Below are 72,089 nucleotides of genomic sequence, written 5' to 3'. Positions count from 1 at the left end.
TGTTCTACGAAAAGGAACACAGAATTTAATAATGAAACAAATAAAGGATACCGTCCTGCGCCAATCACTGGTATATAGAATAAAATATGTGTTTTTTGTATAACCGTTCATTGTTCATTTTCTTTCGAGTTCCATAAATGCGTTATTACTATTTAATCCGTGGAGTTACCAATATTTTACCCATACTCGATACTATATTTGCTATTTAAATTTACGAAAATTTGCATATTTTTTCTTACACACTTTTCTCAAAAGTGTATAATTTTTGTAATAATTCTTTATAAATCCATCCTTATTATTTATTGAAGTGATGAGCGAAGACAATACTTTTTCAGAAGTTTTTGTTAGTGTGATACTCCCGAAAAAACACAGGCACATGCAACGCCATTACGCGTTTCTCATACTCATAATGTGTATCAGTTTTATTCTTTCTTGCCTTGCGCACTATACAATTTCTGGATGGAGTTTTCAGATGGGATTGGAGAGATAAACCTAAGAAAACTTGAAAACGGTTGCTTACAACTCGCAAAATATCGAAAGAAATCGCGTGTGTTATACACCACTTAACAGATCGATTTCTCAGATTTCCAATGCTATGTAACTTGTCATGCTATCTGTTAACAGAGAAGAAGAAACACTAAGAAGAAGCTGTAGCTGCTCGACCCGTTTCACGACCAGCATGGAAACAACAGACTTGAAACCTGCGGCCGAGCCAAAGGATTAAAGACCAAATACTACTCCCCTGAACGGTTGGAAGGAATCGGAAGATATATACCATCTTCAACACTGTACACTACTCTTAGATGCATCCCACATTTCCCTTTATTCTGTTTTAAACAAAGACATTCCTTCCATGCTCTAGATCGCAGGATTTTGAAGAAGAAAACGCACGACACTCATGTAATGTTGGCTACATAGCTTCAGGCGAAATGTCTCACCAGGCCCTCGTACTTGGCAAGAGATACTATTGCTCTAGGTATTTTTATGTGCTCCCTGTGTGCTCAGAACTAAAAAGAGTGACGTAACGCGATCGACGGTCATACTAGAGACACTGTCCAACACACCTGTGCAAAACGTCATTGGATTTTCACTGTGGTTTCCATTTCGCGACGGATCGTTCCTTACTTTTCGAATAACCCTCGCAGTTTTATTTGGGTGAGAACGTTATTACCAGTTTTTAAATTGATTTGTTCTACTAAGGGGCCCATAAAATAACTTATTTGTTCTTTCTTGTATCTTTCATTTGCTTCCAGTAGTTTTTTTATTTTTTCCCTAAGTTTTTCTCATCTTTCTTCTGTCCATATTGCGCCTTCTTTCTCTTTATTTCATCTAGGAAGACCTAAATTTTTTTTTTTGGCTCTGAACTTTTCTCTTTCTCCTATTTCTCCTCCGTTATTTCAATTTCCTTCAAGTCTGCTTTAACTTCTTTGATCCACATCACTGTTATTTTCAAGATTATGTCAACAAGGTAAAAATTCTATTTGTTACTCTTTTTTATCTGGCCTTTTTAAGTGTCCATAAAAATAATTCTTCTTCACCTCATTGTGCTTGATATTCGTTTTATATTTTCATAGAGCTCTTTATTTCTTCTTGATATCCATTTGCCTATTGTCGTATTTTGGTCCCAAGATTTTACTGATTATTTTCCTTTCCTTCTTTTCTGTATTATCTATTTGTTTGTATTTAAAGAAAGAAATTAAGGGTACTCTGGTGCCTAATGATGGTGTTGTAGTGCCAGTATGTTGCTTTTCTGGAAATGGATTTCTTGTTATACAGGTTTTTTATTAATTGAAAAGCCATTTCCATTTTACTCGCTCTCTCTAAGTTACTTTATTTCCAAAGCATTTGGTTGTATTTTCTCACCTAGGTATTTAAATTCTTCAGCTCTTTTTATTCTGCCGCAGTCAGTTTCCATGTATTGCGGTGCCTAGTTTGTATCTATCACATACCGGTACATTGTTTCTTCATAAGATATACATGTACCTGCTTTTGAAGCAGTCTCTTGTAGAAGATTTATCTGGATTGTTGCAGCTTCCATAGATTCAGATAAGAAGGAAATATCGTTTGCAAAAACAATTCTCAGATTATACCCTTTTCTCGCACTTGTGATTTTTAAAATTCCTTCTTTTTCCGTTCTTTTCCTCCATTTCCTAGTTACATGTGTAACATAGCGCGAAACCACTAAGCAGGGTACGATCATACTGAGTATTTTCGATTTCTTCGGGAATATTTGATTAATAGAAAGCAGTTTGCGGATGATATGTGCTTGGTAGTATCATCGTTGGGCGATCACAAAGAATTGCATACGGACAGACACATTTCCAAATTGTGTAATGAATGGTAGCTCTCTTTGAATATGCATACATGTAAAATAATGCCTACAACATAGAGAGAAATAGTATAGTAACTGATTACAAGATCTTCTTGAATATGTCATTTCGTGTAAGTATTTAGCGATATGAAATGGGATGATCACGTAAAATAAGTATCAAGAAAGGTGCTTGAAAGACAGACTTGTTGGACAGTTTCTGGAAAAATGCAGTGGGTATGTAAAGGACACTAGTCCAACCAATTCTTGAATACCGTCACATTGTCTGGTGACTGCATCAAGTAAGCGTGACAACAGACATAGAACAAATTTAGGGACGCGCTGCTGTCCACACGAAAGTGTAACGTAGATGGGAATCCTTGAAAGAAACACGATGTAGTCTTCGCGAAACTTTATTGGGTGATTTGATAGAAACCTATAGTCGAAGAAGACTCTGCTACCAATATGTTGCAGTCATCGAATATCTTGTGTAGGGATCAGGACAAAAAACGAGAGAGTAAGGTGCGTACGGAGGCATATATACAGACTTTTTGGACGGTAAATCATGCAAAATATTGTGAGACTGTAAACTGTAGTGACTAAAACGTGGAGTTCGTTCTGGTAGCGTACTGAAAATATACTACCTGACGAAGAAAGGCGAAACACCCAGAAGGAGAGGATAAACGAAATGAGACCTCTGTTTGAGAGCCTGTATAATGTTATTTCAGTGATTATACAACCGAGTCAGATTTGTAAAGAACGTGGCAGTATGGGTCCAGTTATCAGTATGATGTTGCACCCTGTCTGGCCTGGATTCATGCATTGAATCCTTTGGGAAGGATATCATAAAGACTCTGTATCTTCTCATGGCACACGTTGGCCCAGACCTGTTGTAATAATTGGAAATTGATATCATGGATACTGCTATTGGGATGGACTTCACGTAAGAGCTGGTCTCACACATGTTCTATGAGTGATCGAAGTGGGGTTTTTGCAGACCATGGGAGTACCTCAACACCTCGCAGACAGCTCGCAGAGACACATGTCATTTGTAAACGAGCATTGCGCTGTTGAAAAACGGCACCATGACTCTCTCGGTTAAGAGGTAAAACATTAGGACTAATGATATCCGTGACCTGCAGTCAGAGTTGCCTCAATCATTACTAGCTATGACCAGAAGTCGTAGCCGCTGGCTCATCACGACGTGACGTTAAGAGTCACATCACGCGACGCCATTCATCAGCAGCCTGTGCTTCCCAGTCACAGCACCACTCCCAGAACAGATGATGAATGGCAGCTGGCTCTAACTGTTGAAGAATGTGATTTAATGCGAATGAGTTGGAAGGACAAACCTGTGATCTCCAGATACAGTATTGCTAGTGTCTTGCTTGGCACAGTACACTCGTGCAAGTATCTGGGCGTAACGTTGCAAATCGATGTGAAGTGGAACTAGCACGCGAGAACTGTGGTAGGGAAGGCGAGTGGTCGACTGCGGTTTATTGGGAGAATTTTAGGAAAGAGCGGTTCACCTGTAAAGGAGACCGCATGTAGGAAACTGGTGCGACCTATTCTTGAGTGCTGCTCGAGTGTTTGGGATTCGTACGAGGTTGAAGGAATACATAGAAGCAATTCAGACGTGGGCTGCTAGATTTGTTACCGGCAGGCCTCAACAACACGTAAATGTCACGCAAATGCTTCGGGAACCCAAATTGGAATCTATGGAGGGAAGGCGACGTTCATTATGAGAAACACTACTGACAAAATTTAGAGAACTGGTATTTGAAACTGACTACCAAACCATTCTACATTGTGCGTAAGGACAACAAAAATAAGATACGAGTAACGAGGGCTCGAACGGAGGCATATAGATAGTCGGTTTTCCCTCGTTCTGTTTTCGATAGTAACAGCAAGGAAATGACTGGTAGTGGTACAACGTACCCTCGGCCACGCACCGTACGCTGTCTTGCGGAGTATCTATGTAGTTGTAGATGTAGATTTGTGTTGTCTTGTTAACAACATCCTAGTCCGATGCTGCTAGTCTCCGACAAGTTGTGAAAGATGGCTCAGAACACTGCAGGGAACTCAGTATTTGTTCTCGAATGGCTGGTGGAGATATGAAGGGGTTACGATGTTCTTGGCGTACAATATGGCCGTCATTCCTTCTGGTGGTCAGACTTAGTCGATCGGAACCGTGATGACGAGTAGACTTGCTCTCACATTCCCATGCAGTTGGTCAACAGGCCGTTACCACATCCTAAAGCTCCCAGATCTGAACATTGCGTGATTCAATCACCTGGCCAAATGGAGATCCCACCGAGGCCCCTTACAAACTTTCTAAGATGCTACACCTTGCATCATAGTGTCCTTCACAGCTATCACTTAATATCTGACGCTCTTCAAGCTCTTTACATATCCTATCGGGTCTGGTAGCAACACTAAACAACACTAACGCTCTCATGCGGCCGTTCAACTGTTACAGAGAATCGCAGCTCTAATCATTACACTGACAGGTCTTCTCGGTACAGAAGTATGTAGATACTTTCAACGCTCTAAATAACACTACCGTTTCTCACCAGCGACGAGACATAACCTCCCTGCTACAGCGCTGTCTGCCAAATAGGTAATAAATGTGTAGGTTACAAATACATTCAACGATGAAACGACGTAAAATTGTTGCAGTCCATCTGATTATGACGCCATGACCATCGAAACGCGTAGTGATATTGAAAATGAAAACAGAAGTTACCGAGCAACTTTATCTTTCTCTTGGTCAGTACATGAGTGGTATAGAAAAGAAAGTTGATAATGTTAGTATAAAGCATCCACCGGCAAGTGCTGTACATTAGCTTGAGAAATACTTGTGTGGATATAGATGCAGAAATGCATGTATACTATTAAGGCAATATTTCATACGGAACTCAGTGGTGGCTCGTAATCACATTCTCAGTTATTTTGCAAATGGCTTGTTTTCGATTCCATTTCTTTTGGACCTTCAGCCATATATTAATTATGATTTTAAGAAGCGATACCTCAGGTATGATGAAATCGATAATATTAAAGCGAGTCAATTTTTGAAATTTAAAGAACGATATGACTAGGCCACCAAAAGCTCCTGCAAAACATACCTCTTCAGGGACAAGTAGTTTCTGCCAAGCAACCGTATTCAAGTGACGTGTGTATTATAAAACCGTCTAAGAAACAGAAAACGTTAAATAATTACAGTGTATCATTATAAATAGCGGATATTCAAGGATTAACTTTACATTAGGTTAAAGGAAGGTTTCTACATCCACAGGCGCCCGCCATACGACATCCCCCTATACGGCGCGGATTCACCGGTTGCATAATCAGCAGGCGCGAGCACCGTCTAAAGACGGCACCACAACCGATGGAACTACGCCGTGCAACACAAGTAAAGAACCACTTAAATCCCGTAAACGTCTCCCTTTCCGACTTATAAGTTTGAAATTTAGCTCAAAGATGCGAACTACCTTTCTCTGTAATGAGGCAAAAGCTTGGCGCCCTGCGACGTCACCTTCGGGCACGGCGGGAATTCAGACAGCAGCTGACGACACGTGCGAGAGAAAGGGCCAGAGCTCAGAAATTCATTCGAGAAGTAAAGTGAGTACAACCCAACAGTACAGTGGACCTACAGGAAGCTATCTCGGAATACAACGTGGCGGACATGGACTCGTAAGATGAACAATCATATCTTAATTGCACTGTCAGGTTGCGGATTTAGTTGTTGGAAGCTACGTATTCTAAGAAGTTATTTGTGTTCAGTTACACCAGAGTTGTACGTTCCATTTGAGCGTTCTGTTAAATAGAGTTATGGTACTTTGATTATTTATTCGTGCAGTCATCATTGACACTACACTAGCCCAGTCGTAGTAAGATGAAGTGCTACTGAACGAGCAGACAAGTCAGTGATTGTCTGTGGAGGAATGGCAGCCATTTTCCCACAAGGGCCAAAACCGGAGATGGTAATGATGATGGACCCAGGGGTCTGGAACGAAACTGACGTTCTAAGCATCCCAAACGCGATTCATCGGATTCGGGTCGGGAGTCAGGCTTGGGTGTTCCGTTTAAGCAATGTTATTGTCCACAAACCATTGACTTACGATTGCTGCTGTATGACAGGGTGCATCGTCATGCTGAAACAGTGAGCGTCACCGAAATGTTGCTCTACTGTACCCTGTACCAAAAACTGTGAAATATATTCATGCTCTTCCACATTTAGCGTTTTCTTAAGCGCAATAAGGGGGACTCACCCTAATAGTGAAAAACTGGAACTTCTTTATTTAAATAAGTGTGTCTGTACTTAAATTGCAGACTGACTGAGAAGATGAAACTTCTACGTTATTTGATTCTGAAACAGCTGAGTAAAACTGAACGTGCTGAGCCTACTTTCTCTTTACTTTCTCTTGTCATGTCAACACTGACCCCCAATAATCTAGCGCAACGCAATCTTATGCCTCAAAAAAATTAGAACCTGACTTCAAATAATTAATAAAAAAGAATGGCTCTGAATAAGAAGCAATCCTGACAATAAACTGTACACTTCATTAAGGACTTACCTCACAAAAATCTTCATTACGCGAACTACTGCAATAGAGTGAGCGTCAATACTACCAGCAAAGTAGAAGATTCTAACTACTAAAGCCACTAAGTACTAACAGGCATGTGGTTAGCAAAGGAAAGATTTTGTTGCAAGCCAAATAATGTATTTTTTACCTTAATAATGTGACATCCATTTCATACACGAATATAAATCGTCAGTGACATTCAGTAAAAAGATATATAATCATGAATAATTTTCAATCTCCAAGTCGGATACTGCCAGATCGTTAGCCTACGCTAACACTTCAGACCTCTACCCTCCATCAATGCTAACTTCTCACATTTAATATCCATCACTGCTGGCTGTTCACCTCCAACTGACCAACAGTACTTCCATCACTGCTGGCGACTAACTTCCAACTGCCAACACTACCGGCGATTAACTTCCAACAACGAGTCCGACCAGCCACAGAGTCTCTCACAAAGAAAGCGCAGTCAGAGATGCAACGCAAAGCGCTACACAGCGCTGCCAACACAGAAACAGCCCACTTACAAAACACCCCCATAACATACTTGACTATTGAGACTTTACGTGATGCAGGCAACTTTCTCCAGGCATTCGCCCTTCTCCCGGACAGTCACAGGGTATATCGTGATTCATCGCTGCAAATCACTTATTTCGAGTAGGCCAGTGTCCAGTGGCGTATCTTTTTAGCCTGCCACAAGCGTCGCTTAGGTCTGTCTACGGATATGTGTAGAATAGGAGGAGCTGCCCAACGTTGTACTACATTCTTGTTAATATACTGTGCACAGTCGTTGTGCTCGGCAGATTGCTGACAGCACTAGGGAACTCACAGTGATTCATTCCCATAATTTTAAGTGATGTTTAACAACCATCCTCTGCAATGTTTCACGGTTCGTCCCCATCAGTACATGAGATCTTTTTGGTCTTCGTTTAGCTGTGATCGTTCCTTCGCGTTTCCACTTCACAGTCACGTTACCATCAGTCATCTTAATCAGCTTTAGAGGTGTTGAAATGTACACGATGTATTTATTTCTCAGGTGACGTCCATGACCAGTTCTCGTTGGAGGTCATTGAGCTCTCGTGACAGACCCATTCTGCTGCTATTGCTTCTACACTGACAACACAACACTCCCTACGCCCTTTTATACTGACGGGTCCGCCTATTGTGACATCTAGAGGCCATACTCTTTTGATCAGATAATGTAATTATACACATTATAGATGTACACCTATCTAATATGCGCCGGCCGCGGTGGTCTAGCGGTTCTAGGCGCTCAGTCAGGAACCGCGCGACTGCTACGGTCGCAGGTTCGAATCCTGCCTCGGGCATGGATGTGTGTGATGTCCTTAGGTTAGTTAGGTTTAAGTAGTTCTACGTTCTAGGGGACTGATGACCATAGATGTTAAGTCCCATAGTGCTCAGATCCATTTGAACCATCTAATATGCCTGTCACTTACACATGCATCCATTATCTTACACATTTTTCCGTTAGACACTAAGCGCTCAAATCGACAGTTCGCTTTCATATTGGAAGGAGCGTATTGCCTTGGCACAGTTTTCAGACTTTCGGTTCTAGCCGGCTCTGTATTATGTGCTGCAGTCTTTTTCTGAAATTTCAGAAACTACTCCGAAAAATCAAGGTTTATCCAAACATAAAAACGTATTGTAAGTTACAACAGGGTCATGTGCCTAGGAAAAAATATTATACTGAAATTTAAAAGCAGTAAAATGTTGGATAATTTAGGTTGAGTAGTGTGTACTGTATTCAGTTCTATATCTGTTACGCTGTTGCTCTACCACACAACAATAAACAGTAAATGAAACCAAATTAAGCACAGGCAGTATCAACATCTTGCTACCAGTTATATATATTTTGGTATTCAAGCTTTTGGAAACTAACACAAATTTTCATTTCAAGAGGGATAAAATTATTAAAACATTAATGAAACTCGTTTAATTTGTAGGTATCCCATGTTGCATGGTGAGACATTTTCTTAAACATACCAGACAATGCACGACTGATGACGTATGGCTTTACTATCCACAAGTTATACAGCTAGTTTTAAAAAATATGCAGAATATTGCTTATAATAATATTATGTAACTGAAGAATTAACAGCATCCCCCAAGTAGCTTTAACATATAATACAGCACTTAAATTTGTAGAACTTTAAATATTTACAAATGCTGCGCAAACCACAACCTCGTAACTAGCGACAACAAAAACTGTCGACAATGCGGAAACTGTTTATGGCGGACTCTAGTGGGCATTTATTCACGTGATTCTAAAATCAGTCACTAGACTGAACTACCGACCAAAAAACATCAACTATTTTTAGGTACGCTATCCTCAAGAAACAATGCTCTCCACTACTATTTGTTGTAGATTTTTGTTGATTTGTAGATGACCTATAAATTGTCGCTTAACCGGAACTGGTTGTTTGTGAATAAACACTCACTGTATCATGATGCTGTTCTTTCAGTACATGGAAGCTGTGCAGTTCAGTTTTCGGAAAACAATTTTTCGAAACCTAAATGATTGATGCATCAGATACTCACAAGTGAAGGCCACGACGTTCGGATAATGAATTTATTTCAAACTTTGTGCATTTTCAGTAACGTATTAGGACAACATAAGGTACAAGTAGTAACGCGTACTGCTTAGGCAGTTTCGAGGAAATCGCAGGAGCAGATTCAAGCTCTGCGGCTCTGGTCACGAGACGGCGGCGATCAAGCGGTTATCGTTCAAGTTCCATAATCGCCGGGTCACTAGATCGAGTCGCCCGCGTTTCTTTGCTTGTTTCTTAAATGTATACTTTTTCAACAGTGGTCATATTATTTCATATAAATCAGATTTGAAAGTTTTTTTTTTTTTCAGCACTGGCCATATTATTTCATGTATACGACATCTGACAGGTAATATAATGCTGAAACACGTTTATCTGTAAGAAGTTTTATACTGTACTCTGTGATAGAGATTTTCAAACCATTCGAACGTTGAGTATTCGTTCTTATTACATTATCAATGTTTCACCGCTAAGCAAGACAATTGCCGAATGAGGCGTGTCTGTGTGTCTGCAGGTGTAAGCGTCCAGATACAAAGCAGTTCTGCACACCTTAGTTCATTGCGCGTATAAAAGACTTCGTAAATCACAACAGGCATGCATGTTCGAGAAAAGTTTACGCGTTTGGTAATTTACTTGTCGATAGTTAAAAAATATAATATTTTTGTAATAACTAAAATTAGTAAGGAGCCGAATAACATGGAACTTAAATAAAAGTGCATGCAATACACGTTTTTTTGTTAAATTGGGTTTGGAATGTCATATACAGGCTAAACATTAATATAATCGACAAACTTCAGGGACGAATACCTGACTAGAAATGGAGGAAAAAAGGACTAGTGAACATGTATCCGGAAATGCATCATTGCCACAGTATATGGCACTGACGAATGACACTTCTTCTCACGACATGCCCTGTGTTCAGTGTATGTTGCAGACTGTGTGATTGACGCATCGTACTGTAAGAAGCAGAATGGTCCGGTATTCATTAAGGAAACAAGCCGAGACGGCCGTGTATGTCGAAGCAGATGGAAACGGTCGAGAGGCAGCACGGCTTTACCAAATAAAGTATCCTAATAGACACCAACCACATCATACAACATTTCAGGCCCTTTTTGGGCATTTGTGTGACAGTGGATCCTTTCAGACAAATGAAAGAGCAGGTAGACGGTGGACTGTGTGTGCGCCAGAGTTAGAGGACCAGGTTCTAGATGATATTGAGACGAACCCTATTATAAGCTCCAACCAAAAACAAAAACAAATATCGTTCTCTACAGCAGAGAATCACTTCACGGCTTCTACCTCACCGTCAGAATCGCAACGCACTGCTGCATATTCGACAAGTAAATCTGCCCTTGCGATATTCTCGAAATTACCTAAGTTGTATGCCTTACTACTTGAGTATTATTTTGTCCTAAAGGAGTACTGAAAGTGTACAACGCTTGAAGTAAATCCGTGATCCGAACGTCGTGGCCTGCCCTTGCCGGTCGCAAGAAAGTCAGATTTGTATCCGAAGCTGTGGAGTTCGCAGGTGAATACAACTGCCGCCAACGACCGCCTTCTCTGTTTCGCAACTCCACTAGAGAGAAGTGCCGTCGCCCCACACCTCGACACGCCCCTTCCGTCGCCGCTGCCGCCGCGCCAAACCTCTCTCCGCCCTACAGTGGCGAGCGCGCCGCAGGGCGACGGCGGCGGCGACGACGACGACGTCGGCGGCAGAATCGTTTGCAATTTGCCTCACGTCACGAGGACGAGAGGCGACGCGGAATTTATGTGTAATGGCTAACTTCGCGAATCCCCCGAGCCGACGGCGACGAGCGGCGCGAACCAAGTTGAGCGCCGCAGAGGGAAGGCGAGGTAAGAGAGCAGCGGCGAAAGGTGAGAGGGAGGCCGGCCCGCTCGCGCACACGGCGCACGTCGCGGCAGAAGCAGTCGCGCCCTCCCCGCCAGCCGCGGGACATGCGTCTTGATATTAGCTTTGCTATCTGTGAAGTTTTACCCGCGCGCGAGCCGCCTTAATACCGACCGGCGCGACGCGGTGGCGTCCCGGGGACGCAATTGCGGAGAAGCCGGCATACAGCCAGCCAGCCAGCCAGCCAGCCGGCCCGCTAGAGCCGAGCTGCAGCCAGATAAGGCTGCCCCAGTGGCCACGTAATAGCCGAATATTAAACTCCCCGGGCGGCCCGGCCCGGCACCGCCAACGCCACGGAAACCGACTGGGCACTTTTCCTCTGCTGCACCGCTACAATAAAATTATATTACTTCGTCGCCGAAAGCGGCAAACCCCGTCTCCTCGCGAAAAGCCCGCAAGGGTTCCGAAGAAGCGGTCTCCTGGAACTGCTGCACTAAAGTTGTAATTTATGGGCCCAGAATGCAGTCCCTCTCTCTCCTTCGCGCGCGCGTCGCTATTCTTACGCTGTTCTTTCGAGTAATGAAGGTGGGAAGGAGGCAGTAAGATTACGATCCTCACTGGTTGTTGAACTACTTGAAGCAAGTTCTGGTCTTATTGCTCCATCACGATCTAGAATAAGGCCACTTGCGCGGTATCGCCTTTTGACACTCTTGTCTCGAAGCAGTAGCAATAATGCACTGTTTAGAAATCTTCAATGCTGTTATCTCATTTTACAAACCCAGCACGAGGTATGCTAATTACAGCGCGCTTTTTTGAAACTTCCTGTCAGATTAAAACTATATGGCGGATCGGGATTCGACCACACAACTTTGTTATCCAGTGATATCCAGTGACCTCCCTCAGTACCCGGAATTTGCCGATAGCTTTCAATTAGCCGAGCGGTCTAGGGCGCTGCAGCCATGGACTGTGCGGCTGGTCCCTGCGGAGGTTCGAGTCCTCCCTCCCTCGGGCATGGGTGTTTGTGTTTGTCATTAGGATAATTTAGGTTAAGTAGTGTGTAAGCTTAGGGACTGATTACCTTAGCAGTTAAGTCTCATAAGATTTCACACACATTATAACATTTGACAGCTTTCAGCTATTTTCCAAACTTCGCAGACACTACAGTAAGAGAGCATTGCCTTCAACGGCAAGGGTCCGCGTTCAAGTATGTCCACCCCACAAAAAAAAAGTTCAAATGGCTCTGAGCACTATGGGACTTAACTTCTGAGGTCATCAGTCCCCTAGAACTTAGGTCTACTTAAAATTAACTAAGGACACTACCCACATCCATGCCCGAGGCAGGATTCGAACCTGCGACCGTAGCGGGCGCCCAATTCCAGACTGTAGCGCCTAGAACCTCTCGGCCACTCCGGCCAGCTGTCCACCCCACAGTTTTAATCCCTTACACTCCGGTTTTTTCTTTTTTTATTGTTATTTCATCCCCTTTACCCCATATAGGCGGGGCATGGGCTGCCAGTGGTACAAAGTGCCGCTCTTCAGCCTAAACCACTTAAAGACATTAATGAAGAACTGACAAACACATATTTATCGATGTAAAAATTTAGATATATTTTAAGATACATTGTAGAGATGATTACATACATACAGACTGGTTATCTTCCGTGAAAGTATAAAAAGGAAATAAAAATTCTGACAGGTAAAGGTAATATGACAAAGATGGACATTTAAAACCTTAGAACGCAAATGAAACGGCGACGTTCGTTAACAAGAAGCACAGCACTTTGTAGGATGAATAAATATCGAAGTGGACTGGATTTTATTACCTGCGAGAGAAAGTCGGTTGAAGTTGCATTCGGATAAGATGTGAAGTGTGCGTAGGTTTAGGGACGGTGGGGCGTGTCTGCGAAGGCGCGGCTGAATACCGGGTTTGGTGACCAGAGGCGACAGAATGGGGTTATTGGAATCCTACAATGTGCATATCTATATCTGTCTATATATTCAATAGTGTAAAACAATGCTCTCTGTCCGTTTTTCTGTTTGAACATGCTAATATCGAAACCTCCGAGGTGAATCTCCATGGGGTTTCCTCGGGTAACTTGAGTGTGACTTGCGACAACGTATAGGTTTTATTTCATCAAAATCGGGTAATGGGTAAAAGATATCGTAATCTGCAGTTTTCTCTACAATCGTCTGCTCAGCTTGAAACTGAATTTTTAATCATCACGTTGTAGTACGCCAAAGAACCAACAGCTGATGATGTTAGTCTCATAGAAAACCAGAGAACCAACAGATCAAGCTGTTAGTCTTCTCATTTAACTCGGTGACAGATGCATTTTCGGAAGCGCCACAATCTTATTTTAACGAATGAGGATTAACACTAGTATGTGGTTAAGATATACAGATTTACTGATTTCGCTTTGTGTATTGAAACCTTAATCACAACGATCTGCTTCTGTCGATAGGTTTCATACATTTTATTTGCTAGGAAAACGAATTTTTTAAGTTTCCATTACAATCTGGGTGCCTGTTCATTACATCTTGGTTTCGTTCTGTTTACCAATAAATGTGAAACTCGCTGTGGCTCTTAAACACCAGGCTTTATCTCGATCTTTGGAAACTCCTTCCGAAAGTGAGGAGCAATGTAACTCTGACCGAAAGTGTCATCCATTATGCCGCTTAATGTCCTTCATCGCCGGCAGCGGTGGTCTAGCGGTTCTAGGCGCTCAGTCCGGAGCCGCGCGACTGCTACGGTCGCAGGTTCGAATCCTGCCTCGGGCATAGATGTGTGTGATGTCATTAGGTTAGTTAGGTTTAAGTAGTTCTAAGTTCTAGGGGACTGATGACCACAGATGTTAAGTCCCATAGTGCTCACAGCCATTTGAACCATTTTTTTGTCCTTCATCGTGTTCGATGTTTTAGAAAAATAATGAAAACAATGAAAAACTGGAGCGGTTACATATTTTTCTTTTTCATGCATGATAATCGAGAATTTATCCTCAGTTTCAAGTGCATTTGTTTATATGAATATTTTTTGGTGATGATTGCATTTGTCGTTTCCTGCCTCTCTTGCAATGTATATGTCGTTTTTGAATCTATAAGGTACTATGCCACCTCCATTACACAGAATGTCACACACAGAAATCATAACTTCCACTGACTGTTTTAGTAATCAAAACACGCATATTTTGGCAGTCTGCTCTTGGAAGTAATGTGGTGTAGAAGCCTTGTTTGCGTTCCACCAGTGGAGCTGCTTGTAAGCAGGTGTTTACTCCATAGCTGTTGCAAGTTGTTAGGCAAACGTTCTAAATATGGCACAATGCGTTAGACAGGCTGCTATCAAAATCCTTTTTAACGGGATCACGCCCAACCACAAGCATAAGAGGCTGAGTGACTCCTATGAGATGATCTGTGTCTGGATCTTCTGGACACCAAGGGCATCAGTTTCTCAACTAAGACCAGCATCGTTCACATCAAGATGATAAATGCCAAGGTGTGCACAACTGTGGTGAATTAATTCAGGAATTCATTAAAGTCCAAATATTCGTATGGTCACATCAGGCAGTTACAGTGGACAATGCGGGTCTAGGCTTGTGCACTCTTAAGGTCTTTGACGTGTACAGTGGTGTCAGGCAGATGAAAATGGATTTGACAAAACATGTAACGTACTGCCTGGTGATCTGCAGTTGCGGCAGTGACATACGATGGTCAACCGTGCACATGTTCTGGCTGTGGCAAGGAAGACCATATTAGGCTGGTGTGTATTCAATGGTGACTGATGCAAACTCGATCAAATAATGGATGTCACCAGCAACAGGGTCGATCTTCCCCGTCACTTAGGTGGAAGTGTCGACGACAGCCCCTATGGACGATGAAATCACCAATCAACTGTGGGTCCTGACGTCCTGCGAATCCAATGGGGAAATGACCCAGGTCACATTGTCTCCTCAGGTGACAACAACTATGCATCAAAACCAACCGACGTCACTGGGTGAAAGTCAAGAAAAGTGGATGTCGACAACAAGGCCATGCCAATTTCTGTCTTCCTCACTGGTGGAATGACAGCTACCGAGCAACGCCCAAAATTCAAAAGGGAAGCTCACTCCACAAACAACTATAGTCTCGCAAACGTAAAAAGCAACGGCGTGCGCCTTCCGGCGACTGCCTTCTCTGCACGAAAGAACAGGAAGGTAACAGCATCGTGGAGGACACGAAGAACACGCCCAACATAGGGACGAGCCGACCTGACATCTTCCACGCTCAAGAGGCGGCTTCCTCATCTCCTCCAGACCTGCTGGTCACAACGCCAAAAGAAGCTGACCCTCCATCAGCTGACCGTTAGAAAGACGTACGGGATCCGAACCTATGGAACTACAGCTGGAAACTTACTGTACGTGGTAGAAAAGGGAAGCAGATGTGGGTTATACCCAGTGTACCCATATCAGTCTGGCGACCAGATAAGTGGCAATGAGCCACCGGCGCTTTAGTGACTATATCCCATTCCAGAATGAAATTTTCACTCTGCAGCGGAGTGTGCGCTGATGTGAAACTTCCTGGCTGATTAAAACTTTGTGCTGGACCGAGACTCGAACTCGGGACCTTTGCCTTTCGCAGCCCAGTGATCTACCACCTGAGCTGTCCACGAACGACTGGCGCCCCAGCTTTACTTCCGCCAGTACCTCGTCTCCTACCTTCCAAACTTCACAGAAGTTCTCCTGCGAACCTTGCAGAACTAGTCCTCCTGTAAGAAAGGATATTGCGGAGACATGACTTTACCACAGCCAGGGGATGTTTCCAGAATGAGATTTTCACTCTGCAGCAGTGTGTCCACTCATATGATACTTTCTGGTAAATTATAACTGTATGCCGGACAGAGACTTAAACTTGGAACGTTTGCCGTTCACGGGAAAGTACTCCGAAATATCCTTTCTTCTAGGAGTGCTAGTTCTACAAGGTTCGCAGGAGAGCTTCTGTGAAGTTTGGAAGGTAGGAGACGAGGTACCGGAGGAACTAAAGCTGCGAGGACGCGGCGTGAGTCATGCTTGGGTAGCTCAGGCGGTGTAGCACTTTCCCGCGAAAGGCCGAGTTCGAGTCTCGGTCCAGCACACAGTTTTAATCTGCCAGGAAGTTTCATATTCCGTTCTACCGTCGTCCATGACTACTCCGCCTGAGGCAGAGACAAGGCAACAAAGTTTTTGGCTGACAACAGTCAACTTCAGTACTAGCAGAATGCGCCATAAATTCTTCATGCTGCATACATGCCTGGACATCGACATCACTGTCCTGCAAGATGTCCACGTAGCCAGGTTTCTTGCCCTATTCAGTTGCACAACTAAAGTCCCTTACGCTTTACCCGATTGCAGCGGCTTCGCCGTCCTATTTACATAGTGGCTGGTAGCCAATTACATTCGATATCTCCTCAACGCACAGGGCGTGGCCGCCGAGGTGAACAGAGTTCTACTCATCATGCTCATAGAGTGCAAAAATGCGACAGTAGGTGCTGTTTCACGTTATCGGCATGGAGGACGGTACACATCTCAACACGCAAGGGGACAGCCAAGACTTTTCATGAACGTCATGCTCGACTGTATTCGGCGTGGCAACCAGATCCGGCAGCTATTGCAGACGTCTTATGGTGGATCAGTGGCACTGGAAGTGCAGTTAATAGAGGACGTGACAGAAAACGATGTGTCAGATACCATCGAAGGGGAGCGGCCAGCAAGATCCTGGGACCAGATAGACTCCGTTTGGAATGTCATAGGGCCTTTAAGCACCTGATAGGTCTTGTTGGACAGAGATGTGTCAGGAACTGGTGTCTCCAGATTTACCATCACCCGTAACCTTCTTAGAAGGATTGATAGTGCTTACTCATAAATGTGATTGTGGTTCCCGTATCCATGATTACTGCCCCTTGACGCTGTTGAATGATGACATGAAAATCTTCACCAGATTGATGGCTACGGATTTAGCAGGATCAAGCATCCTTGGGGGGCGGGGGGTTCCTCAGAACTTACAGGCAGTTCCATGGCAATATAGAGACATGATAATCCTGGCAATGTTTTAGGACGGACCAGATGCGCTGGAATCCGTCGACTTAAGTTCACCGATTTGAGTACCGATTCTTGACTGCAGTTCTCTGGAACGCGCAGTACCCAAACCACTTTATCAAAGTGGTGTCGCACTTATTTAACGATGCATCATCGAGGATGCTCGATAACGGCCGTTTAAGGGCACCCATCCAGATTCATCAGTCGATGCGGCAAGGTTGCCCATTATCAACACTATTATACACCTTGGCCCTAGAATCTTCGTTAGGTAGCCTGTGCCACAGACTGAGTGAAATGACGCTCGGCACTGTCACCTTCGGATGCACCGCATATACCGACGGTCTGATGCTTATTCTCTTTGGGGCTGATGATATGAAATTCGCCATGCAGTGCATCACGACCAACGCGGCAGCCTCAAGTAGCAGCATTAACGTCGAAAAGTCAGTCGCAATGTGTATCGGGGTAGGATTTCCACACGAAAGTGTCACCCCCTTTCGGGTCACCGACCAGATGACACGCTTGGGTTCAGACTGTGGTATCAACATTCGATACCATACTTGTTAGGGCCTGCAGATATCGACCGCGGTCCGTAATAGATATCGCTGGACCCGCGAGTCGCGACTAGCGCCGCTAGCGCCGTTCGGGGGCTTGTGACAGTATCTGGCGAGCTCTCGTCCTTTTTTGCTCAGGACGTCAACTAGGAATGTAGCATAGCCTTCAGCTGATAGGAAGCAACCTCTAAAAAGGTGCTTAGTCAGGTATGGCATAAGTAAAGCCTCTCTAGATATCGGTTTGTAATTATATGTATGCAGCGTATGAAGAAGCCTGTAACACAAGTTAAGTACAATACATTAATTTTTACCAACGACTACTAATTATTTCAGTCGTTGCAGATACAGACTACGCAGCTAGCTCCTTACCGACTTCACTGCCAAAACTGCAATATATGTTTCTATTTAGCATTGGCCGCCTGTCATCATAACAACTGAGGAAGAGAATCATAATACAGACTTTACGAGTGATGTACGCCGTATGACGATCCATAATTATAGTCTTTTAACATCCTCCAGAAGACATACTATGCCAACGTCTGCCTAGCGTCGGCATCCCGCACATCGCACAGGCACTTCCCATTACGAACCCAATGGCCCGCAATATTATGACGACTCTCGGCTACTTCGTTAGCACAGGAATGTTTTTCAAAGTTCGATATAAACCTCTCACCAACGGCAGGGGAGGACTAGGGCTAGTAAACGTTTACGACAGAGCCATAGCCCTGTTTAACAGTTCACAGTTAGGGTTACGGCATCGCTGCCCCACCAGCCGCACAAGGTCATCGCTGGAAGCACAAGCGCCAGCCTTCCTCGAGTCCCTAGTGTCTTTACAAACCATCCCGGCAGCATTATTCTACCTCATACCTTGGGCGTATCTACTTGCAACATAATTGCACAAGCGATACTTTCCTGGCTCCAGCCTTGACGACGGCGAAGGAGATCTATTGGGTCCTGTAACAGAGACGGTAACCGAATGTGGTGGAAACGAAATATCCCAGCATGCGATGGTATGTCGAGTGATGGACAGTCCACGCAGTTATGCTCGATTCTCACATTCAGTACACTTGGTATATGACAGTGAATAGATAACAGGCCACACAGGAACGCCTGCATATAATCTACATGGTGGAGTCCCCCAGTTGCGTGCAATGTAATGTGACTGAAACGTATGAACACCGCCTTAGCTGCGGCGAAGCTGCGGCGGTCTGGTATTTCGTCAATCAAGTGGTGCCTTTTATGCTGCGGGCACATGTCATCACCCAAACTCGTCTTGTTGGAGATGTACTATCCAAGGACCACGACCAACGTCATTATGTGGATCCGAGGCCATGTGGCTATTACTTATTCAGTGCCGGCCGCTGTGGCCGAGCGGTTCTAGGCGCTTCAGTCCGGAACCACAAGGCTGCTACGGTCGCACGTTCGAATCCTGCCTCGGGCATGGATGTGTGTGATGTCCTTAGGTTAGGTTTAAGTAGTTCTAAGCCTAGGGGACTGATGACCTCAGATGTTAAGTCCCATAGTGCTCAGAGCTATTTGAACCATTTGAACGTATTCAGTGATAGTGCGTCGGATGTGCTTGATTTTAAGAACTACTTGCAGGAACGGCATTGCATTATACCTAGGAACCCCAAGAACCCGAATATAGACAATATTTTCTGAACTACCTCTCGAGTTCGCTACACAACCTGCTGCGTAGCTGAATTATCCACTGCAAGAGACGATCAACATGTTGCAACGCAGAAAACTTACATCAAACAACGGTGACCCAACAAAAGGTACGAAAAGATACATTTGGATGATCTGGCAACGCGAGGACCCTAAGTACCACTTTCAAACGGAGGACGGAACCCTCTTTTCTCTTCTATCCTCACGGCTCGACACGACATCTTACACATCGACTGTATAAAAAATCCTGCTTCTGGAAAGCATTTTGTCTGTTCATTTCCTCCTGAACCCATATTTCCCTCCTTCTTCTCTTGAGTGTGAAGAGGGCACCATGGTCAGGCCATGACAGACGATTCCTGCCACTCTTCCACCTGACCCAATCTCAAAGAAAAAGTTGTCAGAGTGGCTGACTACCATACGAAGACCCCGGATTTAATTCTGGGTCTAGACAGGGAGTTTTCCTTTTGACTTGAACGGAGTCTACACAACCTCATGATGGCAACAGAGAAGTTACTTCAATGAGGTCTACATAGCCGACAACAGCAGGGAGAACCCCTCCATAGCGCACCCAAATGAGGCCATTGGCTACAAATGACACAACGGTCGGTCGACTGCGATTGGCTCATCTGAGGCCAAAACGGCAGAGTTTTACTGTTCTTTCTTTTCCTATACCTGTACGAATACGTGTATGGTCGACGAAGATTATGGAATTTATATTGCGGTAACTTACAGAGCGGTAACTTACAGATGTAACATTGCGGGTCAAAGTTGGCCAATGTGTTATCACCATGGTGTGCTAGTGAAAAAAAGGAACGTTAGATTTTAACATCTCGTTGACTTCAAGCTCTTTATAAGCGAATAAAAGTCACACAATTAAGATAAATATTCAAGAAAACTGGCTATGTGCCGAATTATCCCACCATTTGCATTAAAAGACAAGGGAAAATCATGGGAATACTTAAATCTGGATTCCTGAAAGGCCATTCCGTTCCCGATCTTCCTGAAAGGTAGTCCCTTGTACTAACTTCCATGCCACGTATATTTGTAGACTTTCAGGTCCAGAATAAATTTCTGTAAAATTCATTTTGCTGTACAGCCCAGAAAAATACTATGCCACCTTTTACGGTGTTGTTTTTTCTTTTGGCATTCTCACCTCAAAACCGATTGTATGTCATAATATTAAGTATTTCTGTCTGATGCTACGGTTCGGCTTACCTTTAGACGAAGAGATGTCAGAAGAACGTGAATCTAATTCGTCCTCCGATATCGAAGTCATTAAGCTGAACATACAGCATCCTCACATGAAGGAAAGATCATCTAGACTTGCTGACCTGAGCGCAAGCTCCAGGCCTCTTAGATAGTTGACATTTTCAGCTAGCTGCAATCTAGATGACCGTTCATTTCTTCGTTCCTCGTGAAACAGTAATTTTCATTCCGTACAACATCTGCCTATTGAATATGTTGCCTCCTCTTCTAGCACCACATTTCAAATGTTGCCATTATCTGCTATCTCGGTTTCTCAGTGATTAAAATTGTGCTTCTCTACGTTACTGTGCACCAGGTGACTCTTTTAACAGACTCCCTCGTCATTCCAAAGTTATTATTCCTTATCATTCGACTACTATTCCCCCATGTTAATATGCTTGTGATTGCACAGATCCTTCCGTTCTACTTCTAGTAGTATGTCTTCCGTTATTTGCATGTTTATCTGGTAGCTGTTCTCGTTTTATTATTACTCATCACCCTTGTTGTTGCCTTCTTCTTGTATTCTTCTGAGCCCTAATTTTTTGCTGCCTAGCCTTATCATTCTGTTAAATAGCCCTTCAGTGCCTTCCTTACATACAGATACCATTAAAACTGCCCCCTTATATACCTACTGCTGTTGTGAAATTTTCGCTTCACATCCTTCATTGCTTCTTCAGTTATCAAACTAATTAAGTGTCAATGAGCTGCAGTCTTGCAGTGAACACACTGCGTTTTTAATATTTATGATGATATTGGCGTTTACTCAACCGTAACAGCTGGGGTTTACAAACGGATATCGAACTTGCTTTTGACCCTACCACCACCTTAAAGAAGAAATTGATGCATGAAGTCTCCCAGCCAACAGAGAATCTTAGCAAAGAGGCATAATGCAACGTGCAGCCATTGCAGCAAGTAAAGCCGAATGGATACGAATTTCGGAATACTGTTTCCAAGAACTCAATGACTATTTCAGAATAAACAAACCTGCTACAGCAAGAAATATCAAACATCAGCAAAAACAGGGCACAATGTTACCATAGATCACGAGCTCTTCAGAGACGAACTTAAATATGACAGTTTAGAGGAAATGGAAATATTCATTCATAATCAAAACTGGAAAAATGAAGTGATAACTTACAAGAACTCACAGCTCTTCAATAACTTTGAGTGCTATTGCGTTATACAGTCAACTATGATCAACAGTATATTTGGGTCTACATTTTGAAAAACACTATATGTTTGTCTTTACATACAGCAAATAATTTATATTCTCTCCGATCCTCACACAATTTGCCTACCAGCAGCAAAGTTGTGTATAAGATGTTATATAAAGACATACATCACCAATAGCGAAACAAGCTTTGTTTTCATCACGTCAACGTTGTTGTAAAGAACAATACACAGCATATTTTTAGTGTAATGTAGTAGATTTTAGTGTAGTTGATGAGATTACGACAAAATACAGAGAGCCACAGTGACAGAAGAAGGAGGTTACACAGAAAGAGGACAACACATCCTAATTATATTTTACCTCAACGTGTGCTGTGGTCTGCTTATTGAACGAAAGTTAAGCACGTCTGAGGCAGCGTTTTTTTCGTTGCCTGATCTCTCGTTAGCAAATATATATGTATCAGTTACTTTGTTTTTATTACATATATGTACTGTGTTAACGACACGTTACCCGATCTGTCGTTGACACAGAAATATACTTAATCAAAACAAAGTAACTGATTACATATATTTTTGTGTTACCGACAGATCAGGTAACGAAACAAACGTTGTCTCAGACTTGTTAAACTTTCGTTCAGTAAGCAGGCCACAATAATACTAAAGTAAAATCTATGTATTAGCTAAGTTCTTGTAACACCGTATTTCCCTATTGCTATATTTACCTAATGATGTGGTCTTATCTCCGAAGCATGTTGTTGTTGTTGTTGTTGTGGTCTTCAGTTTAGAGACTGGTTTGATGAAGCTCTCCATGCTACTCTATTTTGTGCAAGCTTCTTCAGCTCCCAGTACCTACTGCAATCTACATCCTTCTGAATCTGCTTAGTGTATTCATCTTTTGGTCTCCCTCTACGATTTTTACCCTCCATGCTGCCCTCCAATTCTAAATTGGTGATCCCTTGATGCCTCAGAACATGTCCTAACGACCGATCCCTTGTTCTAATCAAGTTGTGCCACAAACTCCTCTTCTCCCCAATTCTATTCAATACCTCCTCATTATTTATGTGATCTACTCATCTATCTTCAGCATTCGTGTGTACCACCACATTTCGAAAGCTTCTACCCTCTTCTTGTCCAAACTATTCATCGTCCATGTTTCACTTCCATACTTGGCTACACTCCATACAAATACTTTCAGAAACGGCTTCCTGACACTTAAATCTATACTTGATGTTAACAAATATCTCTTCTTCAGAAACGGTTTCCATGCCATTGCAAGTCTACATTTTATATACTCTCTCCTTCGACCATAATCAGTTATTTTGCCCCCCAAATAACAAAACTCCTTTACTACTTTAAGCGTCTCATTTCCTAATCTCATTCCCTCAGCATCTCCCGACTTAATTCGACTACATTCCATTATCCTCGTTTTACTATTTTTTATGTCCATCTTCATCTTCGTCATGCTCCTTTCAAGACACTGTCCATTCCTTTCAACTGCTCTTTCAGGTCCTTTGCTGTTTCTGACAGAATTACAATGTCATCGGCGAACCTCAAAGCTTTTATTTCTTCTCCATGGATTTTAATTGCTACCCCGAATTTTTCTTTTCTTTGCTTTATTGCTTGCTCAATATACATATTGAATAGCATCGGGTATAGGCTACAACCCTGTCTTACTTCCTTCCCAACCACTGCTTCCCTTTCATGCCCCTCGACTCTCATAACTGCCATCTGGTTTCTGTACAAATTCTAAATAGCTTTTCGCTCCCTGTATTTTACCGCTGCCACCTTCAGAATTTCAAAGAGAGTATTCCAGTCAACATTGTCACAAGCTTCCTCCAAGTCCACAAATGCTAGAAACGTAGGTTTGCCTTTCCTTAATCTTTCGTCTAAGATAAGTCGTATGGTCAGTATTGCCTCACGTGTTCCAACTTTTCTAAGGAATACAAACTGATCTTCCCCGAGGTAGGCTTCTACAAGTTTTTCCATTCGTCTGTACAGAATTCGTGTTTATATTTTGCAGCCGTGACTTTTGTTGACGATGTTGTAGTGTACGGAAAGGCGTCGAAGTTGAGTGAAGTAGGCTGGTACAAGATGGCTTACACAAAACTTCTAGTTGGTTCGATGAATGGCACCTAGTTCCGAATGTAGAAAAATAAAATTAACGTGAATCAGTAGGAAAAACAAACCCGTTGTGTTCGGATAGTGCGTTAGTAGTGTCCCGCTTGAAAAAGTCACGTCATTTAAATATCTAGGGGTAACGATGCAAAGCGATATGAAATTGAACGAGCATCTGAGGAATGTTGTAGGGAAGGTTAACGGCCGACTTAGGTTTATTGGGAGAATTTAGGGAAAGTGTGGTTCATTTATAAAAGAGACTGCATATAGAACGCTAGTCCGACCTGTTCTAGAGTACTGCTCTAGCTTTTGGGACCCATACCAGCTCGGATCAAAGGAAAACACGGAAGCAGTTCAGAGATGGACTGCTAGATTTGTTACGGGTCGGTTCAGTTCGAACAACACGCAGATATTACGGGGACGCTTCGGGAATTTAAATGGGAGTCTCTGGAGGGAACGCGATTTTTTATTTATTTATTTATTTATTTATTTTTTTGGGGGGGGGGGGACACTGTCGACAAAATTAGAGAACCAGCATTTGAAGCTGATTGTAGAACGATTCTACTATCGCCAACACACATGTCGAAGACATAACACATTTCGAAGATACGGGAAATTAGCTCTCGTACGGAGGCATATAGATAATCGCATTTCCATCGCTGTATTTGCGAGTGGAGTAGAGATAAAAATGACTAGTAGTGGTAAGGGTACCCTCCGCCACGCACCGTACGGTGGTTTGGGGATTATGTATGTAGATGTAGACATAGGAGGTCCATTGTCAGACGAATTAAAACGACTTTTGGTAATAACTTGCGACTCAACCTTGGTGGGCCAGGGGTCCCTACCTGAAATTGATACTTCATTTCCTAGTCCATCGTCCCCGAAAGTTTGAAACATCATCGGGGAATGACCTGTATATGCTATTTAATACCCTGGTCATGAACTATGCGACAACAGAGTTACTATTCTTGCCACAAATTGGCGACACCCAGCCCCGTTTCAAAATTTACCAAGTCAGTCCTGGTGTCACATTCAGGAGCTCCCCTTGTTATTATTCGAGCAGCTGGCGAGCGACACTGCTTCGTGTGACCCACCAGCAGGTCGGCTGTCGACACGTTATTGCCACAAACAGAAACGTGACCACTGATGCCACTGGCTGTACCTAATGCAACTATCTGTTGTGGTGTACTGCCAGCGGTAAATGATGCATAGGTACTTGAGATTTCAGTCCAGCTTCAGTAAACTGTTTCCAACGGTATGTAATGGCACTGTCTCTAACTTCTATCTGGAAATCAGTTGTTGTCACCCGTCTAACCCTCGTAGCCAGAACAGTCCTGCAGTCTTCTCGTGGAGTAGTATTTCCGGTAAGGCCTATGCTGACACTACTTGCCGCACTGCGTCCGTCTCGTCCCCATTTGCTATGCAGTCATTGCGTTACAGTCAGTTGTCTGTTTGATCTGTCAATATGATCCTTCAATGACTCTCGCGCCACTTACTGGACCTTTGCCCAAGTTCAAAAGACAGGGGTAAGCTGCAAGTGCAAGTCATTTGAACATGCTATGGTGCGATCTTCACACGAAACAATTAAGTAATCTTAGATACTCCCAATAGCCAACATGTATTCACATCACTCTTCATCTGTAGAAATGATCTTCTTACGTATGTACTTAAAATACTGAAAATTTGCTCGCATTAGTCAACATATCCCACAGGCACAGAAATAATGGAGCATTGGTTTGGTATGGGCAAGGTATTCACGGTGTAACTCCATTCCGTCAGTGTACGTCATTTCTAACAGTTCTCTTTCAGTCTTTCCCAGTGAAAATCAAATGAAATTGTATGGTTACAGAGAAAGTTTCAAATCTCAAACATGTATGAAGTATATAAGCAGACTGAAGAGACGAATGAAATTCGTACCAATCCACAGTCTCCTGCTCACTAGGCAGATGCACTAACCACTACACCACCTTGGCACAGTGGCTTTGCTCAACTGCACCGGCTACTCTAGCATCCCTCCCAACTCAAGCCAAGTTCCCCTTCAAGTCTCAGACCATTGGTTTCCCTTGGTGTATTGGAATAGCAAAATGGTTCAAATGGCTCTGAGCACTATGGGACTTAACATCTGAGGTCATCAGTCCCCTAGACTTAGAACTACTTAAACCTAACTAACCTAAGGACATCACACATATCCATGCCCGAGACAGGATTTGAACATGCGACCGTAGCGATCGCGTGGTTACAGACTGTAGCGCCTAGAACCGCTCGGCCATACCGGCCGGCTTGGAATAGCACATCAGCGTCGAACGAAATGGGAGATCCAGCCTGAAACCCAGGCATAGGAGCTTTCATCAAATGAAACTATGGTTCCAGAGACCTTTTCAAGTCTCAGGCATCTATGATTTATATATGCGGACCGAAGGGACGAATGAAAATTTGTGGCAAGACCGGGATTCGAACCTGGACATCCTGCTCTCTAGGCACAGGCGCTAACCCTGACACATTGTAGGACTGAGCTGACTACCTTATCATGCTTCTCTCCTCATGCAAAAACTGGAAGAGAAATAGAAAAAGAAGATATTCAGTTTATGTTATTTTCTGTTTGCTTGACTTTACCTCCGTAGTTCACATGATGACCATGGCACTGCCATATAGAGGACCTGAGTTCAATTCTCAATACTTCAGTACTACCAGGGTATTTTTCCTTTCGGGAGGGCTGAAATGGGGACTATTCATCCTCCCGATGCTGAGTGAGAAGTTACTTGAATGGGTTACTTGAGTGAGAAGTAGTGGCTCTAAGGTCTGAAAAGCTGACTACGGCTAACACAGCGCCGTTTTGACCCCAACCCGCCCCCCGCCCCCACTTACCCCCATACCCCCACAACAAATTTAAATGACGCCATTGGCCGACGATGCATGTGGTCGATCAGGCCCGATTGGATTGTCTGGGGATACGATGGCAGAGCTTTTTGTACTTGCTTGACAATCAAGCTGAGCGACAATGTATAGTCATGCATTTGATCATTTGCAGCACCACCGATATGGCTGAGTTGCAAGAGACTAACAGGAAAATTGGTGGGAGAAATTATGAACTGCATTGTTCGTGGAAATAGCCATCTAGACGCCTGGAACCCAAGCATAGGTGTTTTAATCAAACGAAACTATACAGTTCGAGTGACTATTCCAAGTCTCAAACTTGTATATATGCAGCCTGAAGCGACGAATGAAAACTTTTAGGCTAAGGCATGAGTGGGAATTTCGATTCAGGAATGAGGTGTGCTAGGGTAGTCCGTGTAGTTGCGCGTAAGCCACTGTGCTAGGTTGGCGTAGTGGTAGGCTCTTCTGTTCACTGAGCAGGAGACCTGTGTTTGAATCCCGGACTTGGCATAAATTTTCATTTCTTTCTTAAGTCTGCATTCATGTCATACATACTTGAGACTTGAAAAGGTCTCCGGAACAATACAGTTGGCCGGCCGCTGTGGCCGAGCGGTTCTAGGCGCTTCAGTCCGGAACCGCGAGTCTGCTACTGTCGCAGGTTCGAACCCTGCCTCGGGCATGATGTGTTTGATGTCCTTAGGTTAGTTAGGTTTAAGTAGTTCTAAGTTCTAGGGGACTGATGACCTCAGATGTCAAGTCCCATAGTGCTCAGAGCCATTTAAACCATTTTTTGAACCATACAGTTTCATTTTTGTTTCAAGTAATCTTAGATATTCGAAACTGCCATTATGAACTCAGTCCTCTGTTCATCTGTAGAAACGGTCTATTCAAGTATGTACTTGTTGTTGTTGTGGTCTTCAGTCCTGAGAATGGTTTGATGCAGCTCTCCATGCTACCCTATCCTGTGCATGTTTCTTCATCTCCCAGTACCTACTGCAACCTACATCCTTCTGAATCTGCTTATTGTATTCATCTCTTGGTCTCCCTCTACGATTTTTACCCTCCACGCTGCCATCCAATGCTAAATTTGTGATCCCTTGATGCCTCAGAACATGTCCTAACGACCGATCCCTTCTTCTCGTCAAGTTGTGCCACAAACTCCTCTTCTCGTCAATTCTATTCAATACCTCCTCATTAGTTATGTGATCTTCCCATCTAATCTTCAGCATTCTTCTGTAGCACCACATTTCAAAAGCTTCTATTCTCTTCCTGCCCAAATTATTTATCGTCCATGTTTCACTTCCATATATGGCTACACTCCATACGAATTCTTTCAGAAACGGCTTCCTGACACTTAAATCTATACTCGATGTTAACAAATTTCTCTTCTTCAGAAACGCTTTCCTTGCCACTGCCAGTCTACATTTTATATCTTCTCTACTTCGACCATTATCAGTTATTTTGCTCCCCAAACAGCAAAACTCGTTTACTACTTTAAGTGTCTCATTTCCCAATCTAATTCCCTCAGCATCACCAGACTTAATTCGACTACATTCCATTATCCTCGTTTTGCTTTTGTTGATGTTCATCTTATACCCTCCTTTCAAGACACTGTCCATTCCTTTCAACTGCTCTTCCAAGTCCTTTGCTGTCCCTGACAGAATTACAATGTCATCGGCGAACCTCAAAGTTTTTATTTCCTCTCCATGGATTTTAATACTTACCCCGAATTTTTCTTTTCTTTCCTTCACTGCTTGCTCGATATACAGATTGAATAAAATAGGGGAGAGGCTACACCCCTGTCTCACTCCCTTCCCAACCACTGCTTCCCTTTCATGCCCCTCGACTCTTATAACTGCCATCTGGTTTCTGTACAAATTGTAAATAGCCTTTCGCTCCCTGTATTTTACCCTTGCCACCTTTAGAATTTGAAAGAGAGTATTCCAGTCAACATTGTCAAAAGCTTTCTCTAAGTCTACAAATGCTAGAAACGTAGGTTTGCCTTTCCTTAATCTTTCGTCTAAGATAAGTCGTAAGGTCAGTATTGCCTCACGTGTTCCAGTATTTCTACGGAATCCAAACTGATCTTCCCCGAGGTCGGCTTCTACCAGTTTTTCCATTCGTCTGTACAGAATTCGTGTTAATATTTTGCAGCCGTGACTTATTAAGCTGATACTTCGGTAATTTTCACATCTGTCAACACCTACTTTCTTTGGGATTGGAATTATTATATTCTTCTTGAAGTCTGAGGGTATTTCGCCTGTCTCATACATCTTGCTCACCAGATGGTAGAGTTTTATCAGGACTGGCTCTCCCAAGGCCGCCAGTAGTTCTAATGGAATGTTGTCTACTTCCGGGTCCTTGTTTCGACTTAGGTCTTTCAGTGCTCTGTCAAACTCTTCACGCAGTATCGTATCTCCCATTTCATCTTCATCTACATTCTCTTCCATTTCCATAATATTGTCCTCAAGTACATCGCCCTTGTATAGACCCTCTATATACTCCTTCCACCTTTCTGCTTTCCCTTCTTTGGTTAGGACTGGGTTTCCATCTGAGCTCTTGATATTCATACAAGTGGTTCTCTTTTCTCCAAAGGTCTCTTTAATTTTCCTGTAGGCAGTATCTATCTTACCCCTACTGAGATAAGCCTCTACATCCTTACATTTGTCCTCTAGCCATCCCTGCTTAGCCATTTTGCACTTCTGTCGATCTCATTTTTGAGACGTTTGTATTCCTTTTTGCCTGCTTCATTTACTGCATTTTTATATTTTCTCCTTTCCCCCAGTGCTGTCAATTGTTCCCTTATGCTCTCCCTGAAACTCTGCACAACCTCTGGTTTAGTCAGTTTATCCAGGTCCTATCTCCTTAAATTCCCACCTTTTTGCAGGTTCTTCAGTATTAATCTACAGTTCATAACCAATAGATTGTGGTCTGAGTCCACATCTGCCCCTGGAAATGTCTTACAATTTAAAACCTGGTTCCTAAATCTCTGTCTTACCATTATATAATCTATCTGATACCTTTTAGTATCTCCGGGATTCTTCCATGTGTACAACCTTCTTTTTTGATTCTTGAACCAAGTGTTAGCTATGATTAAGTTATGCTCTGTGCAGAATTCTACCAGACGGCCTCCTCTTTCATTTCTTACCCCCAATCTATATTCATCTACTATGTTTCCTTCTCTCCCTTTTCCTACTCTCGAATTCCAGTCACCCATGACTATTAAATTTTCGTCCCCCTTCACTACCTGAATAATTTCTTTTATCTCATTATACATTTCATCAATTTCTTCATCGTCTGCAGAGCTAGTAGGCGTATAAACTTGTACTACTGTAGTATGCGTGGGCTTTGTGTCTATCTTGGCCACAATAATGCGTTCACTATGCTGTTTGTAGTAGCTTACCCGTACTCCTATTTTTTTATTCATTATTAAACCTACTCCTGCATTACCCCTATTTGATTTTGTATTTATAACCCTGTATTCACCTGACCAAAAGTCTTGTTCCTCCTGCCACCGAACTTCACTAATTCCCACTATATCTAATTTTAACTTATCCATTTCCCTTTTTAAATTTTCTAACCTACCTACTCGATTAAGGGACCTGACATTCCACGCTCCGATGCGTAGAACGCCAGTTTTCTTTCTCCTGATAACGACGTCCTCTTGAGTAGTCCCCGCCCGGAGATCCGAATGGGGGACTGTTTTACCTCCGGTATATTTTACCCAAGAGGACGCCATCATCATTTAACCATACAGTAAAGCTGCATGCCCTCGGGAAAAATTACGGCTGTAATTTCCCCTTGCTTTCAGCCGTTCGCAGTACCAGCACAGCAAGGCCGTTTTGGTTATTGTTACAGGGCCAGATCAGTCAGTCATCCAAACTGTTGCCCCTCCAACTACTGAAAAGTCTGCTGCCCCTCTTCAGGAAGCACACGTTTGTCTGGCCTCTCAACAGATACCCCTCCGTTGTGGTTGCACCTACGGTACTGCGATCTGTATCGCTGAGGCACGCAAGCCTCCCCACCAACGGCAAGGTCCATGGTTCATGGGGGGGGGGGGGGGGGGAGTATGTACTTAGAGTACTGAAAATTAACTCGCGTGTGTATGAAATTTTAGTCAGCACATCCCACAAGCACAGAAATACTGGAGCATCAGTTTGGCAGCGTAGCGTTCGATCAAAGTATTCATGGCGTAACTTCGATCCATCAGTGTACTTCATCTCTAAGGGCGCACTTTAAGGCTTTCCCAGCAAAGTCGATCGTTTCCCAGTTTCCAGGATTGCCGTCGAGTTAATGCTGTTATTTCCCTTCCATAATATTTCGTCGACTTCCTCAGTTGTCATCCGAACGTTTTTAGCGCAGATATTGTTATATGCAGACGAAAAGAAATCGCAACACCAAGAAGGATGCGCGACGTACACGAAAGTTGGTAGAGGTGTTTCTGTATCTGTAAGATGACGTATACTCAAATTTCACGCCAATCGCATAATAGAGTGGCGCTAGTAGTGCCGCTAAGAGGATACAAATCAAGTTTGCCTTAAATACACGCTGTCATGGTCGTGAGCGTTAGTTACCTTCGAGATTAGACGTGGTGGGTTGGTGTTAGTCAACAATGCCCTTAAGGCGCCGATGGCCCCATCATCAGTACCTCACTGAGTTCGAACGCAGTGATTAATACGCTCAACCCCGCATTGGGGAGCACGACGGTTCAAACCCGCGTCCGGCCATTCAGATTTAGGTGTTCCTTGATTTCCCTAAATCTCTGCGAGCAGGTGGCTGGATGGTTCCTTTTCAAGAGCGAGGCCGATTTCCTTCCTCATTCTTGACGCAATCCGAGCTTGTGCTCTGTCTCTAATGACCTCAATGTCGACGGGAAGTTAAACCCAATCTTCTTTCCTACTCTCTCTCTCTCTCTCTCTCTCTCTCTCTGTCTCCCTCTCCCTCTTTCGTTTATTTACTTTTTAACCAATTCGTGTAATGGCTAAGAGAATAAGAGAAAGTGAATATTCCTTCTGCGGTACTGGAGAAAGACTTGGCAGGAATTCTCAAGAAAACCGGTCTTCAGAAGGCCACATGGTACTACCGAGAGGAAGGACCATCGTGTAAGGCGTGTGGCTCTCGCGCATAGTACAGCAGCTGCAGCAGCAATTTGAGCAGCAGTTGGCGCCGCAGCGACGCAACTAATTGCTGCAAATTACTTCAAGGACAGCTGCAAGGTAGACGTCCTGTAGCGTGCATTCCACTGGTCCCAAAACACCGCTATTTGCGACTTCAGTGGCGTCAAGCAAGAGATCACTGGACAGCACGATGGAAATCTGTTGTGTTTTCTGATGAAAGTTGGTTCTTGCCCGTGCCAGTCATGGCCGTGCGTTTCTTAGTAGGAGACAGCTGAGGGCCTGCAATCAACCTGTCTTCGTGCTAGACACATGGGACCTACACCTGGAGTTACGGTCTGGGGTGCGATTTCGTGTGACGGCAGGAGCACTATAGTGGTTATCACACGCATCGTGAGTGCAAATTTGCGCGTCAGTCTGGCGCTTCAAGCTATTGTGTTGCCATTCATGAACAGTATTCCAGGGGTGCTTCCCAACAAGATAACGCCCGCACACATACCGCTGCTGTAACCCAACATGTTCTACACAGAGTCGACATGTTGCCTTTGCCTGTTCGATCACCAGGTCTGTCTCCAATCGAGCACATATGGGACATCGTTCGACGAAAGCTCCAGCGTCATGCGTAAATAGCGTTAACCGTCCCTATATTGCCCGACCAGGCGCATCAGACATGGAACTCCATCCCACAAACTGACAACTGGAACCTTTACAAAACAATGTATTCGCGTCTGCATGTTTGCATCTAACATTCTGGCTGTTCTTCCGGCTATTAATGTAGCAGCATTTTTTGTTTTCAATGACTTATCTCGCAATGACTTATCTTGCAATGTTAGTTACTTAAATAAACGTATTTCTGAACTTTCATAGGATCTTCCTGCTTTATTTCGCGCTCATAGATAAGGCTGTATTCGGTGGCTGGCAGCTATGTCTCGTACTTCGATTCATTACATCTTTGCCTAATATATAATACTGTATGTCAAAAGCAGTCTGGCAAAATGTGAAAGTCACGGCTAACGTGCTTAAAAAAGCAGAATCTACATAGCTCTTAGAATGAGATTTTCACTCTGCAGCGGAGTGTGCGCTCATATGAAACTTCCTGGCCGATTAAAACTGTGTGCCGGCCGAGGCTCGAACTCGGGACCTTTGCCTTTCGCGGGCAAGTGCTCTACCAACTGAGCTACCCAAGCACGACTCACGCCCCGTCCTCACAGCTTCACTTCTGTCAGTTTTACATAGCTCTTTCCTTGCAGAAATGCACAGAGACCGATTATCTCTTTTAAGAACTTTCTATTTCGTCATCATAAACCTTCCCACTGATAAAATCAGTTACGCCCTTTTTTATAGCCACAGATTTTCATCTCTTACATTCGCTGCTGTTTCATTAGTAGCGTGAACCCATATGTCATAATCAGTAAGAAATCGTCCCAAAAAGCAAGCTAAATTCTTTTCGGAATGGCTGAAACTTTGATATGCATCCGTTTTACATTAGTTCAGCATTTACATATGCGGCACCTTCCTTACACAAAGATTTCGCTTAGTTCACTGTTAATGTAACATCTACTGTACTTTTCCCTCTTACACACCTACGTTATTTGTTATTTCATTCATATCTAAACGGTGATCGTCCAATACTGTATTGTCCACTTTCTAAGCGTTTTCGTATGTGGTTGTAATTTTGGGACGCCCTGTAAGTGAGTCGTTCGCTACAGAAGATTGACAACATTTCTCCTTCCGACTCGTACTTCACCGCAGTATATTTGAAAGTAGACTCCTTACATAAATCTTCACCCTCTTTGGATGTGTTTTCTGTTGTCGGACAATAGCCCTAAACTTTCCATATGTCGTCAACAATGTGTTTACACCCTGCACTCGTACATCCATTATGCATATTTCCGTTAGGGGGAGACACTTTAATTGAAAGTCGCTTGCTCGGCGTCGGCGGATAGATGCGATATTGCAGTGCCTCTGTTGTTTCAGAAGTAAGATGCAATTGCACTGCGCTTCCGAGCAATACAGGCACTGCATTATCGTACAGTACTACAGTCTGAACAAAACTATTTCACTGATCCATTTCTCGAGAAATTTATTACCTTCTCTTATAAAAGAACTAATCGAATCGAGCTTTGTTTAACTAATTAAGGATTTCTTTACACATGTTTCGCTCATTTAATTACTACAAGTGCCGTAATGAAGGTGAGTCTTCGTCCGATGTGGTACAGCCCAAAGTAGGCCTATACATTAACAGGCAGAAATAATCACTGTAAAGTATACTAAAAACCATTTTCGTCTACTTCTCTTTCTCACCTTGATTATCGTGGGAATTCCTTCCAGATTATGTTTTCTCGTAGTAGAAAAGCAGCTTATTTGAAAAAGACTTTACTCTTCGACTTATAGTTGCTGTGTTTACCTAATACTTCATCTCGAACATTTGCTATACCTTACACAGACTGCAATCAGCGACCTATATATTGGTGAGACCTGTCTAACATCAACAGTTTTTTAAACCGTAATATACATCCTTGGCTCAATAAGCCGAGTGACTTGCAAAGTTCTCTTTTACTTTTGTTTGGAATATTTGAGGGTCTCTTATCTCGTGGCTGATGTCTGCTGACACAATGTTAAAGACCTTTCCACAAAAAAAAGCTCTATTCTGAACCACAGACATGGGCACATAATTTATGTGGAAAGTATTTGTAGTTCTAATATTCTGGATATCATTCACTCTAAATTCACTTTTCGCTCGCAGGTTCGAATCCTGCCTCGGGAATGGATGTGTGTGACGTCCTTAGGTCAGTTAGGTTTAAATAATTCTAAGTCTAGGTGACTTATGACGTTGAGTCCCATAGTGCTTAGAGCAATTTCAACCATTTTTTTAAATTCACATTTACTATTAACCACAAATGTTAACAGGCAGCAAATATATTAGCGCTTGGACATGTCTTGTAGACTGCAGGAAGTTCGGTGTTTTCCAATTGGAGAGCATCCACATACTGCTGCTACTACCATTTTTTTCCATCTGGATGCCTAGAAATTTCTCTCAGATTCATTTAATGTGTGCTCTTTTATCATTGTCCTGTTGCCTGGAAAATTCTTTGTTAATTTGGACTTACATACTACGAAATTTTGTAAGATAAAGCGTTACCCTGTTTTGCTGTAAGCATGTTCCAGCATTCTCCTCGTTGTATATCGCATAGAAGTGTTTGGACCCAGTTTATTCGAATTATCAGCAAGCATCACAGTTTTGAAGAGACCTCCAATGTCTTTAAAAATCATTTACGTACGTCAGGAATAGGAGTGGTACAAGTGACAACCTTGAGTAATGCTGGATTAGTGGTGTCCCGCCGGAAATTTAGTTTTATTACTGCAGTAACATTTGTTAATTTGTCGTTCTGTGTTCAGTTATTGAGGTATGACTCCAGTCATCGAAGGTTTATGTTTATAATTCCATTTAAGGATGTATGTTAGCCTTTAAAAAGTTTTACCTGTCTTTAGTGAAAACATAATTACAAACCATCTTCAGTCTACACACAAACAGAAAACAGCGAAATTTCCTGCTCTTTTATCGTGCCAGCTGGCGCCAGCTGACTCCCAGTGTTTACTCATTTAAGCCAAATTGAGCCTCGCTGGTTTTTATCGTCCACATTGCTACATTTTTATTTATTTTTTGTTTTTATTGCAGAGATTAAAAACTCTAATTTAGACAAATCAGAAGATAACTGACTTTTTTCAGAAATCTGGATTAGAGTTAACTGCTGCAATCCGTTTATACCATTCGTTCCGGATCCCACTTCATAGCCCGTAAATCATGCCTGAATAACGACCCATTAATTAGTCGGCGATCATAGCATTAAGCGAAAATAAATGAACAACGAGTCTGTAAGTGACCGCAGAATTTATTAACCGTGCTGTTCGATGTTATCTGCTGCGGGAACAAACCCCTCTGGCAAATGCAGACACAGTGTGACGACATAATTATTGTCGCTTAAAACAATATAAAACATTCCGTCCCAGCAGTGCTGCAAATAAACGAAGCCCACTGAGTAGACTGAGAGCACGGTACACCGCTTTGTTATCTAGCAGGAGAGCAGCTTATGCCACGTTAACCTTCAGTCGACGCTGAGGTCGTTAGGATCGGTGCCTAAGCATGGACTGGACAAGAAAGGGAAAGGAAACTATCCGCTCTCTTTTGAAAGGAATCAGCCCAGCTTTCACCCAAAATAACTTATAAGAGCTAAAGAGCTACAGAAAAACTCATGACCAAACTGGAATGTCAATCACATACCTACGGAAGACCTGCAGGCCGAAAATTTTTAGTATAAGGATTCGCCTTTGTTCTGCCAACCGACTTCCCAAACAGGGCGGAGGAGCGAAGGATGTTTCAGACCTATCTCTTGTCCTTGGTGTGGGAAACTTCCCCTAAAAGGTGGAAGAATCAACAGTCAGTTATAAGTATGCTCAAGGCAATGAAAACCCCTGCATTGAAGACACATGAACTCTAACCACAGGGCATGTGGCCTGTAACTGACAAAGTATCAGGATGATATTTCCAGCGGCCAAATATTCCAGATTAATCCTCCATTCGGATCTCTGGCGGGGGATTGCCAAGGGGGAGGTGATCGTGAGAAAAAGAACGAATAACCAACGAAAATGTAACATTCTACGAGTCAGAACGTGAAGTGTCACAATAAAAACTGTTAAGACATCTTCCATGCTGCGCATTCGAATGGCACTTGTCTGCCTCTAAGATCTGTAGTCACTTATCCGTCTGCTGGGGTAGTACATCTCTGCTTTGGAACTGTAAGTTATATCTTATCAAATCGTACGAGCTTTGATGGGACTCATGCCAATAGGCAAAATTGGTGGCGGAATTGGTTCGTGGGGCCCAGTAGCTAGCAGATGAAGACACACACTTCTCTTCCAGCTGGCGTGACGAGGAACTCCTGTGTCTGCCTCGTAGTATAGACACTTAACATTGTGATAGTGAATTGGGAATATTCAACCGACTGTTTCTGGGTTATGGTGAGATGATTACTGGCTCGCACTCTTGCGCTACATTTACGTGATTGTACGTTATACGGCTTTCCAGGCTACAGTTCTTATCGTGATACATTCTGCAGTCGAGTTTAACATGGGAAATGTAAGGTCTTCGTTCACATTCTGCAGTCGACTTTAACATGGGAAATGTAAGGTCGTCGTTCACACTTCAAAGAAGACGTGCAATCAGCATCCAATTTTATTAGAGTCATCTAACGCTTGAAGAGGTTTATCTCATTTCTCTTCGACTCGTTAAATAATATTTCGGCCGTTAATGAAGTCGTGCGGCGATTTTCTTCCGTCTGTTGTATCCGAATGGTAATGTAAAGACATATAAGCCATTGAAATGGACTTGTGTGTGAAATATGGTATCTTGTATTTAAGTATCGAACATCGTAATACGTGTGAGCGTAATTTAGGATTTTTTCCAGTTTAATTTTTCAGTTAATAATGATTCAGACTTCCATATGTGTTTACTGATGAACTGCCTTACCGAAATGTGGTACGTTAGTTCTGGTTGCGCGTAAAGCCGTAAAGAAATAACCTGCATTAAAAAGAGATTACTGTTTTATTAAATTAAGTTGATAACACAGTTGAAATTCAAGTCGCCAGCCAGCGAAGACGTCGACATGATTTATGTTGCCACAATGGCTTAGGGTTTTTCAAAATGGAAGTTGTTGTTGAACACAGAAAACAAAAACATTCGAATAGCGAATAGCACGTATTGCATTTAAAGAGGCAATTATTTCACGTGAACAGTTAGCAGCTGCGTGAGGTTTATTGTAAGGATTATTCACACTTCAACAAAAAAAAAAAAAATATATTAGCATCAATTCGTTTCCGAGAGTTCCGGAAACTGATGAGATTGTTGAAGTTTTCCCGGCGTATTGAATGATCGATGAAATTTCGGAAAAATCTTGGCCCCAGCGAAAACTTTCTGGGATTCTGTAATTAAAGAATCTGTGGAGATAGGCCTAGTGCAAAATCTTATAAATCGTGATGGCAGTTTTCAACTCGACAAGGCTTGGGACCCGGTGGTATCTCTAATTTCCTCTGAGAGAAGACATTTTATTCATAATGACACGTCTGGCGACATCTGACGTTTGTTTTTAGCGACGCAGGCGCAATCCGACAGAGGGCGGACATGTAGTTTTCACCTTTACGCATGCACCGGGGCGCCACAGATTGAACAGTAGCTCCAGAGGGCGCGGATTTCAATAGAGGACGCTCCTGTGACGCAGGCCAATGCGCATGCGTGTTCCCGCCAATTTTTTGCTATAAAGATGACTCCGGGAACTTGCAGTCTCCAGTGACGGACACTCACCTGAAGATGGCTGGACGATTGCCAGCCGAAATACCGTGGCAAGAAGTCTACATGGTTCAAATGGCTCTGAGCACTATGGGACTCAACTGCTGTGGTCGTAAGTCCCCTAGAACTTAGAACTACTTAAACCTAACTAACCTAAGGACATCACACACATCCATGCCCGAGGCAGGATTCGAACCTGCGACCGTAGCGGTCGTGCGGTTCCAGACTGTAGCGCCTTTAACCGCTCGGCCACTCCGGCCGGCGAAGTCTACATGATCCGGCTGCAATCCCGAAATCTCATCGATCAGTTCCGGGAACCGTACATAAAATTGGAATAGAGGTCAGCATAAACATCATTTCCGACCTTTTTATTGCTCATGAAAACCGCACATTGCATGTTGTACCACCATACAACGAGACATTCAGAGTTGGTGGTCCAGATTGCTGTACACACCGGTACCTCTTATACCCAGTAGCACGTCCTCTTGCATTCATGCATGCCTGTATTCGTAATGACATACTATCCAAAAGTTCATCAAGGCTCTGTTGGTCCAGATTGTCCCACTCCTCAACGGCGATTGGGCGTAGATCCCTCAGAGAGGTTGGTGGGTCACGTCGTCCATAAACGGCACTTTTCAATCTATCCCAGGCATGCTCGATAGGGTTCATGTCTAGAGAACACGCCGGCCACTTTAGAATAGCGATGTCGTTATCCTGGAGGAAGTCATTAAGAAGATGTGCACGATGGGCGCGTGAATTGGCGTCCATGAAGACGAATGCCTCGCCAATATGCTGCCGATATGGTTGCTCTATCGGTCGGAGGATAGCATTCACGTATCGTACAGCCGTTACGGCGCCTTCCATGACCACCAGAGACGTACGTCGGCCCCACATAATGCCACCCCAACACAGCAGGGAACCTCCACCTTGCTGCACTCGCTGGACAGTGTGTCAAAGGCGTTCAGCGTGACCGGGTTGCCTCCAAACACGTCTCCAACGATTGCCTGGTTGAAGGCTTATGCATCAGTCGTCGGTGAAGAGAACGTGATGCCAATCCTAAGCAGTCCATTCGGCATGCTTTTGGGTCCATCTCTACCAGACTGCATGGCGTCTTGGTAGCAAAGATGGACCTCACCATGGACGTTGGGAGTGAAGTTGAGCATCATGAAGCCTATTGCGCACAGTTTTACTCGTTACACGACATCCTGTGGGTGCACGAAAAGTATTATTCAACATGGTCGCTGTCGGGGTTCCTCCAAGCAATAATCCGTAGGTAGCGGTCATCCACTGCAGTAATAGTCCTTGGGGGCCTGAGCGAGGCATGTCATCGACAATTCCTGTATCTCAGTATCTCCTCCATGTCCGAACAACATCGCTTTGGTTCACTCCGAGACGATTGGACCCTTCCCTTGCTGAGAGCCCTTCCTGGCACAAAGTAACAATGCGGACGTTATGGAACCGCGGTACTGACCGTCTAGGCATGGTTGAACTACAGACAACACGAGCCATGTACCTCCTTCCTAGTGGAATGACTGGAATTGATCGTCTGTCGGATCCCCTCCGTCTAATAAGCGCTGCTCATGCGTGGTTGTTTACATCTTTGGGCGGGTTTAGTGACATCTCTGAACAGTCATAGAGACTGTGTCTGTGATACACTATCCACAGTCAACGTATATCTTCTGGAGTTTCTGGAACCGGGATGATGCAAAACTTTCCTGATGTGTGTAGTTTACGTTTTGACATAGTTAAAGCTTGTGAAACTCTTTTTAAGTATTCCGTTGAGTTTTGCGAAAATTCTTGCCACTATGAAAGTTAAAATTGCTTTTATTCACACAAGAGGCCGATGTTGTACAAAAGAGTAATATTTCAGGGCATAAAAACTGGGTCATAGTCTCTTAAGAACTCAATGGTTAAAACAGAAAGTGGTGGTAGGCTTTCAACTGGCGTTCCCTTCCAGGATTTCTTACTTTCAAGTATCTTCTAATTTATTCTGGTGATTTTCCTTGTCTATTTTCACAGGACATTTTTTTTATTTTATGTAAATTCTGTTAGTGCATTGCTAAGATTAATACTTTGTCCCAGAATTCTGATTTTTCTTGATGTTCCTTATGTGTAACATCGATTATTTGTGGATGTTTCATTGCATGCAATCGTTATTTTGCTACGTAGTTGCTTCTTAACGCTTGTGAGATTAATACATGCATCAAACAGCTTCACTGAGAACAGAGTTAGTTACTTTTAACAGGGCTAACCATTCATATTTGCTTATTAATTAGTTTAATACTGAAATACCTCTAAGGTTTCTAGCTTATTTTTGGCATTTAGTGAAAGTGATGTGAGCTCTCTTTTTATACGTGTCATACTTCATATTTGTACACTGGATACTTTTCAAACAGAATTATGCAGTAGTCGATATGTTACACCACAGAGGTTCTGAGTACAAGCAAAATGGTCTTTGGTTGTCAGTAGCATTACCATTCCCAGTGAAGCATTCAGACAAAAGTAAGTGAGAGAGTCGGGTGTCGATTACGCTGCTGAGCGGCGTGGAAAAGGCTAACACAGAGGATGTTACTTTTATGGAAATATAATTTTGTAAAGACTGGTTTGAAAAGCGTGAAGATATTCAGGTGATGTCGTTACACTGCTTCCTGTGCATAATTTATCTTAAGCTTGAGAAAGGCAAAACTTTAGCAATATTTTTCTTTATTGGTCTGAGTCAGTTATTTTGATTGTCGAGAGGTGATTAAGCAAAGTCACGTGCTCACATAGCTTGGAATCAGAGTCACAAATTCACCACTTCCTTCGCCGTTTCAGCAACGTATTATATATCAGAGTAATTTTAGATATAAAAAAGTGAATTTTATGAAGATGGTTGTTAACTGTTAAGGAATCAGAGTTTCACAATACAGTTTTTGAATGCTAGTCTCTTTTCAGTGATTCAGTAAGTTGAGTTTCTTCCACTGTCTCCTCACGAAAATGTGGTTTTATAATTGTATGTCGCCACATTGCACTGAGCAGAAGACAGTCACTTAAAACATAAAACATAACGTACACAGCATAGTTGCTTTTCCTTGCATTGCATTCGGCAAAGTTTTTCTTTAGCTGGTTTTCCGCTGAGCTATATTTTAATATTCATCACTTACGAACAGTACCGTGTTCCCATCGCCACAAGGAAAGTCTTGAAATTTTGTTACGGCCAATTCAACATTAAAGTCAGGATGCAATAAGTTCATTTACAGGTGTGAGTTGTATTTCAAAATTATCATCAGTGTCAGTTTAGTTAAATTTTAGTTCAGATTTCATTTCTCTGTCAGCTTATCTTATTCTTACAGTACAGTGTTACATGTCCGATGCGCACCATTAATGTGTGGAGTTTTACTTACTCAGCCTACAAACGTAAGATTTACTGGGTATTTCACAAAAGGATTTTGGACATTTATTCTTTCAAATTTCGGTTTGTAATTTTGTGTAGAATTTTTATTCTGTTAGTTTGTATGTTGGAATTATAAGATACTCACTATGACGTCACACACTGTAGCACTGCTCACTGCGCTGTACAACGTACACATTCACAGGATAGCTTATTTAGTGCAAAGTTTTAAGTTTCCAGTTACGAGTATTTTTGTAATAGCTCTATATGATACTGTTATATAGATTCAGATGAATTTGGCGACTTTTTTTATCAGATAGCTTTTACGTAGGCACATCACTTGCCTGCAATTTCTGTGATTACTGTACCTCAGTTGTGAAGCTATCATGAAATAAGGTTTGTGTATGTGTCTTCCATGTTCTCTCTATTGGATTACTGAATACAAGGAGGTTTCCTGAGTGTTTGCTGCAGTTTAACTACAGACTGGTATTGTCTCACATAGAAGGTCAGCTGCAGTTTTAAAATCTTGAGTAGAGAAAAATTTTAAAAATCAGTAATATTTCAAAGCGGATTTTAACGCTTTTGTGCAAGTGAAATGATAACCTTGTAAGTTTATTAACATTTTCGTAGTGGCAATATTACATGGGACTCAAATTAAAGCATTATGATTCAAGGGAGCAGTTAATTTCACTAAGGTTTCTATGAGAAAGTTGTGTGACTTTTTGCCGCCAGTTCTGCTTCAGATCAGCTAAATTTTTGGTTGGGTTGCCATCTTCTTTTCTTAGTACAGTGCTTATGTAATTGGAGTTTAAAGAATATCCTGAAAAAAACGTTTTTAATGCAACAGACTGCAGCCTATGAAATTTGTTATGTGTCATGTAACATGCAATGGTAATCTTTGCCTAGAAACATGTGAGACAGAATCCACGGATGATAATTGTACAGTGTTAAAAAATATCTCTAGCCAGATACATTCAGTTTTTCTGTAAGACACGCCGGCCGTTTTGGCCGGAACCGCGCTGCTGCTACGGTCGCAGGTTCGAATCCTGCCTCGGTCATGGATGTGTGTGATGTCCTTAGGTTAGTTAGGTTTAAGTATTTCTAAGTCGAGGGGACTGATGACCGCAGATGTTAAGTCCCATAGTGCTCAGAGCCATTTGAACCATCTGTAAGGCAAATGACTGAAAGAAGGAAGTGCCGACTTCACCTTATCTTATTTTCTCTTATCTTGGGTATGGGAAGATGAATAGATGAGTTTCCGATCCGTATATTGTGTAAATCGTGCCGTTTACATATTTAACGAAGCAAGTCGAATGTTCAGATTTTTCTTGATGAAGTCTGGTTATACATAAGTTACCACTTTCGTGTGGGAATAATAGCAATCTTTTACACTATCAATTAGCCTTTAGCCAGTGACGAAGTGCAATAACCAACAGGGCTCGGAAATATCGTGAATAAAAGGAACTAAAATAATTAACATAGTTATTGCTTGACGTGCATTAGTTATCTAATTAGACAGTGCCAACGCATTTGCAGCGTGTCTTTCTCGAAGCAAACCGTTAATCATTGCATAATTTAGCAAGGTTTAAATATTTCTCTTACAATTGATCTGCCAGGAGGAAATACGTTACAATCGGCAGCGCGCGACTGGGCGAATTGCATGTACGTGTATTACGTATAATCTCTTTATTGCGTGAAATGCCTTGACGCAACGCCTAATAAGAGGAAAAACATGCAAATTAATCCTAGGAGACGAAAGAATAAAAAAGGAATATCCATTTGTATTTCCTTGGAGAGAACATAATTTCAAAACAAATAAATGGTTTTCCGGCAATCACCGCAAAAATATCAGGTAAGGACATCCTTGCTTTATCTCATCCGTTCACATACCAAGAATTTCAAGGTTCCACAGTGGACATGCCAAATAACGTCAATAATTTTGCTAATATGAAGTTCTGAGAATTTTAATTGCAACCTTTGTCGAACTATCGTGGATCGGAACATCAAGATTTCCGTTATTTCATTTCCTGCAGTTATAATGCCGGTACGATCTTGGTTTGCTTTGTAATGTGGCGTGCCTCTTCTCGAAAGTTCAGAAGGAATTTCATTAGTGCCAACTACAGAACTACTTAAACTCACGCAAACCCAGCTTGAGTTACTAACATTAGTTTTGAAAATTATTAACTGTGTTATGACGAAAATCGGCAAATTGGACAATATAGATCCGTACAAGAAGCACTAAACTAAGAAAACCTGTAAAACGGCATTATGGAGGAGCCGAATGTTGAAATTACAGACGAGGCAGCAACTGAGACAGAAGTACAAGTACTTTTGCCCCCCCCCCCCCCCCCAATAAACGAAGCAATTCAGAAATCACTTGCACATGCATGCTACATTAAATTAAAATAACTTCGCATAAGAGAAATCATGTCAAATTAAAACATTAGCCGAGCTATGTAGACAACAATAGTATCTAATGAAAAATAATTTTGAACGTTCAGAGCTCAGACTTGCAGATGAAAGAGAATTTTGATCAGTTCGTGAAGGAACAATCCGATCAGATCAACGCAAATTTCGCGAGAATGCGTCCCGACGTACGACCTTTAAAAGAAGGGTGTAAAAGTATCCCGCACACAAAAAACAACCATCAATGAAGTGGGTGCATTGAAGATGGCGAAAACCACGATGGAAACAACACAGCTTCAGCTCACAACTGAATTTCAGTGTTTAACTTTGGAGCAAGAGGGTAAGACGAAAGAAAATTTTGACAGGCAATGCCAGGAACTTGCATATGGCTTTTTGTCCTCGTTAAGGTAGCAACAGACGCACATTAACGAGTCGCGCAGCACTGAATAGCGTACTGCTGCACAAAGTGTAGGCCAAGAAGTGGGGTGCGAGTGTAGCGCCTATAGTGATACAGCAAAGAATGAATTAACACAAATAAAAACTGAGGTAAAGTGGTAAATAACGCTGTGGCGTGAAGAAGTAAACGCTCAGGTCAATAGCCTGCAGCGAGGAATAGCAGCGATAAAGTGCTGTGCAAACTTGTCACCCATAGGTAAATCCGCGAGTGAAGCATTTGGAAATGCTCCTTTATATGATCAGCAGAGTAGAGAGGAGACGGAGTAGGTCAGTACCTACAGGAATATTAAATTGATCATGTAGGGACAGGACCGACATTATCTTCTATGCTGCTAGAAGAATGTCTTTTAAAGTATAGATAGTTTCAAATGTTTGTACTACAGAAAATGTCACCTCACCCGGTTTTATTCAAAAGAGAGTTTAGGGGATGTGCAATCCCAAACACGAAATGATCAGCAAAAGATTATATTCATCACATCTTATATACGAAGCCCTTACAAAGAATTCGAAAGAGCTTTCTTTAAAAAGTATTCGTCAGTGTCTATAACATGAAACACGCCATTTTAAGAAAATACTTGAAGCATTATTTAAATAAAACGAGGTACTGGGACGAATCCATGTCTCACATAAACGATCTCCAACTCTTAAACTCCAAGTTATCACCTCATATCAAAGAGAAACTAATTCATGCAGAGGAGGCGAATCTACGTCAGTTTATATCTGTTGTTGATCAACTGGATCTGATCCACGAAGAATTAAAAGGTGTCTTTGGCAAAGTCGCTAGGCAGCAGACAGTAGCCGACGGTGTGCATAACAATAGTAGCAGGAATTCCAGGTACCGCGGCGCACAGCCGTACAGCACACCTGCGAATTTAAACAGAACGCAACATTAAAACGATACTCCACTTTTTGTGAAAAAGAGGAGGAACGAATGCTGGTTCAGTCCAGGGTATAACAACCCTAAGCAACACGATAATGGAAATACTAACTGGCTAAACAGGCACAATAATTCGTGGGGGCAACCCAAACCCAAGAATACGGTACTGCCCAAATGTGAGTGATTGGGGGAGGCCTAATCAAAAAAATAACAAAAACTGATCACAACCGCAAACTCAATCCGTAAGAGTAGTGGAGGTGACAGAAGATCACAGTCCACTGACCTCAAGGTGGTCAACGGACTAAACACGACTGTACATAGCTCTCTGGCGCATGTCACAGAATGGGGTGAGGGCAGCAGACAAGATCGAAGATCGCAGCATAAATATGCTGAGCTACAGTGATGACATAGATGTCTAGGACGAACTTTGCAATGACACTGGCTCATGCTCCAAGCAAACTCAGTATATGGTCCAGCTAGCAGGTAATTCAATGGTGGAAGGTGTTCTCACTATTATAGTAACAGACACAGGTGCAAAAGTGAACACACTGTATACTCTCTTTGCCGGTGCAAATCTGCAAGCTTTCGGAAGCTGTTAGTGTGAAACCACAAAGTGTGCAATGGCAGGTGCAGATTAATCTGAATGTAGGAAGTAGGCAATGAAATGCACATTCCTCATAGTCGAAGGGCTAACTGTGAGCTGCATAATAGGTTTAGAATTTGTGTGAGAGGAACAGCGTCACTCACATTTCACATGATAAATGGATTTTGACGGTTGATGATGGGGAAGTCATTGTCCACCTTCCGAAAACTGAAGCATGCATAGCAGGCACTGCCAAAGTAATAGAGAAGGACTATAACTAGAACTGCATTCAGAGTAAATCATCACATTGAAGATGTCTTGATGTAATACAGCAAGCCGAACTGGACAACCTGTTATGGAAATGCAGTACTGTCTTTTCCAAAAAAACCTGTTATAATTAAAGAACACAAATACAACATGATAGTATTCCCAAATGTTATATTGCTCATCTACTTACACCATCCCGTGAACGAAAAGATAAATGTGAAGGCGCAAATAGGAAAATAATGCACTGGAAGGTGGCTGAGATATCGCTTTCACCATTAATAGTCCCTAACTGGCACTGGGTAAACCAAATGCCCACTGTGAACTAAGGCCCCAATATACTTCGTCAAATCATACAACAACGAATAATTAAATCCATTGCTCCAACTGCAACGAGGGGATGAGTCGTGGGAACGAAAGATCAGGCAACCTGTGATTACACTGAAAGAATGTGTATAAAAAAAGAAAATGTAGCGGCACCACCGTGTAAGATAGGAAAAAGTTAGATTCGCTGAAATATTTCTGGTCGCACAAGTTACATCCAGGTGCAGGCCTGTTGACAATAACTTACGCTTACCAGAACCGCTGAAAAGAGTAAACGCATCATTTTGCATGGCGCAAGTGACAGGCAGTAGGGGCCCACTTGCCCAACCTAGGTGTTATGAGTACGTGACTCAAACGGCAAGTTAGCAAAACAGAGGTGCACAGCCGCATATAAATAGGTGCCGGTTTTCTAAAGTGGGGTATTCAAGTGTGGCAGCTCTCCTGGTTCGACCCTCCTAAAATGTAAGATGAGATACTGAGCTGTAGGAATTCGGTTTACTTTTGTAGTTAAATGTTTTGTTTCTGTGGGATTTTATAGGTTGAAATGGGACTAACTGGGAACAAAAGAAACAAAATGGCAGAGTCAGGAACGCGAGGTGTGTCGGAACCAGAAGTGGTACCGATTTTTTTGGAAAAGGTTGCACAATTGACAGCGGACAATACACAGTTGAGAAGTGAATTATCATTTAGGAGTGAGCGGGAAACCACATCTGATCAGTCGTTGTTGCCTAGGGTGCCGCAACAGGAGATTGATCCAGATGCCGCGAGTTTGATTATTCCATTTTCTGGCAAGGCATCTGAGGATGTGCGATCGTTTGTGGAGGACTTGGAAACTTCAGCTGTGATGAATGGTTGGTCTGATGAACAGTTGTTACATGTAGCCATGATTAGATTAACAGATGAAGCGAAGACATATGTAAGATGTACTCAGACCTTAAGGAGGGCAGGACAGTCTAAGCAGTTGAAAGAGGGGCTTTTACAGAGGTACAAGAAACAGAATAGCGCTCGGTACTTTAGGGAGAGGTTGAGTACGATGACGAAGAGACAGGGGGAGACAGTAGAGAAATTTGTGGACAGAATAAGAGAAATTAACGAGTATACTTACGAGTTTGGACAGAGTGATGAAGCGAATGGTGTTCTGTTGCAGGAGGCCGAGCAAAGGACACTTGAAGTATTTTTGAGGGGGCTACCGGAGCATGTGCCGCGGAAAGTGCGTGAACGGACTCCGAAAGATTTGTATTCGGCCATTCAGCTGGCAATCCAATATGAGGAAATAGACATGGCAACGGGGTACATAATAAGCAAACAGTGTTTACAGCGGGTATAAAATGTTGTGAGTGTGTTCATACATGATGTACAGAGGCACTGTACCCAGTCACAAAGGAATAGAGGAAGGGGTGGAAATCAGCAGTGTGGAGGATGGAGAAATGGAGTTAGTAGAGGTGGACAACCGTTAAACGGCAGAGGGGGCCCAAGACCTACCTAAGGGAGCTCCCATTTAATTTTAATGGTACAAACACGTATGCTGAGATGGAATGTTCAGTGGTAGGATCCATAGGAGCTAAGAAGTTCAAGATTTTGTTGGACCCAGGGGTGCAAGTGTCAGTGGCTACTAAGAGTTTAATGGGATGAAGGAAGTTAGACCAACCACATTATAGGTTGCATGGAGTGGGGGATAAGAAGGTCACACCTTTGGGGTCAGTGACAGGGAAAGTCAGATTTGATGCACGCTTGGAGGCTAGGGCTACAACATGATCCTAGGAGTAGATTTCTTGCATCAACATCTTATCAAATATTACCTTGGACAACGAATTGTGGAACTTGGTGGCATGTTATTTCAGCTAGGAGAAACTGTTGTCAATGCCGAGCTGTTGCGAGGGGCATTCAACGTAATGAACAAACCAATTGAGCTGCGTGCATTAGCATTAAGGCTTAATTCGCATGAGTCTGTGTCTGTGTCGCTTTGGGCAAGTGTATAGTCAGATCTACCTGTGGGTAAGATATGTGTTACTGAACAATTTGAGGATAATGAAGTTTTGGATCCATTAGGTTGATTTGTGAAACGTATTGTACACGTACAAGAGGGAAATGATGGGCTAGTAGTCCCCGTGAACGTGGATAATTTTAGCGCTGTAGACGCGAATTTGGGAAAAGGAGTTTTAGTAGCGAATTTTGAAGTACCAGGTGACGAAGACTGGTGTTCGAGAAGTAAGCGTAGCGATCAGTCCCTAACTGTCGATAGAACTGCATTGCATAACAAAGTTAAGCATTTGAAAGAAGGAGAAAAAAGCATATGGAAGAAGTGTTTTGGGAATTTAACGATTTGTTTTTTCCGCGAGAGCCGTCAGCAGCAACTCCATTCGTTCAACATTGGATACCAACAGGAAACGAAGCTCTTGTTTACCTTAAACCATAAAGAATACCGAGGTATTTGCAGCTGATTGTGGAGGATTTCATTGATCAGCAACTTATAGAGCATAGTAATTGTGCCTAAAATTTCTATAGATGGAACTAAGAAATACAGGTTCTGTTTTGACTACCGATACCTCAATAATAAGACAGTAACGGATGCATACCCCATTCCAAACATATCGGAAACTTTGGATCACTTAGGGCAGTGCCAGTACTTTTCTACAATGGATTTGACAAGTGGTTACCATCAGTTAGAAGTGGCTCCAGAGGATCGTCTAAAAACTGCTTTCTCTACTCCTGGAGGACATTAACAGTACATCAGAATGCCATTCGGTTTTAAAAATGCTCCAGCAACGTTTCAGAGGTTGCTAGACAGTGTGTTGAGGGGTTTGAAGCCACGGCAGTGTCTTGACTAGTTGGATGACATTATAGTGTTTTCAAGTAGTATGGAGCAGCATAGACAGCGGTTAACGTAAGTCTTCATGAGGTTAAGAGCAGCTCGTTTGACGTTGAGCCTGGCGAAGTGTCGTTTTGCATTGGTAGAAGTGAAATATTTAGGTCATATCTCCAGTAAGGACGGAGTGCGATCAGATCAGAGGTTGGTAGAGGCTGTAAGGGATTTTCGGGAGCCGAAAATAGTTAAGGAAGTGCAATCATTCGTCGGAATTTGCAATTTCTATAGAAAGTTCGTGAAGGGTTTTGCAGATTTAGCACAGCCATTGATGCAATTGGTACGGAGGGGTGTGAAATTTGAGTGGACAGAAGAGAGTCAGAAAGCGTTTGACAAACTGAAAGAAGTGTTAACATGAATTCCAGTTCTTGTGTTTCCAGAATTTCAAAAGGGAATTTATTCTAGCATGCAATGCATCGAATCAAGCATTAGGGTGTGTTCTTGGTCAGGAAATTGATGAGAAAGAACATCCTGTAGCCTATGTGTCTAGGCAGTTGAATGCATCAGAGAGGAATTACTCAACAACACAGAGGGAGATGCTTAACGTAATCTAAGGAATCACATATTTTAAATGTTATTTATATGGGAGAATATTTCGGGTACAGACAGGTCATGCTATGTTGAAGTGGTTGTTGGGGTTGAAGGATCCGTCCACTAGACTCGCTAGGTGGGCTCTGAGGCTTAGTGATTTCGATTACAAGGTGGTGCACAAGACTGGGAAGAAGCACGGATATGTGGATGCATTCAGTAGAAAGGTGGCAAAAGTAGAAACCATAGGTTATGACCTAGTAGTATGGTAAGAATTAGAGGACACTGACAATGATTGTAAATTGTATTGGACACAACCACAATTTAATATGTATGATGGTCTTCTGTGCAGGGAAACGAAGATAGGGCCAAAGGTAGTAGTGCCAGCGAAGCTGACAGATGAGGTTTTAAAAGAAGCACATGATCACATGTCATTTGGTCATGGTGGGAGTAGAGCGATGAATAGGAGAGTGGTGGAGAGATAGGAAAGCAGATGTGGATCAGTATGTCAAAAATTGTATACCATGTGTGCAGAGATCAGATTTGAGTTGGAAACGTATACAGCTAGAACGATTGCCGGAGGCATTTTCTGTGTTGGGAATTGATGTCTTAGGATCTTTCAGTCAAACACTATCGGGGAACAGATTTGTTCTGACAACAATAGACCATTTTTCGAGAAATGTGGAGATGGTGGCTATGCCAAATCAATCAGTAACAATGGTCACGCAAGCATTAATAAACAACTGGATTTTGAAGTTTGGTGTACTAGAGGCAATAATTACTGAACAAGGAACCTACTTCATATCGGAATTAATGAAGGAACTGTGTAAATTTTTGAATGTAAAGAAGTTGAGGACGAGCGCATTGCATGCACAGGCGAACGGAAGGACAGAATGGGTACACAGAACAATCGGGAAGATGCTCAGTTTTTGTGTGGATTCACATCACTGCCAGTGGGACGAGTATTTGAAGCATATTGTATACGAATACAATGCAAAAATCCGTACCAATACCAGTTTGCCTCCGTTTGAGGTAGTGTAGGGGCGAAAAATGCCGTCACCATTTGATTTAGTGAAGTTACAGAAAGGAAGGTACAGTGAGTCGCTACGTCAGTTCGCGAGGACAATTCAGGATGATTTGAAATGGGTACAAAAGGCGAATACGAGGGGTTTGGAAGCGTAGGAAGACGCAGTAAAGCGGAAAGGAAGTTTCCCGCAGTATAGATTGGGGTAATGGGTAATGCTGTCCAGTGCCTATGCGCAAAAAGGGAAAACGAAGAAGTTCGTCACGAGGTATCAAGAGCCATACCAAGTAGTTGAAACCACATTCCCCATTAATGTTAAACTTCAGCTGCCAACTAGAGCAACAATAGTACACATTGGGCGGTTGCAGTCATTTACGGGTTGTCCGGATGTGGTTCCAGGCGTGTCACAGGAAGGGAAGAGGAAGAAAGAGAGAGCGGGGAGAAGTGTTAAGCGCAGGTAGAACCAGGAAGATAGAGTACAGCATGATATACGATATACTTTGTGATCCAAATAGTAGTAGAGTATTTGTAGTTTTTTGTTTTCTTGTTATGTATCATTGGGTTTGTGTAGATTAATTAGGCATTGAATTTCATATGTTGTACTGTATGTGTTTTCGAGTATTGTGAGCCTGCTGGGGACAGCAGTCTTTTTGAAGAGGGAGGTAGGGTGATTGTGATCACTGTACTCAGGTCACTGAAAAGGGGAGCATTGAGCAGGTTTGTAGAAGTAAAAACTAAGGAGATATTGCTGATCTCGGCAGTTAACAGCTGGTACACGAAGATGACAAGAGAGGAATTTCGGATCTGCCATAGAGGGAAGGTAACGGTATGTCAATCCAGGGTGATAAGCAACAATCTGGACACATGCACGGTGCAGTTATTTTTAGCCAGGAGGAAGGAAATAGACTGTCCAAGGGACATCATGGAGCCAAAATTGAGCTTGTAACAGGTTGGGATGCATTGGATCTTCTCCAGCTACGAAAATTTGATAGTAGTAAAAAATGTTCAAATGTGTATGAAATCTTATGGGACTGAACTGATAAGGTCATCACTACTTAACCTAAATTATCCTAAGGACAAACACACACACTCATGCTCGAGGGATGACTCGAACCTCCGCTGGGACCATGATAGTAGTAGCAAGTTGTTTTGAGCAGGGAATATTTGCAGAAGCAAAACGCATACAGCTTGAGGGGAGCGGAATTTTAATCAATGGAACTGCGTGTAACATAATAGGATCAACCTTCCATCTGCCAGCATCAATTTCAGGAGCCACGCAATTGAATGTTACACAGCCACAGCTGTATTGGCGAGAAGTAACTTCATACTTTGCCAAGGCAGAATCTGACCTTGTCTAACGAAATTCTAGAGTCTGGTCTGCTGAGATCTCTAAACCATTTCAGAGCAAGAGGGGCGCATATCAGCCAAACAGCTTGTGGAGCGGGTCTCTCAATATAGGGAAGGGCAACGACAAGTAACGATCGTTTTGAGCACCTCTGTGCCAAGTGACATCGCAGCCTTCACTTCGTTATGTGCTGTTTTCATTCCGATCAGGTGGAGAGCCAATTCCAAGAGTGAACCAACGGTAGTCCAAAGCCCAGTGGATTGGATACCGAGAGCATCAGATGGGTAGGTAAGGGGTTGATCGAGCATTAAGTGGAGTGGTCATCCAGTAAGGAATTTTTTACATTTTGTCTCATGTCATGTGTTTAAGAGGATAGACCACATGTAAGTTTTCTAAGAGTGGTAGTAAATATGTCATAAATACGTGCCAACCCAAACAATTTAAGAGTAGTTAGAAGTCAACCTGGGGACCAGGTCTTTCGAAAGTGGGGAACAATGTAGCAGCACCACCGTTTAAGATAGGAGAAAGTTAGATTCACTGCAATATTTCTGGGCGCAAAAGTTACAGCCAAGTGTGGGCCTGTTGGCAATAAGTTACACTTACCAGCAGTTGCGAAGTAGAATATAGGCAACAGGGCCGTCAAACCACTGAAAAGAGTACACGCAGCAGTTTCCATGGCCCAGTCAGAAGGGGCCCACTTCCCCAACCTAGGTGTTATGAGTACGTGATTTGGAGCAGAGCATTAGCAAAACACAGGTGCACAGCTGCGTATAAATATGTGCTGGATATCTACCATGGGGCATTCAAGTGTGGCAGCTCTCCTGGATGGCGGGACATGTCACATCACCAGCTACATGCAGCAGTAGATGGGGCGCCAGCGCTCCAGTCCACGGCAGGTCACTGGTTCGACCCTCTAACATGGGATCCGTAGCGAGCCAGCGGCGGGCCACTCGACGGCTCGCTACCACGGACGGTCTTTTTGGCTCCTGACACATGCTGGAGGCATCCAAAGGCGAGGGCCGCAGATTTGGCTGTCTGATCGCAGGTGCTTGTTGTCGTCCATGATCTTAACCAAGATGGCAAAGAAGCATGCAGCGGGACGCCTTGCGGCTCCCAGCGAGCGGCCCTGAGGCAACGGGGATGATGGTCGCTGAGTTGGCTGTTGGCGCATCCTGACGTCGTCAAAACACTGCGACTGTACACGGCCAGAAAGTCGCAGTACGTTGCACGGGTTGCTAAGGTAGCTCTTCCACGGCAAGCTGTTTTGCAGACAGCGAAGTGGCGTCCTCGGCATTGCAGGACCCTGTGACGCAGACATAGAGGAACGCAGCACTGTAGCTGGGAATAATAAAACACTTGAAGATCATGGCCGAGTTTTAATACGGTGCATCCCGACAGTTTAAATCCATTTCCTATATTCCTCCACCGCATGCCAACATCTACATTGCGATTACCACCAACAGTTATCCCACATTTCTGTGGGTAGTAGTAGGATAAAACGTGGAAAAATGGCCATGATTTTGTCAACTACCAGTATCGAACCCTGATACACATAAAACATTGGAAATTTTCTTATATTGCTTTATATATTCTTGAAAAAAGTAAGACTACGTTCACATAGTTGGAAATTTCAAACTAACCACGAACTTTTTAAAATTATGTAACATCTGGCTATATCGCCCATGTATCAGGGATAGATTATCAGCTGGCAAAACGCTTTTAAAACAAGGAGGAAGTCGCATATGAAAGGGTATCCAATAATTATAACATGGTTTTGTTGAACTGCTTGTTACAGGTAGGCTTTGTAGAGAATATCATGGGAAATCACACAAGTCGTTCCTCATTGGCTGAACCCAAATAGGAACATGGGCCGATTGCAGGTTTTGGATGAAAACAGATTTTTGTATTTCGCTCTAGAATTTTCTTTTAGTATTAAAATCTATAGATCCTTTTATGACTGGATAACTGTAATTATTTACTTTGTTAGTAGCAATTTCGTGTTTTCCTTACTCCATCTTTCTTTAGCAGAACTAGTCTTGGGAACATACTTAGTTGGCATCTGAGAAAAAAGAATTCTCGTCAAAACTGAAAAATAAACAAAGCTTTACGGGTTGGCTAACTGTACCAAAGTTGGTATGGCCATCTCTCCCAGGCTGCAGGGAGCGTCATCAATATGGTGGACGAGGACTCAGAGAGAAATTACATGACGGTATGCAGCTATATCAATATAGCTTTGAAATGTAAATTTCCGTAACTGCTCACAATCTAACATCCGTGAAGCGGAAAAGTATTGATATGCTATATAATATCAAGGAGAGTGAAACCAAAATCGTGAATAACACTTCCTTTCAGTTGAAATAAAGAGTAGAGGGAAGTATCAATGTCTCACTCGCGACAAAGACTCACTATCAGTTCACCGGGATCGCTGGAAACCGGGTAGTTGGAAAACCACGCAGCTATTGGCCTCCTCCCCCTATCACTATGGATGCGCCTGTTTCACTCTATTATGCTATTACAAAATTCTCCAAAATCGATGTTCGTCGTTATTGAACGTATTCTGCCAGAATTAAAAGAATTGTGTTAGTGAAATTCCAACCTTGTCGCCTCGTTGATACATCGTTAATCCATTAAATAACAGGAATTTCCTTCGCGAATAAACTAGTATTCTAGCTACCAGTTATCAAGTTAAATCTGCAAGGACGGACTCAAGCAAAGAACACTTACTTGCTGCTTCACGGGCCAACTTGACTATTTCGTTACCTAGCAGTCCGCTTGAGATTTGCAATTATGGAGTTGCGGTGCGCTAACTTTATTTGGCGTGTGCCTGCCGCCTGATGCATATAACAGCGCTACATTTCTGAACCGCTCCGCCAACGCTCGTGAATGGCCGTTATTAAGCCAGGAGCTCTCGCACTCCGTCCATTAAAATGCCTCTGCTGTAAATTCTGCTCCCAGCAGTCGGAATCGAAGCAGCAGGCCATTATAGAGAGGAATACGCGACCACTTAAGTGAGCAGACACAGTCAGTATTTGCGCGTGGACCATCCTGAAGTTTGCGGTTTTATATACGACACTAGTGCTGTCCGAATTTATTGCGTCTAGTATGCCGGGTAATACCGATTAGCATGGGTCTCACAGAGTTCATGGCAAAACTGTGGCACTATCAGTACATTAAAAAATAGTTATAGACTAAGATATTAGTATTCTATTCTGTCTGATTTAAATATCTGTAATATTGTGAGTGTCCTGTTCTCTTCTACACTGCACATATACTCATGGGGGTAGTATCGCGTAGAAAAGGTATAAAAGGACAGTGCATTGGCGGAGCTGTTACTTGCACTCCGGTGATTCATGTGGGAAGGATTTCGACGTGATTGTGGCCGCACGACAGGAATTAACAAACATTGAACGCGGAATAGTAGTTGGAGCTAGGCGCATGGGACATTCCATTTCAGAAATCGTTAGGGAATTGGATATTCCAAGATCCACAGTTCCATAATGTGCCGAGAATACCAAATTTCAGGCTCTACCTCTCACCACCGACAACGCAGTCTTCACTTAACGACCGAGAGCAGCGCCGTAATCGTAAAGTTGTCAGCAGTAACAACACGCAACACTGCGTAAAATACCTGCAGAAATTAATGTGGGACGTACGACAAATGTATCTGCTAAGTCAGTGCGGCAAAATTTGGCATTCGTGGGTTATGGCGGCAGACGACCGACGTGACTGCCTTTGCTAACAGCACGACATCGCCTGCAGCGCCTCTCCGGGACTCGCGACCATATCGGTTGAACCCTAAAGCACTCCGTCTTCAGGCCACAAGTGGCCCATCGGGACCATCCGACCGCCGTGTCGTCCTCAGATGAGGATGCGGATAAGAGGGGCATATGGTCAGCATACCGCTCTCCCGGTAGTTATGATGATTTTCTTTGGCCGGAGCCGCTACCATTCGGTCAAGTAGCTCCTCAATTGGCATCACGAGGCTGAGTGCACCCCGAAAAATGCCAACAGCGCGTGGAGGCCCTGATGGTCACTCATCCATGTGCCGGCCACGCCCGGCAGTACTTAACTTTGGTGATCTGACGGCAACCGGTGTATTGCGGCTAGGCCGTTGCTGTTGAACCCTAGGCTACTAGGAAACCGCGGCCTAGTCAGATGAGTTCCGAGTTTAGTTAGTTGTAGCTGATAGTAGGGCTCGAGAGTGGAGCAGCGAAGCCATGGACCCAAGTTGTCAACAAGGCATTGTGCAAGGTGATGGTGGCTCCATAATGATGCGAGCTGTGTTTACATGGAATGGACTGGGTCCTCTGGTCCAACTGAACAGATCGTTGACTGGGAATGGTTACATTGGGATACTTGGAGGCCATTTGCAGCCATTCGTGGACTTCATGTTCCCAAACAACGATGTCATGTCAAAGGGCCACAACTGTTCGCAAGTAGTTGGAAGAACATTTGAGACAATTTGAGCTAATGATTTGGCCATCCAGATCGTCCGACATGAATCACATCGAACGTTTACGAGACATAATCGACAGGTGAGGTCGTGCACATCATCCTGCACATGCAACACTTTCGCTCTTATGGACGGCTACAGAGGCAGCATGGTTCCATATTTCTCCAGGGCATCTCCAGCGACTTGTTGATTCCACGTTACGTCGAGCTGCTGCGCGCCGGCAAGAGGAGTTCCGACACGATATTTGAGGGTTTTCGGTGATTTTTGTCACCTCTTTAATGCAGATTTATTACAGTATTGATTACGGATGATTTTATGCAGCTACTACCGAATTTCCGCTTCAAAATTTTGAAAGAAGCTGTAGTTGTTAATAAAAAAAATGGGAGAAGAGAGACCGTGAAAAAGGGAAAGAATGAAAAGCAAATCGGACTTTGTATTACAGAAAAGCTATCGGACTTCGTTATTCGGAAAAGCTATTGTTGGGGTGGTCCTTGTGGCGTTTTTGAGCAAAAGTTAAACCAATTTTCACTACAAAAGTTATTGAAAAGAAACAGAGAATAACAGAATGTAACTGACAGGGGAAATGGCGTAGCTTAGAGTTCATTCTTTACCAGGTTAACATGTCTTCTTTCGGGCGGCGTCCACGTCTTCAAAAATCTCCTTCATTTCAGCGTGAAAAAATCTGCTCCGAAATCTTGTAATAGTCCAGGGATCACTAATTTATACCAATTAAAATCATCTTGATACTGTATGCAATTTAATTCACTTTGCTACTTCCATCCACCGAATTTCTTAATAACTTCCACAATGTCTACACATTACAATCAGATCAAGATTAGCCATTAAGTTTTTACGTCAGCATCCGATCACGCCTGCCTTAAGCTACGGCTAACAAGAGACAATTGAAACGGAATAAAAAAACAAAAAAAGTTAACAATTTTGGTAGTTTCTCTGCCGTCGAGCGCTCATACCACTGCGACGAGATATTTTTTATCTGAGGGAACGAGTGTAGCGCGGCGAAATTCAAAGCCCCGCTACATCGCCCCCTCGACTGTCACGCTAAAACATTTAGCGTGGCAGGCTAGCAAACCTAAAAGTCAATACATGTAATTTTCATTGGAAAGGCCACGTGCATCCATAGGGGATAATCTTAACCAACACTTACTTTCTAAACCTATATACTAAATACAATTATTACAGTTTGGATCCTTTTTTACACAATTAATATATATATATACATACAGTTTGTTTGAACAAGCTGTTCACCAGAGCAGTTAATGTTGTGTGCTCCCAGCGTTGGTTTCCCAATGCACATCTGGCAGCACATAATCTTTGCGCATGCGCAGTAGCATCACTGAATTTCGTGTGCGGCAGTTTCAAAATCGCTGTGTTATGACAGTCTTCAACAGTATTCACTCTCACATAGTGTTCATTACAAGTTGTTATTCCAGCATAAATGGCGTGTTAAGTTCCGTGATACCATAAGATTGAGCGTGTGCGTGATCTGAAGCAACGTCCATGTCTTCTGTTACGACACAACACTCCAGGTCCTTGTGCGTTTTCATGACTATTGTTCCCGGGGCATATATGGTCGATGTAGTTTTTAGCCTCCACATCGCCTACGACAGGTGCTGAGTTTATTGTCTCCAAGCATCTGAAGGCCGGCCAGGAACAACGGCGTCGATGTTCGCAAAGGTAGGTGTTTCACCACATTGTTTACACTTGCCAACAAACGTTCATTTGCAGTGTGAAAATCCTCATTATCGTCAAAGTAAACTGCAGTTTATATCGATTTATAAACAGTTATTTGGTTTATGCGCCATAAGTTTCACAAACAACACAAAATTCGTCGTTTATAACGTTCACAGTTTGCAACACTTTTTGCCACATTCACATTTTAACAGTTCACTTTGTCCAAGCATGTTTACATCGTTAATTATGAAAGCTTACGTTTCGTGGTCATGTTTCAAAATGTTGACAATATGCAAAGTTTTAACACATATACAAATACATATAAATTTACAAGAATATACACGTGAAATATTTACACTAAAAAAAAATTATACTAAGTCCCATTGGCTTTCTTATATTGGGGTTTATGGTCATTTTCATTTTCTTTATTAAGGTTTTGACGTGCCAAGGGATATAAGACTTAATGTTTAAAAGCACGGGCTTTCCTTTATTTATTATTTATTTCTTTTCTTTGATTCCATATCTTGGCTGGCTAGTGGTTGACCAGGCTTGTAATGCCATCAATATTCAGTTTTCTTCATGTCTTTTTATTCATACCTGAAAGTTTACTGTCACACAATATATTCTTACATTCCATAAACAAACAATACCCAGCTGCAGTATGTGGTAGGATAATGGAGAAAGAAAGAAAGATAGACTGGAAGAAACTATTCACTACCTATAAACTACCAAATCCTACAGCTAATACATAAAAAAAGAGAATATAATACATTGTAACGTTTGCATCACCTTCAAGGGGTGTGTGAAAGGAGGTGCTTACAATTTACCAAATCATGGGTAAATGTAAGTGTCCTTACGTCAAGTCTGTGTAGTGTAACATCATGACAGATTCTCTGTTTGTGTTCTGACTGTTCATATGACTTAGTGTATTATACCTTAACAAATCCTTGCATGAGTGAATCGCATGTCCCCTCAGTGCTTCCTCAATATCTCCACTTCTTGTGGATACCGTCTATACAAATGGAAAATGTATCTCAGAGATTGTCTCTCTCATAATGTGTGTTATATGGTAACATATCAAATTTCCTCTCAAGAGTTCAACCATGAACTTTCTTCGACTTTAGTGAAGGTTAAATATCATGTATGTAGTATATATATATATATATCATTTCTATCTATAAATTATAAACAAAGAACATATTATTATAATTGACAGCAAAATGTCTCTTTCTCACTGTCCGTTGCTCGACGTCGGCTGCACGGATGGTCACTGCTCCTTTGCACTTACCTTGCATAGCCTAAAAAGTCAAATGTCTTCAACGTAGATGTAATTTTGTCATCTGTTCGCTTAAGTGGAGGTGTTGTACGAGTCGCAAAACGGCCTTAATAACTCTCCTATCTTTTGCTTCCTCAGGGTTTTCTGTCATATGTAATTATAATAAAGGCTAATATGGCACTAAATTTCACTTTCGTTTTTTTTTTTTTTTTTAACAAATGCATTCACATGAGGGCTGTGTAAAAACTATGTTTCAACTTAAGTTCCTTAAAATATCATTCTCCTGTCTGAACACGAACTATAAATATTTTCTTCCACACAATGGCGTAACAAAACTTAACGAAAGGTTACTAAGTTACACTTCTGAAATAAATTAAAGCTAATGTGTTTCCAAGTTACATTCTTATTACACTTCTTTCCACAGCTGTAATCATCGTTATGTTCACTCTGCTTTTCTTGCATTCATTCCTTTTCAAGGGCACTGAAAATAGATTCACATTTAACGTCTTGTACTCACGTGTTCTAACTCATCACAAATGTTTTCTTTCAAACTGAAATTCTTATGTAATCTTAAAGATATAAACTGTTTACTCACTTCTCCATGTAGCACAATATTACCAAAACATTCTCACTCATTCCTTACTCACATATTCATCATAATATATATATATATATATCCTTATACATTAAACATATTCCTCATGAAACATTAATATATCACATACGTGGGGCCATTTGGCACTTCCATTATCATAAAACTCCAATAATATTTTCCTCAAATAATCTCTTGTCTCCAACTACTTCACAGTAACTTACCTTCTTATATTAACTTAAATATTAACTCATTCATACTGATCATTCATTCTTACATCCTCATTCATTCTGCTACATACCTATGTCATTACTGATGTCAATAGCTATTATTTCCTCTCAATATAGTGCCTTGAAATAACTAACTAGTTGTTGATTCACCTTATAATTTACAATTAACAACCAATGTAACCTGCATAGACCTCATTCCTATATGAATATCTTTTCTCATTTAGTAAGTGTACTCGCCTGGGTTTACCTTCTCTTCATAATTATGTGTGCAAGTGTAACTGCAGTATATAATTTCCATAAATGAATGTTTGTGTTCTTAGGCTGTATAACTTAATGTTCGTGTATTCAATACAAATATTTATGATCTCGTTTTCACAGCAACTTGCTCATGTTCAACTTAGTTATCATTATATTATGTTGTTTTAGTGCACAAAGGGTTTCAAATGTCTGTGGGGATGCAGCCCCCTCGGCTTGTTAGATAACAGGTATTCTAGGGAGTAACAACCTGGGTGAGGTATGCTTGCTATTCTGAAAGGACCTGAATATAATAGCTGCCATTTTCTGTTCAATTGTTTTAATTTTGTAGACTTGGGATGTGAACGCAACAGAATAAGGTCATCAACCTGATAGATTTGTGTATTTGTAACACGTTTGTCATACTTCTCTTTCCTGTTCTTGGCTTTATTGCACAACGTAGTGTATGCCTGTCTTACTTTCTCTTCCAAAGGTATGTGTGTTGTGGATGGGGTTAGCTTTGGAATGGGCATAGCCCACTTGTTCTGTTCAGGTTTGTTTAATAATAATTCCTGTGGTGGGTATCCTGTTGAGGCATGAGGCAAGTTGTTTACTATCTGCTCAAAGGGTGCTAAAAATTCGATCCACTTGGTGTGTTTGCGAGGTGAATGTATTCTCTAATACACATTAGATGTAGCGGGGCGGACAAAATTTTTCGTAACAAATGACTGTTTGGCTGTCAAATTCACGATCTTCATATGCTGCAACAATACTATAATTAAGACAAACTACAATAGAGATAGATAATTTTGTAAAAATCTAGAAGAAAACTACAGGATGTGTGGAAAAGGAAAAATGGATTCTGCAGTTGGCTATTGAATGCTTGAATGAAACATAATTGTGTGACTCACCATTAAATTTTCTGTCCTGCAACGGCTGGTCAATCACTTCTGCGTAAATCGTATTCGTCAAAATATGGATTTTCTTAATACATCTCCACCGGATAATCACCAAAAGGTCTCAAAATAACAGTTTTGCATCAATATATGCCATGAAAAGAAAAACAGATTGAATTAGTTACAAAAATTCTTTACAATATTGTGCTATCATTTGCTTAGGTACAATAAAGTTGGTGTTTTCGTTACCCTTTAAACTTCAGGATTTTATTCTCTGTTGGGAAAAATACAAATTAAAGTTTCAAATTTGCTCAAAAACGACACATCCGAAAATTGCGTCCTGTCACGGTCGCCAGTTGTAGTTTTTAATAAAAAAAATGGGAGAAGAGAGACCGTGAAAAAGGGAAAGAATGAAAAGCAAATCGGACTTTGTATTACAGAAAAGCTATCGGACTTCGTTATTCGGAAAAGCTATTGTTGGGGTGGTCCTTGTGGCGTTTTTGAGCAAAAGTTAAACCAATTTTCACTACAAAAGTTATTGAAAAGAAACAGAGAATAACAGAATGTAACTGACAGGGGAAATGGCGTAGCTTAGAGTTCATTCTTTACCAGGTTAACATGTCTTCTTTCGGGCGGCGTCCACGTCTTCAAAAATCTCCTTCATTTCAGCGTGAAAAAATCTGCTCCGAAATCTTGTAATAGTCCAGGGATCACTAATTTATACCAATTAAAATCATCTTGATACTGTATGCAATTTAATTCACTTTGCTACTTCCATCCACCGAATTTCTTAATAACTTCCACAATGTCTACACATTACAATCAGATCAAGATTAGCCATTAAGTTTTTACGTCAGCATCCGATCACGCCTGCCTTAAGCTACGGCTAACAAGAGACAATTGAAACGGAATAAAAAAACAAAAAAAGTTAACAATTTTGGTAGTTTCTCTGCCGTCGAGCGCTCATACCGCTGCGACGAGATATTTTTTATCTGAGGGAACGAGTGTAGCGCGGCGAAATTCAAAGCCCCGCTACAAAGCGGTCACCGTTCTGCTCTGGCTTTCCAGAATTACTAATAGTTCTTATGCTGCAGGAAAGGAGAAAGAAAATTTGTTTCGATTGACGTCTAACTTGTACGTGAAATATCACTGTGAATGAGTTTTTTGCATGTGAGAATGTAAATATACGAAAGCAGTATGCTATGATGCAGTACTGTAACCTGAAATGAAGAAGTAAACGGTTGGCGGAATTGTGCCAATATGTACTGACAAATGACGCGTATTAATGCGGTGTGTACGTAATGCAATCCTGCATCACTTACCAGTATTATTTTGCTCTGAATCATTACAGATGCTACACTTGTAGTAAACAGGGGATGATTGTATGGAGGATGACCAGGAGTGGCACGGAAGCTTTGCAACCACAGGCCTGTCATTGCTAGACGGCAAAGCTGTCACTTCCACAGCAACTGGGGACTTCAATTCGTCGTAGCTCAGCCAATTAGCATGAAAAATTACTGAAAATTAGATAAAAAACCCTACAGTAGTTTTTGGGATTTTTGATAGATTACGAATGCAATGTAAATTTCCAATAACCATAAAAATTATATGCTATAAATAAAAGTTAAAAATTTTCGTATTTTGTTTTTCCTTTATTTGTAATGTGAAACCTAGCCTCTTGTCAAATTTCGTGATTGTACGTCAATGGGAAGTATTTCATAGGTTTTGATAGCTAAGTCAGCGAGTATAAAAAACTGAGAATATCTTTTTAGTGCATTTATTTAGAAACTTAAATTCCTTACACCGCCAAGGGACGGTAGATCTTAACATGCGAAATAAATTTCAACTTCGTATATCTAACAGTTCCTGAGAAAAAGGGGTCTTAACATTTGAACAGACGGACATACAGACTCACGGACAACAATGTAATCCTACACGAGTTCCGTTTTTACCGACTGAAGTACGAAACCCCTGAAAAGCAGTGGGTGATATCATGAAGCTAGTTCGAGCCTTTCGGGCTTTTACCTCCAACTTCTCAATAAATTTCGTTACAAAAAGTACAATTTTTAGCACAGTTAAGTCCAAGTTGGGTTTCATTTCATAAGAAACGTCAGTTTTTGAATGTGGTACATATTTTAAAAATTTTAGAAAAACCTATGACACTCATTTCCAATGAAATTGCTGATGGTTCGGGTGTATAATACTATTAATGCGAAATGTCAGCGAAAAGCGTCAGACTACTTAAAAATTTCACGTACTGAATCAGAATACAATTGATCTGCTATTAACTTCTGTAGAAAATCTGTCACGAGATGCGTCTTTTGACTCAGAATAAACGTAGACAATTTCCAGCTTCATTACAACGTAAATATAAGAATATAGCGCCAATCGGAAACGTAGCGGTAAGAGGAATAACATTAGAAATTCGAAGGTGGTGTAGTTTTCATTTGATCTCGGTAGCTTAATTTAAGAGCTTGACCTCTGTATGTCGGAAAGATACTACTGAAATTTCACAATAAAAATCATTTTACTCACTGTATCTAAACGAAATGAACTGTAACGGAGAAAGAAATAACACTGAATTCGCACAGTTGTAACATAAAACTTATCACTGTGAGGAACGGTGGGAGCCCGGTAGGTAAACAAAACTCTCTTTAAAAAGATGCAGGACTTGCAGTGACACCAACCCACTGTGTCTAGTCCGTTAGACGAAGAAGAAGATGCCAAAGAACGTTAACAATGTTGTCTCGTTATATCGACGCTGCAAGATCTTACGTTATGATGACGTACTCACGCAAACTATTGAAAAGCAGCTGCCCCTCTCCGCACTCCCCTATCCCCCATAGCAAAACAGTTTCACAGACCGAAATCGTACCCCGCTCAGCCAAGCAGAAATACTTGTTAAGGCAGTATTAATGCGGAGAAAGCTAGAGCCCGTTAAGGATACTGACTATCAGCACGCGTTCTTAAAGCTATACCTCGTGAAATCTTATTATTTCGGCATTCACAATAAACTAATACGATTTCTCCGTCTGTCTATCTATCTCAAGTCCTCGGTACTCTTTTGTACATTACATCAAATCATCGGCTGATGTACTACTAGAAGATAAGCTCGCGTAGTTAAGTATTGCCCGGAGAAGAATAAAAAATTTTCTTAAACGGAATGACATTGTTACTGAGGAACCATTCATTACATTAAATTGTAAAACCTGTTATGACAAAGTGATATTCCTCTCCATTCATTCATACTCGCTCTGTGATTTTGTAATAGATCTCTGACTATAAATATCACAATAACCCCAAATATTTTGCGACATCATTGACTGAACAAGAATAAGATGTCTAGCGGTCTAAGCGGGCAAGCAGACAGCGCTCTAGATCAAGGCCTCTTTTAATCGATGCCACAGCCGTGGAAATTTTATTGTAAACGTTGGCGAGCTTACAAAGTTCTAGATATAAGCTGCTAGTATATTTTTGTAATACTTGACTATTTATTTATAGAGCATCAAAAAATCAGGTCCATAAGAGACCTTGGAAATTTACAGTGGCGACAATGTGCGACGTTAACTATAACTGGACAACAGGGATATACGTGACGTACATCACATGCTAACAGCAGATCGTGTAGCTAAACTGCAGCAGTGCTTCTGGTCACATGTCGAGCGTGTAGAGGCACTTACCGCGAGATGCGTTTGACTCACAGTATTCGAGCAAAGAAATACGACACATTAAATGTATTTTGATAATGTGCTACAGCTACCTCTATATCAATAATGTTCGTGGCAGAGGGTACGATCGGATGTATTAGGTTGTCTTCACTTTTGGGTTGAGTGTGGAGTGCGCGTAGAGTGGCTGTTTAAACGCATTTGTGGGACCTGCAATTAACTCTTCAAGAGTGTGGCGGTGCACGTTTTTCAGCTGTGCGGTCTTCCGTTAGTGATACCTATGAACATCCGTGTTGCTCTTCGATGTACGGGTTGAACATCCACTGTTACTGCTATTCAATACGGGTCTCGCACACGTGAGCAATGTCCTAGCACGGATCACGCAAGTGTTTTGTACGCAATCTCATTTGTAGCTCTCACTAACGAACCACCATCCGTCACATGCTTTAATTACGATTAAGACTGATGACCATTCCATTCCGTATCCCCACAAATCATTATAAAAATGGCTATGAGCACTATGGGACTTAACATCTGTGGCCATCAGTCCCATAGAACTTCGAACTACTTAAACCTAACTAACCTAAGGACATCACACACATCCATGCCCGAGGCAGGATTCGAACCTGCGACCGTAGCAGTCGCACGGTTCCGGACTGAGAGCCTTAACCGCGAGACCACCGCGGCCGGCAAATCATTATAATCAGGAATTTGTATGAGTAGACTGACTCTGGTTATGACTCGCTGATATTGTAGTCTTGAAATATTAGGTGTTAGCGTTTTGTGACGGGAACAATTTTAAATTTCCGAACATTTAAGCAATTTGCCAATCTTTACACCAACTTCAAATGTTATGAAGATCTGACTGGATATTTGTGTAGCTTTTATTTTTGAGATAGAACTTCAAATCAGTTAACTGCATCGTCTTCAAAATAAGATAAGTGTCAAACTATAATATGTAAGATAAACAGCGCCTAACTGAATCACTGACAAATTAGAGGCCGTCCAAAGTCAGCGCAATGTGGGCCAGCAGTTCAACGTCGACAGTAGTGCTATTTAAGGGGTGTAAAAAAACATTCATGATTCAGGAAGCATTGTGCAGCAAGATAGGTGAGGTCGACCATCAGCAACAAATCTGAAACCGTCCAATCAGCATAGCACCTATCCTGGCGTGAGTACTCTTGGCAGACCCCGCGTCTCAAAAACAGGTTGTTATGTACATTCGCCGATCTACCCTGATGTATTCCTTTACCCAAAACACCGCGCGTCTGGATGAATGTGGTATTTTTCAGCGTAAGTAGTAACGACAGGTAAGCGTCCTGTGCATGTACCAGTTGTGTTTTAGGCAGGATAGTGATTGTCTCTGTTAGTCTGGCGCTTGCTTTGGACACGTTACAACCCTACCACTACTTAGGAAAAATGGCGATATTGTACTGAAGGTGTTTTCTTCTGAGGTGTCGTCATATTGTGAGCACGTCAGTTACAGATGCATGAAGGATGAATTAAATTAAAAATGACTAAATTACGGATTATTACCGGCAATGCCAAGTGCAGTTCGATACCGTGTGTGATTATGTGTTCGTTGTACGAGCTTGAATGTGTTGTGATGTTATTCTATTGAATCTTACACTCTTATTGTAAGTTATAGTTCGATTGCTGACACTCTGTCTATTCTTAATCTATTTCTTCAGAAAGACGGTCCTTTGTACATCTTAACCTAAATTTTCTCTTAATATGATTTAGCTTGGATGTAATGTAACACATGCTTTTGGCTACCACATAAAATTGAAATCATCTGTCTCTTCCAATATCGCTCTTTTTACTAGTATTTATTAGAGTTCTTCGTGTGACTGAAGCTTTTATATTTCGTTTTGCTTTTTGAAAGTGTCCCCAGCATTAGTAACGCGTGAAAACCACATCTAATTCACAGTGACATAACAGATTCTGATGGGCGCTAACTTCCATCAAGTAATTCTGCAAGCCAGGTATGTGAGCCCTGTTCAACTTACTTTTAGACAGTTTCTTTGAAAAGTATTTTGAATTACACTACCAGTCAAAAGTTTTCAATCAGCCCTGATAAAAAAAAATAAGCTTTATTTCAGTATAGAAGCTCGTCGTAAACACAATATAGACCAACAAAATAAGTATGTTCTCTCTCTGTCATTAAATATAATGCAATATGGTTTATATTTTGCCGTTTTAATGTATGCACCTCTTGCCCCAGAAAAGCTGCAGAAACACTTGGAATTCTGGAGATAAGATTTTGTTCCGGTTTTTCAGTTATTGTAGCCCAACATGTCTGTAAATTATTCCGTAGATCTTCAACATTAGATGACCTCACTTTTTCTGACTTCCCTGTCAATTTCACCCCATAACAGTTTAATGGGATTTTAATTCAGGTGACTGATTTGGCCAGATCATGTTCAATTCACCACAATTCTCTTTCCTATTGAGGTAGGCTCCGCACAATTTAGAAGCATGTTTCCGATCAGTTTCCCGCTGCAGAAAATTTCCGCGACCAGTAAATCTTCCCAGATGGAACTGCTTCATTAACTTTTCTGTGACATCCTTCCTTCTTAAATTCCTATTGATTCTCACTGAATCACCGATATTATCACCTGCAAAACATTCTCCCGCCGTGAACGATCCTGCAGCATCCTTCACCGTAGGCGTAACATACTTACTCTTACTACCCGAAGATGGTGTCCAAATAATTCAGACGTAGATTCATCCGTGAATAATACCAATGCAGTTGCTGCACGTTCCAGCTTTTATCTTTCTGTACTCTTTTCAGTTTGTTCACCTTATTTCGTTTTCGTAATAGAGATTTTTGGACCGCTATGCACGCCTTTAAACCTTGTTGACGAAGAAGGCGTGGTGCGTACACTCATATCTCACGGACAGGAGTTTCAACACCGACGTTCAGGGCAAACAATCGACACGACATGGTATCCAGGCAGGAGTACCCCAAGGAAGCATCCTAGGGCCCGTACTGTTTAACCTCTACATCAACGACCTCCCAGCTACACACAACACGACGGTGGCAATCCACGCGGATGACACCGCCATCCTTGCGCAATATTGGAAGCCGTCTAGCATTAACTAACGACTACAGACTGCACTCGGAACGGCGGAGCCTTGGCTGGTGAAATGGCGTGTTAGAGTAAACGTCGACAAGTGCGAGGCCGTTCTGTTCACTAGAAGACCGAAGCAACTGCGCAAACATCAGCACTTCAACCCAATAACACTACACACACGCCCAATACGTTTCCGTGAGAAGGTCAAATACCTCGGTGTCTGGCTGGACAGGACACAACTCTGGGGGGATCACATTCAACACATGACAAACAAAGCAAACGCGAGGCTCAAACAACTCTACCCTACGCTTAACAGGCGTAGCACACTGAATAGGAGGGTGTCTAGGTCCATGTACGTGACACTTATTCGACCCCTTATGTACGCAGCCCCTGACTGGGGATACGCTGCACCCACTCGCCGGCGCCGTCTGCAGCTCATACAGAACAAAGTACTCAAAATCATAAGCAACACTCTGCGTTACACACGCATCGCAGACCTTCGCCGGGAATACCGGCTAGATACCATCTTGCAGGTGTTCCAAAAACTCTCCACACGACTGTACAATAACACGAGACACTCGCACAACCGGTTTATCCTTTCTCTGGGTAACTACGACCACAACCATAGATGGAAGCATAACAGACCAAAGACACTATTGGCTAGGAACTAAACATCTATGGTCCACAGCACGCTAACATGACAGTACTGGCGAGCCCCTGCAACACAGCTACTACTGGTAACCCCAGATGTTCGACCAGCCGAAAAACAGGCAACCGCAGGGAAACCGTATTGTACACAGCACGCAAACCAACCACACACACCCCCTACACTGTCTGTGAGCCGATGTATGACCGATCGCCCACTAATGCACAACGACCTTGAACTGCTGCATGGACGCAGCAACTGCAGAAATCCCCGCAACGAGCTCCAGCAACGACAAAGGTAACGATGCACGATACCTCGCACTAACATAACCACACCTGGCATGCGCTGTCGCAGATAGCAAGCCGCTACTGCCCTTACTACCAGTCCTACTGTCGCGGAGGTTTTTTTCCATTGGCGCTTGCCTTGGCACTTTTTTTTCCTCTGCCCTTACAACCGCTACCCTTCGATCGCTTTCATCCACTTTCTATCTCCTGATGGACCATGTTAATGAGTAATCTTACCCAGACGCATGGATAACATCACAGCCCGCATCGCCGGCCGGAGTGGCCGAGCGGTTCTAGGCGCTACAGTCTGGAACCGCGTGTCCGCTACGGTCGCAGGTTCGAATCCTGCCTCAGGCATGGATGTGTGTGATGTCCTTAGCTTACTTAGGTTTAAGTAGTTCTAAGTTCTAGGGGACTGATGACCTCAGCAGTTAAGTCCAACAGTGCTCAGAACCATTTGAACAGCCCGCATCCTGTGACTCCTGATTAAAAAACTAACATGTTATGCGGAGGTGACAGTAGAACTTTTGGTCTGGTCACCACGTTGGTGTGGGCGTGGAGGGGCCCCATCCTTTATAAAGGCGTGGCACTGTTGTGACAGAGATTGGAGCTGCCTCCACAGTAATTACTTCCTCGCGAATTCCAGGCGCGAATGCAAGTCCCCTAACGTTTAGTTTTTCTATATATGAACCGATATTCCCTGTATGATGTTACTCGGGGACTTCCAGGTCGGAAACACTTGAACAGGCACCAATTCGCTCGATCCGCTGCAATGTATACACAACTGTAGAGTGGGCTGCCTCAGCTTTTGTTGCTTTCGTCCCACTGCAATAACCTTCCTGATGCAAAGCTACGATTATAGCGCGTTTCTCAATTCCAAACTCTTGTTTAGTCCCGTTATGAGGTAGTATAGTATGACTCTAACCAGGCATACAAACACATTGCTAGATCTACACAGAAAGCTGAACGAATAAGGTCTATTGGAACGGAATAGTCTCACGTAAAGGCACATCTGTGTTGTTGTGGATATTCATCAGCGCCTGTCTATGCGAACAGTCTGTCAAATACACAACAGAGGCGCTACTATTTACTTGTTTACACTCGTTTTGTCACCAGAACAGGGATACGAAAGAATATTCAAAGAGAAATCTCTGTTTTAACCATAGATCCGTATTTCTGACAGGTGATGGGAAACGTTTGACTTGTAGCGTGTCTGAAATATGAGAGTCGGCGCACAAGGTCTAAATATCTCGACACTAGTTTGTTTCGTTGAAAGAATAAGGCTGTAATCAATGTTAACAAATTAAAACAGCTATAAACATGCACCGGTAGCTTTCGAAATATTTTGTCCTGTAGTAAATATTCATTCTCCGCGTACCTTCCTACGTTTTGTTGAAACAAGATCTTTTTTTTTTTTTTTTTTTTTTTTTTTTTTTTTTTTTTTTTTACATAATGATGAATAGTGGGTCACAATTCGATACGAAAATTGTACAATAAGGTCAACTCGGCACGCAACGTGTTTAACAGATAGTAGTTTGAAGTGCGGAACACATTCACTTCATCATGTACTCAGTGATATTTTGGGAATAAAGCTCCAGGTAATATCTTCTAGGTTGTTAGGCAGAAACATTTACCTCTCAATTTCTTCTTAACAATCGACGTTTCGAGCCCTCTGCTGAGATCTTCTTTAGGATGTTCAGGTGTTCGCGATTAGCTGTGCACTGTGTGAGAACGATTTTCTTCGATTTATGTGCATTACACGTAATTTCCTTACGATATGAGTCAGATACGAGCCTTTGTATCGAGCGCTGATAAACTTTACTAATCGTGCATTTCACAAAGGTTGCTTCACGTCACAGGAAGACAAAGGAGAACAGCATGCAGATGGGCGTCCTAGTAATGCCCCATCACAATCCCTTTTCATTGGTCCAACTCTAGGGATGTGTATATATGTGATCAGTCACGAAATAGAAACGAAAGTGAAAATCAAAAATGTGTAATTTGCAACATTTAGCTACACCTTCCAGATACTTCTCTACATAGTCGCCACTCACATTTAGACATCTGTCGTAGCGTGGTACCAACTTTCCACTATCCTCGTCATATAAGGTAGCCACTTCCCTACGCTAAACGTTGTCTGTGCCACAATGCTGTCGTCATAGCCAGCGATTCGTGTGAGTGAAGAGAGGGAGCCAAGACTGGGCTGTATGGTGGATGACGAAACACTCACTTGTAGTGAGCGACATGAAGGAGAAAACTCATGTCAGTTATGTCATGGGGGCTGCATGAAATCAGGCGAAACCCTTAGTAAACACTTAACATTTGGTGGGAGACACTACTGTCCTAGACATCTTTACGTGCTCACTGTGCACTCAGAATGAAAAGTGCGACGTGATAGGATTTTGAGCCTACTAGAGACACTGCGAAACGCAACTGCACAGAGTTTCACTGGATTTTCGTTGCTGTTTTAATTTCGTCACCTGTTGGAGGATGAAAAAATAATAGCCCTCATACATATATTGATATTATGGTAGCAATTTCAATGTTTCTATTTTTTTAGTCCTTTTATC

At 42.4% G+C, this 72,089-nt stretch overlaps 1 non-coding gene across 1 annotated transcript; it reads right to left on the bottom strand.

Moving 5' to 3' along the window:
- Positions 1-33,204: 33,204 nt before the first annotated feature.
- On the bottom strand, positions 33,205-33,280 carry Trnas-cga (transfer RNA serine (anticodon CGA)). The gene has a single exon. It is a non-coding gene; the product is annotated as a tRNA-Ser (tRNA).
- Positions 33,281-72,089: the final 38,809 nt, after the last annotated feature.

This window comes from Schistocerca serialis, chromosome 2 (genome assembly GCF_023864345.2).
Source record: "Schistocerca serialis cubense isolate TAMUIC-IGC-003099 chromosome 2, iqSchSeri2.2, whole genome shotgun sequence".
Lineage (NCBI taxonomy): Eukaryota > Metazoa > Arthropoda > Insecta > Orthoptera > Acrididae > Schistocerca > Schistocerca serialis.
Note: the sequence above shows the minus strand (reverse complement) of the source record. Positions and strands in the feature narration are given on the sequence as shown.